Source organism: Sminthopsis crassicaudata, chromosome 6 (assembly GCF_048593235.1).
Source record: "Sminthopsis crassicaudata isolate SCR6 chromosome 6, ASM4859323v1, whole genome shotgun sequence".
NCBI lineage: Eukaryota > Metazoa > Chordata > Mammalia > Dasyuromorphia > Dasyuridae > Sminthopsis > Sminthopsis crassicaudata.
The window spans coordinates 246,656,229-246,717,176 of record NC_133622.1 but is presented as its reverse complement, the minus strand read 5'-3'; the positions used below and the strand labels follow the sequence as shown (position 1 = coordinate 246,717,176).

Here is a 60,948-nt window from a genome sequence, read left to right as displayed (position 1 = left end):
GGAGGCATCTCAAAATGGAAGCTGTGAAGGCTCCAGGAACTGAAGGCAGGAACAGAGCTTTTCAAACTTTATTTTTTTGGTTGAGTTATTGAAGTTTTTAAGATGAAAGATTCAGATGCAGAGTTTCTGGGCTAAATGGTCCCCAGAGACCCTCACTCTCAGACTCTGATCAACATATTTGTTTGATTTGCACCCAAGAGATGAAGATGGACCACTTTTCCTTACCCATCCACAGGGAACAAGGAGAATAATATCCAGGAGGCAAAAAAATCAGATAAATAGGCTCTGCTCATTCAAGCTTTTGCCTTTGCCCTAAACAGAGGCCCACTTTGTGTTTCACATTCTGCTCTCTCTAATGGGAAAGACTGTCCAAAGCTTGAAGGTCTATTAGGAAAGAAAAATCATAGATACAAGATCTATGTTCTCCAGTCATCTTATACTCCCTTACTCCCTGGCTCTTTAGAGATTTGGAATATGGTCTTGGGGAAACTGGGACTCTCATACTCTAGATTATTTTTATTTCTGATTTTGCAGATTTTCCTTTTTGATTACCAGATGATGAAGACTCCTTGCCACATAGAAAGAATTTACAATCCCACATATAGAAAAGAAGGAGACTTAATCATTGCCGGATTCTTCTCCCTGTTTGTGAAGGTACAGGATTATACGAGAATACATTTCTTCAAAGAGTCTCCCTTCTGGAATTTTGCAGAACCAAAGTGAGTAGTTATTTTTTTTTCTTTTATTTGATCCCTAGCTTTGAATAGTGAATTTCCTGAAAGGCAGTGTGAATATGAACACGCACTACATATATGTAGATTCATACATATAGATGCATGTATAGGCTTCATATAGAAACATACACATGTATACATACATACATACATACATACTTATGTCTATTGATGAATATATATATATATATATATATATGTATGTATGTATGTATGTAAGTATCCACTCATTTGCACACTCATAATTTCTACCAACCTAAACTTCTTATACATATTTTCCTTCCTCCCCCAACCCCCCAGCTCAATCACTTTTTACAAGAAGTGGTCATTTCTCCTGGGGAGCACTGAAATGGCCTTACTGGCTCTTCTGCCACCTATCTCTTTAGATTTTTACAAGTCTCCTTATATTTGCACAAGGATTTTTCCTAATGTGCATCATTGGTTTGACACTTCCTAATCTGTGAATCACTCTCTGATTCCTCTCTTGATCATCTGTTAACTTCAAAAGCTTTTAAGCTCTTTATACCTTGGTCACCATGTAAATATCTACATGTGGTATCTCTCATCATTTTTGTGATCTTTTAAATAAGGCCCCAAAGAGCTCCTTACCAATCTCTTATGTTCCACACGCATCTCTCATTTTCATACTTTTGACAATGCTGTCCCCCATTCTAGGAATGCAATCTCTCCTCAATTCCTTATCACAGAATTCTATTTTCATTTCAAATTCAACTCACTTGGTATGAAAACTTTTCTACTCCCTTTAATGATTTTCTCCAAGTCATATTTTATCAACTTTGTCCCTAATGTACTGCTTTATGTATGGCACATTTTCTGTTCTGACCAAAATGTATCCTGTTTGAGATTTTTTTTCCCTCATTTGTCTTTCTATCCCCATGACTTGCAAATGCCTGACCTGTAGTAAGGGACTCCAAAATGCATGGAAGCTTATCAATATCACTTCTTTAACATTTCAACTTCTGTTCCTTGGGAACTTCAATTTCTATCTTTTCATTGTGAATTGGAGACCATTTTTGTACCTTCTCCTCCTTATTCTAATTGCCTTCTCTGCTGACAGTGTTGTTCAGTCTCTCCTCCTTGGTATTCTTTTCTCTCTAAGTTTCAGGGACTGTTTTTCTCTTTTTCTGCTCCTCCTTTTCTTGTTTCATCTCTGCCTCCTTTCTGGATCCTCCGGAGATCATACTGTGTGACTATAGGTGTCCCTCAGGATCTGTATCTAACCCATTACTACTTCCCTTGGTTATCTTCTCAGCTCCCATGATTGACTTAGCATCTTTATGTTACTATTTTTCACATTTACCTATCCTGATCCAAACTTTCTGCTCACTTCACAAGTCATATCATCAATGGTCTCTCAGATATCTTGGACTAAATTCCCACAGGACATCTGCAGTTGAGAAATCATTATCTTTTACCTTACTTGCTTCCTACTTACCCTATTGCTGCAGAGGGCAACAATATCCTCTGATGCCCTTTAGTTCACAGCATCTGAGTACACGTAAATTCTTCCTTATTCCCCACCCCACATGTACCAGCTGTCCCCAAAATCTATCTTTTTCAGCTTGCCAATGTGCCTTAAATATATCACTCCCTGGTTGTCTATCTCTTTTTCTGACGCCCTCTGTCACTGTGTCTCTGTATCTCTTTCTGTTTGTCTCTGTGTATCTGTCTATCTTTCCATCTGTGATTACAAGCAGTCTTTCCCTTTGAAATGTAATCATTTTGAAGACAGAACTTTCTTTTGCTGTTTTTTTGTATTCTTATTGCTTAGCACAGTATCTAGATCAAAGTAGATGTAGTAAGTGTTGGTTTATTGATAACCTGATTCTCAACTATTCAGCTTCTAAGAGAGAAACGGTATTTCCTTAATCGAATAAAGCAGAAGTATGGACTACATGACCAAGGAATTCTAAATTTTGTGCATCTTCCTGCTTTAGCTCAGGTAGCTATTGCAATGAGTAAAAACAGAACTGCCCCCTGAATCTTTTAGTATTTCTCATTACCTTGCGATGACAATCTTTTGAAATACCTGTGTTCCAATTTCTTCCCAATGCATAATCTTAAAAATCATGACAATGCATTTAGAATGTATTTTATTTATAGAAGCTCCTTTTTTATGAACGTGGTCGAGGGAATCATTAAAAAGATCTTGTCTTTGCAAGTTGCCTATTAGAAAGCCACTTTTCTGTTTGTATGAGATAGAAAATCTGTCTGCATGGTATGCTCAGTTTTGTTTCAAAATTAGAAATGTTCTAATGCCTGAAGTATAACATCATTTGTGTGTGTGTGTGTGTGTGTGTGTGTGTGTGTGTGTGTGTGTGTGTGTGTTCTTGAAAGGAATTTACATAATCTCAATTTATAATTGGGGACACTAGAACTTGTGGTGGTGAAATGGTCTTCCCAGCACCAAATTTTGAGAGCAAGATTTAATATACCAGTTCCTGAAATGTCTGGCATTCTTTCAACAGAGAAAACTTGCTATTTCATATAGAGTTTTGTCTTTTTTCCCCCACATTTTCTCTCTCACTTCAGGTTAATGATGAAACAATATCACCATTTCCTTGCTCTCCAGTATGCTGTGGATGAGATCAATAAGAACCCTTATTTGCTACCCAACTTAACTTTGGGATACCAGTTACTCAATAACTTCCATCTGGAGAAGCTAGCTGTGGAGAGCTCCTTAATATGGCTGTCAGGGAGAGGTCCAGTTATCCCCAACTATAGCTGTGATTTGCAGTCCAATACTGTGGCTGTCATTGGAGGGATGACTACTATGCTGTCCATGGCTATGGCCACCATTCTCCAACTGTATAAAGTTCCACAGGTAAGGGAGACAAATACTATCACTCACCTTTATCCAATGTGTTCTTTGTATTTAAAGCAGCAGATTCTTTATAATGTGTTCTGATGTAACATCCATGAGTTAATAAACAATTATTAAGGAGTCTTCCATCATGTTCTGGCAACAGGTGATACAAAAAAGGGGGAAATAGTCCTTTCCATCAGTCTGTCCTCTAGGTGAGGTGATGTTCTACTGATTTACACCTCATGGTTTTGAACCAAGTAACAACCTAAAGTTTACTATATTTCATCTCTTTATATTTCTATAGAATTCTGAAGACTTTCATAAAATCCCCAGGAAAAAGAATCTTTTCCTTTACATTTTGAAATTGATTTTTGCATTTTCCCTAATAGCTCTAGTACTTGTCTTCATCAGACTGTGATAATAACGAGCATCCACTTCTATGTTTAGAGAGAATTTCCAATTTAGGATGAAAATTTGCCTCTTTCCTGAATTTGTGCCTGATTTGCCAAGTACACGATGTATCCCTTCAAAACATCAACAGTTTATATATTCATTTCAAGTTATTTCCAAAACATAAATGTTTATCAATTGCTAACTATTTGTTTTCTAATTGATACTTCCAGAACATTATGATGAGCATAATGTGATCCAAATTGGGAGGCCACAGTACATTGTAAGAGATAGAGAAGTTTGTTTAGGGCAAATTCAAGATGCCATTTTCTTGTTTGTGTACCAACTAATCCAAACCTTAGCAAAATTAATGATTACATTTATTAGGATTTCAGAAATTATACATTGCACAGAATATCTTATAGAATGCTCATTGATGCTTCTTTGGTTTTTCCCAAAGAGTTTATAAAGTATTGGAATTAACTCATTTTCAAATATTTGGTAGAATTCACTTGTGAAACTATCTTGTTTGGCAATTTTTTTCCTTAAGGAATTCATGCTTTAAATTAATGGTGACTTGTTTAAAAATTTTTCTGTGATATGTAATCAGACCAAAAAGGGAAAAAAAACACCAAATAAACATGGGAATGAAAAGAATAAACCAAGAAACAAAAAGGTGAAACAAACTAATAAAATGATCCACATTCAATCTTAGTAGTTCTCTATCAAAATGCAGATGCCATTTTTCATCTCAAGTCTTTTGGAACCAGCATTCTGCTGTTTAATGGCTTCTATTATGCATTTCTATTTTATGGGTTCATTGTATTAATATTCATATTTTTGATTACTGTATATTTCCATCCACAATATTTTTCACTGTTTGTACTTTTCCTTGTGTCCTTATCAAAAGTCTGTTTTGTTTCTGGCCACCATTTTTTTTTTTTAATATATTCTCCCTCTTTTATTCTGATTCACTTCTTATTCTACTTACTCATAGAGTAAGATAGATTTTTGTGCCCAACTGAATATGTATGATATTTACTGTTTGAATTGATTTATTGAATCATCTACAAAGGGATTAATCTTAAAATATTCCCTGTCTCTGCTCCTTATTTTCTCTCTACTGCAATAGGTCTTTTGTACCTCTTGCTATAAGATCATTTATTCTGTTCTATATCTCCCTTTCCTCTACTGGCAATATGATCCTCTTTTCCACCAATTAGCGTCATATTTTTGGATATTAGCTCATCATCATCAACTAAGTATCTGATCCTTCTCTCTATGTATACTTTTAGCTTCCTTAATTGAGATAAAGTTCTTGAGAGTACAAGCATATTCATATGTTCATGTTCATATGACCATACTTCATGTTTACACTTGGGATGGTATTAAGTATAACCTAGTTGTGGTTTTTCTTTCCTGTTTTCCTTTTCTGCTTTTTTATATATTTTATTTGAAAATCAAATTTTCAGTTCTGAGTTTAGCTCTGTTCTCTTTTTTTTTTTCAAGAATACTTGAAGGTTGCTTTAATTTCATTAAAGTTCCATTTTCCACCTGAAGTATTATACTCACTTTCACTGGGTGAATGCATCTAGTTTGCAATCATAACTGCTTTGCTTTTCACAATATCCTATTCCAAGCCTCTGATCTATTGAGACCAAACCTTCTTAAATCAATGTTATCACAACTGCAACTCTGTAATATTCAAATTGTTTCCTTCTCTTTTTTATGAGAAAAATTATTATTTCTCTCCTATATTAATTATCAATTAATATGGGGGAGGAGGATACAAGATCCAGGTGTGTTTTTTTTTTCTTTTTAACTCTTCATTCAAAGTCCAATCTTCCAAGAATATTTCTGTCTCTTCCCCAAATATTCACCCCACTGAATTAATCTCATATAGATGGAATTCTAACTCCATCGTTTTTCATTGATCATTGTTTGGGGAGAATCTTTTTCTACAACTTGCCCAAGGCAGGAGTTCTATAACTTTTCTTTTTTTTCTCTTTGCCCATGAGCATCTTGATCAATTTAATGTCTTCAGTTTCTTATTAGAATAAGTCCACCTCTCAGAATAATATTTATTTTCTCATTAATTCTTAGTTAATGAGTTGATTTTCACCTGATGAAAACATCCACTCTTTCAAGCATAGATGTGTTAAGTGACTTGCATGAATTATCTTTGGTTTACAAGAGAAAGCCATGTCACCATCATTTTATTAAATGTCCCGATGAATGTTAACCATTTGTTAATTATTAGCTAGACACAGTTAATAAAACTGATTATTGATTACCAAGAAATTATGCCTCCTGGAATTTTCACACATTAAAGTAGTCTTTTTCTTGACCTAAGGGTTTTAGACTCTTACTATACAATGCTTTGCTTTTTTTTTTTTTTTTCCTCTGGGATACTTTTTAGATAGTGATTTTTGGATTCTTTTTACTTGTATTTTGCCTTCTGTTTTTTATGATTCAGAGTAGTTCTCTTGATAATTTCTTGAAACAATATGTCCAGGCTCATTTTTTTTGTATTATGGATTTCAGATAATCCAATAATTTTAAAATGACCACTCTTGGAACTGTTAGATGTCAGTTATTTTTACAATGCCATGATTTTAATTTTCTTTTATTTTTAAATTTTTGTATTCATTTCATTTTTTCTTCATGTCTCATGAAGTCATTGACATTCATTTAATCAATTCTAATTAATAAGAAAGTATTTTCATCAGGGAATTTTTATCTCATTTTATATTTTTGCTCATTCTAGTTTTTAACAGCTGTTTTCTTTGGTGAATTTTTGTTTATTTTAGGGTGTTTTTTTTGCATTCTGTTTGCTAAGTTGTTTCCTCTTTATTCGTGGTTTTCTTTTTTTAAAACTCATTTCTTCCTCTCTCTGCTTTTCTTCATTCTCTCTTATTTGATTTTAAAGTAATTTTTGAGATCTACAAAAAAATTCTTTTTTTAATAAAGCTTTTGATTTTCAAAACATATGTATGGATACTTAGACAACATTGACCCTTGCATAGTCTCTTATTTCAGATTTTCTTCTCCTCCCCACCCTCTCCCCAGATTGCAAGCAAATCAATATACATTAAACATGTTAAGATATATGTTAAATCCAATGTACATGAACATATTTATACACTCCTCTTGCTGAACAAGGAAGAACAATTAAAAAAAAAGCAAATGAGTAAGAAAACAAAATTCAAGCAAACAACAAAAAGCGTGAGTATGTTATATTGTGATCCACACTCAGTTCCCCAGTCATCTCTGTAGTTGTAGATGACTGTCATCATCATAAAATCATTGGAACTGGCCTCAATCATCTCATTGTTAGAAAGAGTCACATTTATCAGAATTGATCATTATATAAATATTGATGTTGTCATGTACAATGATCTCTTGGTTCTGCTCATTTCACTTAGCATCAGTTCATGTAAATCTCTCCAGGTCTTTAAAATCATCTTCCTGATCATTTCTTATAGAACAAGAATATTTCATAACATTCATATATCATAACTTATTTGGTTATTCTCCAACTGATGGGCATCCACCCAGTTTCCAGTTTCTTGCTACTATGAAAAGGATTGCCATGAACATTTTTTTCACATGTGGCTCCCTTTCCTTCCTTTAAGATGTCTTTGAGATATAGGCCCAATAGAGACACTGTTGGGTCAAAGGGTATAAACAGTTTAATAACTTTTCAAACAGAATGGCTGGATCCAATCACAATTCCACCCACAATGTGTTGGTATCCCAGTTTTTCCACATCCCCTCCAACATTCATCCTTGTCTTTTTCTGTCATCTTAGCCAATCTGAGAGATGTGTACTGGTATCTCAGAGTTGTCTTAATTTGCATTTGTCTGATCAATAATGATTTAGAGCACCTTCTCATATTATTACAAATGGTTTTAATTTCTTCATTTGAAAATTGTCTGTTCATATCATTTGACCATTTATCAGTTGGAGAATGGCTTGGATTCTTATAAATTTGTGTCAATTCCCTAAATATTTTAGAAATGAGTCTTTTATCAGAACCTTAAAATCTAAAAATGATTTCCCAGTTTATTGCTTCCCTTCTGATCTTGTCTGCATTAGTCTTGTTTTTATAGAAACCTTTAAACTTAATATAATCAAAAGTATCTATGAGGTGCTTATTTATGAATTCCATGTCTTCTGTGGACACAAATTCCTTCCTCCTCCATAAATCGGAGAGGTAAACCATGCTATGTTCCTGTAATTTGTTTATAATATCACTCTTTATATTTAAATCATGAACCCATTTCAAACTTATCTTGATATATGGTTTTAGGGTGGGTTGAGCCCTAATTTCTTCCATACCAATTTTCAAATTTTCCAGTTCTTATCCCAAAACCTGGGGTCTTTGGGTTTTTCAAACACTAGATTGGTACAGTTATTCCCTATTCTGTCCTGTGATCCTAACCTATTCCACTGATCTATTTTCTAGCCAGTACCAAATGGTTTGGATGACCACTGCTTTATAATGTAGTTTTAGATCTGGCGCAGCTAGGCCATCTTCATTAGCAGTTTTCATTAATTTCTTTGAAAGTCTTGACCTTTTGTTCTTCCAGATGCACTTCATTACTACTTTTTCTAATATCTCAAATAATTTCTTGGGAGTTTGATTGGTATGACATCAAATAAGTAGATTAATTTAGGTAGTGGTAATATTTTTATTTGCTTTATCTACCCATGACCTACACTTGATATTCCAACTGATTAGGTCTGACGTTATTGGCATGGAAAGTGTTTTGTAGTTGTGTTTGTATAGTTCCTGAGAGTTTCCCTTACAGATAGATTCCCAAGTATTTTCTACTATTGACAGATGTAAAGGGCTAGAACTGAGCAATGCACTTGGATAATGAAGCACGTGAGATTATTTGCTAATTGGACAGTTCCCTATTAACTTGTTTGAAGGTTACCCTCCCCAGCTTTTCTGTGCTGACTTGATTGGTGGGACAAAGAGGGGGAAGTGACTTGTGTGGGAGGAGTAAGAGAAACTTGGGTGGTGAAACTCATGCTCTCTTGCACTCATGACCTGGCTTTGGAGGGGACGGTAAAGATCAAGAATAAAGAAGTTTAGTGATCCTGACTCCGGCTGATTTCTGGGAAGATAGAGTTCCAGCATTTGGCGTCCAAACGTGGGGCTGGCACCCTACTTCCACCGAAGTCCTCCGGTGGCCAGGATATTCGGTGAGTATTCTAATAGAAACAAGGAACTTACCTTGTTAAGGACTAAACCAGCAATCTCTAATAGCTGAGATGGGGCAGATGTTAGGTACAAACATTTCCTAGACCTCAGTGGACCCTGCTCCAACCCCAGCCCCTGCCTCATCTAGAAATGCTATAGAGGATATAATTAAGATAATTGATGAGAAAAGTTTACTTGTTACCAGTCCACAAATGGATAATCTCTTAGACTCATTGAATTGCATGTCCTCTTGGTTCTTAAAGGAAGAAAAACTAAGTATAGATAACTGGAAGCTAGTGGGACTTGAAATGAAAGAATTTTAAGTAAAAAAAAGGTGTTTGTTCAATTTCCCCAGAGGTATTTTATCTATACAATGTGATTCTATTAGAGTTAAGCTATGGAGCAGATTTTAGGAGAAGGAAAAGTTCTAAAAATGAACAGAGAAGGAATTGTGAGGAACAAAAGATAGAAGATAAACAAACTCAAGACATTGCCAGAGGGCAAGGGGATTTGAATGAGTGTTGACTCTGATTGTCTGGAAGAAATTTCAACCCCACCTAGAGAGCTTTTAGTGATCTTGACTCTGAATGATTTCTGGGAAGACAGAGTTCTAGCAGACAGTTATGGAATTTTTTGTATCTTCTGCTGGACTTTCTACAATGAAAACTTTTTTCTATGTGAAACAAATCCATATTTTCTTTGAGGTTTCAAATCTAGATATTTTGCCATTATTGTCCTCTTCTGAGTTTCTGTTCTAATTTTATATTCTATAGTAGAAATTTCTATAGTAGGCTTCAAATTTTTGTTTTGCTTTCACAGATGTGTATTAATTTTGCAGTCTATTTTATATTATCATATTTATGTTAATATTGGGTTTTGCTTTTGAGGTAGAGAAGAATTGTTTCAAGTTTCTTGAACTGGAACTCAAGACTTCACTGTTAATATATCCTAAAGTTTGAGGCCTTCTTGCTGCCGCCTGGAAACCATTGAAAGTTTTGTATGCTTCTCTTTTACCATGTTACAGATCTATTTCTTGATTATTTTTAAGTTTTATAATAACTGTTTATTTTAAAAAATACTTGTAAAGTGAGATATCAACATTCCTCCCCACATCCCTCTCCCATAGAGAGCTAGTATTCCAACAATATGGGTTAAACGTGTTCTTGATGTCTTTCTAAGTTGTCTTGAAATGGATTATTATTTGGCTCCATGGTTTTGTTGGTTTTGCCACTCCTGAATTAATCTTGATTCATTATTCTGTAGTTGTTTTTTAGGAGAATTTGTGAGACTTCAGGCAAATTCTTACCTTACTTTGCCGTCTTCATTCTTTTTTCCAGTTTTGAAGAAGAAAGTATGAAGCATTACCATGATACATTTTTCATTTTGAATCTAAGATAATTTTGCCTCTAATTTTATCATTTTTATTTATGTTATCATTTGATTTGAAAGAGATCTCAAGCTTACTTATTATTGAATAGAGTAGCAGATGCAACATTGAACCTACTAGAATAATGCTCAAATGATGTTTGACTTAATGCCATAGATCAGTTTTTTCTCTGGAGGTCGATAGAATTTTCCTTCATAAGCCCTTCATAAGTGATTTCAAAGTTTATATTACTCACAGTAGTTAAGTCATTGAGGAATAGCATTTGAATTATGTTTCAGAGTTTGTGCTTGATGTTGTCTTGGTTTTGCTCATTTCACTCTAAATAATTTAATCTGAGATTTTCCATGTGTTTCATGCTATAGCACCATAACACTACATCACAATTATATACTACAACTCCTTTAAGATTTTCCTGTGGATTGCCATTGATAATTCTTTTCCATCCCAAAGAGAGTTAACAAATTATTTTATAAAATGTATAATTATTTCCTTCTATCCTGATAACCGTGGGATATAGAGCTAATAGTGGTACTGCTGTACCAAGTTATTCAGTTCATTTTATATCTCTTTTAGTGCAATTTAAATTGCTTTTCAAAATAGTTGAATCAATTCATAGTACCCCAATAGTCTATTAGTATCCCAATTTTCTTCATTCCCTCCAACATTTGTACTTTGCCCCTTCTCTTCTGCCAGTCAGTTTATTAGGTATAAAATACTATTTAGATAATTTAATTTGAATTTCTTTAATCAATGAGAGGATACTTAGCATATGGCAAGTAGAACCATGCCTTAATTATTGAAAAATAGATTTGCTTTCTAACTGGAATTAATAGAGAGAACCATTTCATAATTACTATGCTGAAGGAAAAACTGTCATTATTGTGGGTCATATTTCATATATTTTTAAATCACATGTCCAAGTCTAAGAATAAACTGTTGTTATGTTACATCATTTCCCCATTTTATGGGATAAAAGATTTTGGAATTAGAACATACTCTCTGAAACACTTGGCCTTAGGAATTTCTTCTCACAAGACCATCAGGTTTTGAATCTTGATCAGGATATTCTTGTTGATTGGATTACTGGGGACCTGATTAAAATCAGATATCTGTACTAGTTACTTTATGTCCTCAGAAATTTGGGGCTTAATGATGTAACAAAGAAACTCTCCATATGAAATTTTCTTGTCTCCTGGACAAATCTGATGACTGAAGGTCTTATACAGATACCTTGTTTTTTGTTGTTAGAGATCAAAATTTGGGTGCTCCATAGCTATGGAGGAGTGAACCATTGCTTATCTCAGAGAGTCCTTACTGATATGTTTGGGGAAATATTTTAATGATAAAATCTTGGCAGCAGATTTCAGCATGGGAAATTCTTCAGCTCCCATTTCTCAGTGGGTTTGACATGGAGAACTTTTTCCCTGAGAGTATGATGTCAGGTATGCTTATTATCAAGGAAATAAAATTATGCTTGGAATCACAAGAGGAGGGGAATGGATGCCACAGAAAGTCTGGGTAAAGGACAGATTGATATTAGAGCTGAAAACGATTGATATGAATGAAAAAGAACATGCAACTATGCTACTTATTTAAGAAACAGGTTCTTGCCAGAAACACTAAAATGTTCCACTTGAATCAACAGGAAAGAAATCCGAGCAACAAATTGATATTTCAAAGAATTTGATTTTGTTACCCTTTGATTAAATTGGCTAAAAGAAGAATGGACTTTTCTCTTGGAAATGTTTTAAGCAGTGACTTAGGAAGTGCTTGATGGAGACATTGTAGAAAGGATTCGTCAGATACAGTTTTAGCATTTCCTTTCAATTGTTCCATTATTTAATAGTGTAATTTTGTAACCAAAAAGTATACATTAAAATTTGCAAGCATTTATTCATTATCTACTTTCTGAAAGTAATATACTTGCTTGACATACAAATATGAAGGACAAATTTTGACTCTGAATCAATTAAATCATTTCTGTCTTCTTCATATTTTATTTAGATTACCTATGGTCAATTCGATCCTCTCCTGAATGATAAAGTTCAGTATCCATATGTCTATCAGCTGGGCAGCAAGGAATCTACTCTTCACTTGGCATTCATCCAATTGATGCTGCATTTTGACTGGACTTGGGTGGGACTGCTCCTTTCAGATAACAGAAGAGGGGAAATATTCTTCAATGATCTGAAAGAAGAGATGGCCAGGAATGGGCTCTGTGTGGCTATTAAAGAAAGAGTACCTCAACATATAATGAAAGAAGATTTTCGCCTCCTTTCTAGGGTCATTGCATCATCATCAAATGTAATTTTCATCTATGGAGATGCTGATTCCCTTCAAGAAATTTCTCTTGTATTAATAGATTATATACCTTATGGAAAGTTATTGGTTACCACTTCTTCTTGGGATTTTTCTATTGATCCTATGTTTGAACTGTTTGCCATCTTTCATGGTACAATAGTATTTTCTCATATCCAGAAGGAAATTCCAGGTTTCACAGATTTTGTAAAAAACATGAATCCAGTTATGAATCCTGAAGATATTTACCTAAAAGCTTTCTGGGAATCAGTCTTCCATTGTAGATTCTCAGAAAAAAGGGGTACACAAATGTTCTATCCTTTGTGCCAAGGAGATTTTTCCTTTAGAAAAATTCCTATTATGGAATTTGACATGGTCCTTATGGAACTGATTCCTAATGTTTACAATGGAGTGTATTTAGTTGCCCATGCTCTCCATCAAGTGCTCCATTCCGAGGCAAAAGAGGCATCAGACCTGGCAAGAAACTCAAATCTTTTTTGGAAGGTAACATTTTTATTCTAAAATTGGGCTCAGCACAGGGTATTCACAATATATTATTCTAAAGATGAAGAAACGAAAGAATTACATGAAAGTTCAATAAAAGACGTATTCCTTAATATAATTTCCAGTTTTTTTTTTCCTTTGGGGATTACATTGAAATCTTTGCAAAAATAATGAAATTACTTGTGATAATAGGTATTTATTTTAATTTTGATAGAGCAATCTTACAACTTTGAAAATGTTGGAGTGCTTACTTTTATCCATTTCTCTGTGCCTGAATCTATGTGGCAGGAGACTTTCATGAAATCTATTCCAAATTAGGACCTTTACAGTGACTTGTATCATTGACATTGAAAATTTCTAATCAATTTCTAATTGATCATTTTCTTTTAACTTTTATAAAGATTGATAGCTGAGCCACATAGCTGATATTTTGAAATGGATATACTTGCTTCAATGATGCATTCCTTTTTTTTTTTTTTTAAATGAAGAGGAACCATTATTGGACACTCTATCCTAAGTATGATTCTTGGTGCTTGAAGGTACTGGTTGTTATGTTCGAAATGTTGGGAACCTGGGAAACTAGGGAGTGATTATGATCTAGTAGAATTCATGATACAAGTGAGGACATCTGGGTATAGAATAAAAGTTCTGTAAGCCACTGCAGCTGCTCTTGCAGTTGTCTTCAATACTCTTTATTTTTTATTTTTATTTTTATATTAGTCACTCTGATTTAGGCCCCAAGGAGCTGCCACAGACCTTTCCTTCTAACCTATAATTTGTTCTCAGCTGAAAAAATGTCTCATGACATTTTATTGACTGTGCTGCTCCAGAATTTGATTTGAGTCATGATTGAAAAAAAAAAAAATTGAGAAAATTCAGTAGAATTGATTCTTTTAATCAGCTATCCTGACAGTGACTGTAAACAATTTTTAATGATCCAGTTTCCATGATTTTCTTTTATTTAAGCAGGAAGCTTAAGGCTTACTAATGCACCTCTTTTTTCTCTTTTCTTTATTAGCTTATAATCTAACCCCTGTATAGATCAAACTTAATATTCCCAACCATATTTCCTTCTTTTCTCTTCGAGGTTCATTTTAAAAAAGTTATTGTTCCTGTCAGATGTTCAGATTACTTCTCTCATGTTATCTCTTTAGATTTCTCTAGTATCTTAAAGGGATCCTGTTAGTTATCCCTCCTCTCCCTTGCAAATGAGTTGATAAAAAGGATCAGGCAGAGAGTGAGATGGATAGATACTATCATGAAACCATGAACATTAATCTGCACAGATTTTAAGAGATAGTAAAACATAGCCGAAAAAGGAGTGCTATGGTTGGTGGAGTCAAGAAAAGTGGGACAGGACTCAATGACTGAACAAGGAATGTGTATTATTATTATTTCTGGCCAATTAGATTCTTTCTTTTCACCCTAGAATATTAATATCTTTTCAGGAAATTTCTCTTGGAGAACGATGCAGATTTATTTTATGTTTTCTGCTTTCTAATTCTACATTTTCTATTTCACTGGGAAATTTTTTTTGATAATATTCCTTGACCAATGAAAATCAAACCCTGAGTGATACAAATAAATCTCTAGCTTTTATTGAAAACTATGCTTCTCAAATCTTTCTCAGATTGTATTAGTTTTTCATTTTCTTACACATTGTCATTCTGAAATTTCTTTCATAATTTCTTCTTTTAGAATCCTTCTCCTTTTCATATCTTTTGAAGGACCGAATTTTCCAAAAGATGGATTGCATCACTCTGAATGTTAAATTTTCCTTTTTTCTTAAATTGACCTTATCAACTTCTTCAGAGATTTATATTGTATTTTTTATTCTAGTTTCTTTTTTCAAGGAATAAGATTTCCCACAAAATCTAGTCTATCATCACACATTTCTTAAGCACCCACTACATATTAGGATGTATGTTAAGTTTTCATGTTAAAAAATTTAAAAAATATGCCCCATTTGGGGGTTCTCAAAATCTAATAATGATGAAATGGTAAGCTTTTGCTTCTCAGATGTTTTTACAATATGTTGAATATTTATAACACATAATTGGTTATTGGCTTTGCTATTTTTCCATTGCATTTAGCTTGCAAGAAGAAAAAGAGTTCAGAGCTCTAAGAGGAGCTTAAGAAGGAAAATGACAACTTTTTGAGTCTGTTTTCCATTGATAGTCAATCTTGGGACATGGGCATAAATTCTTCTTTCTGCAAAGGTTAACGATCTCCTGTCCTTGCCTTCAGCTCCACCACTATCTGAAGTGTATCAATTCTGTCATTAATGCCAATGATGAGTCATGTTGGAATGGAACCAAGCCAGTTGCTGAGGCTTATGATATCCTAAATTATAAATCCTTGCCTGGTCAGATAGAGACGTTAGTCAAAGTGGGTGAAGTATATCCTCTTGCTCAGAGATTCACCATTAAGGAAGAAGACATAGATTGGCCAGAAGATTTCCATCAGGTAAGGGGCCAATGAATATGAAGTTTATCATTTTGACTCTTTAGCATCCAGGACAGTTTTTTCGTCATTGATATCTGGATTTTCCCCATAGATACTGGAAAGGTTTGTGATAGGATACTAACATCCAACTATTCTTCATTTTTTGCTATGTACAACGGAGTTATCTGATTTTCTTTCTTCAGTCCTACTTACACATTCTTTCCAGTTAAATTACATAAAGATTTGAATTGTTAAAACTAAGTGAATTTTGAAATATACCAAATCAAGTGGTCAAGTTTGAAAAATAATAATAGGATACAGCATAGATGAAAATTATTCCCCAAAGGGACCTATTTACAGAAGATTATCTGTTAGGATTCTTACAAGGTGCTAAATCACTGGAATTGATATAATTATCTAATTTAGCATGGTTCAGTATGAGTGATCTGCCCTACAAGGAGATATTATGGGCCAGAACTTGAAGGTATTGTACTTAGTTCACACCTTTAAAGGAGTTCATTCATTAGTTCACACATTAGAGTTCACACCTTTAAAAGAGCATATAAAAGGACAAGCCCAGTGGAAGCTCCAGGAGATTCAGATCCAGGATTCAGTGGGGAGATTTGCAAGTCCATGAGATTCACAAGTCTAAAGGACAAGTCCAGTCAGGGACTTTGGGAAATTACAACTAGGATTGACTTCCAGGAGATTCAGAGTGAAGTTTGTGCTGGCTGGAGATATTTGGACAAGAGCTCTCAGGAATCAAGGAGAAAGGAAGGTCTCCTGAAAATTAGCTGAGCCCTAAGTGAAGGAGATAAGGCTTTGGAAACCACAATAAAGGATTTGGACTTTAACTCCTGGCTGCATTTTAGGATTTATTGAAATGAACTGAAACTAAAGGTGGTTCCAGAAGCTCCCCAAGAAACTTGCTCTCAGAGAATGATTATAATATATAAAAAAAAAGAACATAACATTTTGGCTCCCACCGTGGGGCAGACATGATCCTGATTCAGTGCAAAACTGATACATCACTGTGGGTAAAACAATGGCCCTTAACAAGCAATAAAATTCAGGTCTTATTAGATATAGTACAAGAGCAACTTGACCAAGGGCACTTAAAACCTTCTCTAATTCCTTGGAATTCCCCAGTACTTGTTGTAGAAAAGAAATCTGGAAAATGGAAAATTATTCCCCAAAGAGACCTATTTACAGAAGACTATTTAATATCTGGATTCTTATATCTATATAAATACTTTAATCTGAGTTTGTATCCTCAAAAAAAATGGCATTTTAGAGATTTTTTCATTTAAATGCTGTGATTCTATATTCTCTGCAGATTATAAATATATGTATCTATACAGTTTCATCTTTGTATGCAATTGAATCAATTCCATCCCACCCTTCAGAATAGTCTCAAGCAGAGCCTCCAAGGATCAACCCCAAAATAAGTTCAGCCAGTTTACATATTTTCAATGAATCTGACCTGTGTAATTAATATATTATGATGAATAGTCTCTACAATCATGATTCTCTGAAATATTCTGAGTACTTTACAAACACACACACACACACACACACACACACGCACACAAACCCATTCCTTTGGTGGGGAGAGAATTAACAAAATGTTCCCACTTATGTGGTCAATGAATTGTTTCAATAGATGCAATTAAAAATGGAATGTAGTTAAGATTTCAAATGGTATTTTTGAGAAAAAAATAAGCCAGCAAGTTATTACAATTAAAAATTATCAAGGAGCTTGATTGAGTCTAGTGATCTATGCTTGTTTGCTGGGCATAAAATGATAAGAATTGTAAGATGAAAATATAAATTCTCCAGTGAGAATTAGATCAATCTTGTCCTGAAGAATTGAAATTATGTTTTTCTAACTGGCGAGAACTTTGAAATTATTATTTCCTCACTAAATGCACCTTTCAGTAGTCCTTCTTTCAATGACATTTTCTCCCTTTGTCTTGTGGAAATACAGACTCCAACTTCCATGTGCAGTGTGAAATGTGGCCCTGGATTTAAGAAAACATCTCTTGAAAACCAACCCATCTGCTGCTTTATTTGCACCCCATGTCCTGAAGGGAAGATTTCCAACCAGACTGGTATGTTCCTAAAGATAAACTGTCCTTCTCCCAAAGTAATAGACATTCTATTGTGTTACCTTAAACTGAAGTGAAATCGTTGGTTCAAGATGCCAAAAATCTATCTGAGCAGAATCCACCAGGATTTTACTACCATGGGAATCCCTAATACTTCCCTGATTTTGTGGCCTAATTGTAATCTTCCTCATTGCTATGGGAAAGCTTAATCCAAAACTTATTTCTAAATTTTCTCATTCCTAAAGGAAATAGGACAAAACTTAAAATCTAAAAAATATCTAAACATAGCTGCATTTGTTTTGAGAGTAGGAGTCTGGCCTAGGGAGTTAGTCTTCAAGAAATTTTTATAAGATTACCAGATTAACTGGAATCCTGGAGGGAGACTGTTTTTTGAAAGCTATTTTCAGAAGGTTTGAATCCTGACTCTAGGAAAGTTGGATTCCCAAAAAACGAATAAAAATTGGCTATACCCCATCTGGTCCTACTGCATGTGAGGTTGATTTTCAAAGCTGATGAGGCCTGGGCTTGATTTGCTTTGTAATTGTTGTTAATTCATAAAACGGTATCTTCAAAATTTAGCTGTCTCTCCCTTCCCCTCTCTCTGTCTCTATCAGTCTTTCTGCTTGTCTCTCTCTGTCTCTGTCTTTCTTCTCATTCTCATTGTAGTTGTTCTTCATGTCTGCCCTTTGGAATTCTTGGACATTTATTTTCATTTTGCTTTTGTCACAATAGTCAATCCAGAAAAATAGACTATTTCTCCCTTTAATTTATATGTAATTTATTTCTTTAAAAAATTCTTTGTAATTGAGTCAACATAAGTATTTTGAATAGTTCCAAAAATATTCTGATATTTTATACATTTTTAGTTTTTTTCAAATAGTATTTATGTTTCTTTAAAACTCTTCATTATGTAAAAATTACAGGTTTAATAGATTTATTGTGTTGTTTGCCTCATAAATTTATTAATATTCGGTTAGTTCCTTAACTGATTCCCTATTATTTTTAAAATAAAACATAATGTCATTAGAAAATAGACATAATTGGACATATTTTTTTCTTGTATTTATGTTCTAATTTCTCTTATTTCAATGTTCTTAATTCCATTTCCATTTTTGTAATAATTAAGGAGAAGATTAGTTATCTGAACTTTATTCCTATACTCACTGGGAAAGATACTTGTGTACATCTTTGCACAATTTGGTAGCCTTTAAAAGATGTATTATTATGCCATAAAAGGTCTTCTCTATATTTTTTGCAGTGTTTTCAGAAGAAGCATTTGTTTTCCTTTATTAAATTTTTTCTTTATGTTATAAGATTTTTGTCTTTTATTGATGTCATTCCCCCCCCCCCAAATTTGAACTCTTTTTATATCTCTAATTTAAATAGAAATTGCAGAGAATGAATTGTATGGTGGTGAATCACTAAAAACCACTTGTCAATAACTTATTTAAAATTTTGGATTCGATATTAATTATTTTACAAGATATCACCTGTGTTTTAAGCTTCTTTAATTTGAATAGTGTGCTTTATTTGCCTCATAAAATGTATCTGGTAATATCCTTTCTTAATTCTTGAGAATAATGATGGTGCTATTGTACCATTTTAAAAAAGATTTATATAATTCTCCAGTGGATCAAGTGTTTCTTCTTCCTTATCTAGTTCCTTGCAATTAATTCAGTGTTTTCTTTTTTTTAATAATAGCTTTTTTTTCAAGATACATGCAAAGTTAATTTTCAACATTCATCCTTGCAAAACCTTGTGTTCCTAATTTTTCTCCTTTCCTTCTTCCCATCCTTCTCCTAGACAACAAGTAATCTAATATATGTTAACCATGTGCAGTTCTATTATACATATTTCCATATTTATCATGCTACACAAGAAAAATCAGATCAAAAAGGAAAAAAAAGTAGAAAAAAGAAAAAGAAAGCAAGCAAATAACAACAAAAATGTAAAATTACAATTTTGTGATCTATATTCCATCCTCCATAGTTCTCTTTCTGGATGCAGATGACTCTCTCCATCACAAGTCTATTGGAATTGGCCTGAATCACCATGTGCATCAGAGATGATCATCACATAATTTTATTGTTGCTATGTACAATGTTCTCTTGATTCTACTCACTTCACTTAGCATCAGTTCATGTAGGTTTCTCCAGATCTTTTTGAAATCATCCTGCTGATTGTTTCTTAAAATAATATTTCATAACATTTATTTACTATAACTTTTTCAGCCATTCTGCAATTCCTAGGCATCCATTCAGTTTCCATTTCCTTGCCAATACAAAAAGAGTTTCTACAAACTTAATTATTATCAATTGATATTGGAATACTTAAAATCTTAGTCTCCTGATAGTTTGAGTATTAATGTTTTTTAAAAAGAATTCTTTACAATTCATAGGCTGTCTGAATTTCCTGATAGGAGGGTATTTTTTTACTTTTATTTTTGAGACAATCAGGTTTGTATGATTTGTCCAGGATCACACAAGTTAGTAAGGATCTGAAGTTTTTATTTCAAATCATGTCTTTCTGACATCCAAGGCTCCTACTGGATCAACATGCTATTTAGCTGTCTTTTTTAAAATAGCTTTTTAATTATAGGACATATGCATGGGTATTTTTTCATCAATGACAATTGCAAAACCTTTTGTTGCAATTTTTCCCCTCCTTCCGGCCACCCCTCCCCGAAACGGCAGGTAGACCAATACTGTGGTCTTTGGGTTTGTCAAACACTAGATTATTAAAGTTATTGATTATTTTGTCCTTTGAACCTATCATATTACACTTATCAACTAGTCTATTTCTTAGCCAAAACCAAATGCTTTTGGTAACCACTGCTTTATCATATAATTTTAGATCTGCTCCAGCTAGGCCACCTTCATTTGATTTTTTTCATTAGTTTCCTTGAAAGTCTTGACCTTTTGCTTTTCCAGATGAATTTTTTAGGTTATTAAAATTTTTTTGGGGGGGAATCTGATTGGTATAGCACTAAATAAATAGATTAGTTTAGGTAATATTGTCATCTTTATTATATTTGCTTGCCCTATCCAAGAGCATTTAATATTTTTCCACTAGGTTAGATCTGACTTTATTTGTGTGGAAAGTTGTAACGTGCTCTCCTGGCAGTTACAATTACTAGTCTGTCCTAGATCCACCAGAGTACCTTTGACCACTGTCCTCTGCAGTGTGAGCTCTACCCGGCTCGCCTCCTCTGAGGCCTTCTAAGGTCTCTGGCCACAATCTCTTGAATCTATAGCTTAATAACCGGTAGCGCACTCAAGAACAACCACGTGTAATCTTAAAAGCCTTTATTATACCTACTCACATAATGCCCTAACTGATACCCTGACTTGTTGGTTCCCGAGTGAACACCTGGTCAGAAGACCCATGTGTTCACTACCAAAACCCTTACCTCTTTTGGCTATCCATCTTGGCTTTGCCACCCAGGCTGGGGAGCCAGGGTGAACAGCACGAGGTTAAAGAGGGCGGTTGCTGCCTGCAGTGGGCTTACATAGGGCCTGTGAGGTCACACACACAGCCAATCAGCGAGAGAGTCACCCATTACGAAACTATCTCAATATGGCCAGGATCCCGCCCAAGGGCAGTCCTAATATCCACAGAAATTACTTCTGGGCCTCAATCTCCCGATGCACTGTGGCGCCCATTTAAAGGGCCCTTACAATTCCCTTTCTCTTGTTTTGCGGGAACCGCACATCTCACCAAGCTAAACTTTTAGCACCAGCTATAGTTCACTTGATCCATGAGATGACAGTGTTATGCCCAAGGAGGTCCAAAGCAGCAGATCAGTAAACAGAAGTATGACAATGAGAACCAGGCTCAACAGTGGCCCAAGTGTTCAACCCATTCATCAAAGTCATACTCGAGATAATAGGCCAATGAGGTAGGATGTCAACACTGAGGTGGGAAGTCAACAAGGTAAAACATCACAATTCTAGTTAACAAATATCAGTAGGTAGGTTGTCACAATTCTAGTTACATTTATCACAGTTCTAGACCAATTCTAGTTTCTTACAATTTTCTGTTGCACTTTTCACACTCCTAGAACAATTCTAGCTTATCACAATTCTCAATTGCACTTGTCACAATCCTAGAACAATTCTAGTTTATCACAATTCTCAATTGCACTTTTCACAATTCTAGAACAATTCTAGCTTATCACAATTCTCTATTGCACTTTTCACAATCCTAGAGCAATTCTAGTTTCACAGGTGCACATAAGCAAAGTCATGTCTGGTAACATTGTCTCAATAACAATGGCAGGTGGGTGTGTTGGTTTTTCACCCACTAATTTAAAAGCATAGTCCTTCAATAGAAAGCATAGGGCAAAGTCTCTCCCCAGGCCACCATACGGCAAGTAGCCACGGGAGGAGCAAGCAGGCCCATTGTCCATTTACAGTCTTTATATTGCGTATCACCCAAAACAGTCCATTTCAGCTGCAACACTGGAACTGTGTCTGGTGTCTCTGGTCACGGTCAGGAGGGGCATCGCTGCCATCAGCGTCTGAAGGGCTGCTGACATCTGGCTGGTCTCTCTGGACTGTTGTCTGGTCCTTCTCTTGGATCCCCAGGTTACAAATGTCTCTGGTGGGGATGAACTCTGCTGCTGGATCTGCACCTAGGAAGGAATGTCCCCGGGGCCCAACTTGGGCCTTTCCAAATGCCATCCAGGCCTTTCCACATCACAGTGGAAACAAAGTTGTTGTCAAAAAGATTATCAAGTCAGACAAAAGTCAGTCTGTCACTTAGCTGCACTTTCTGTGTATGCCCGAAGTGCATTGCTAAGGTAAAATGCAAAGAATTTAAAAATGTAAAACCAAAATAATTTAAAAGTGTAAAACCGAAATAGATTAAAAATGTAAAACCAAAATAACTTTAAAATGTAAAATCAAAATACTTTGAAGATGTAAAATCAAAAATGTTTAAAAATGTAAAATCAAAATTTAAAAATTGTAAGCAATCACATATCCCAAAATTCCCTTCTCTTGTTTAGAAGAGATCTTGGGGATAGTCTGTGCAGTAATGACTTTACTAGAACACTCGGCTATATCCCTGAATTCTTTTGCCTAAAAATCAAAGTTTGAGTTTCTGATACCGAATTGTACTCCAGGAGTGTGAATCAATAAATCTGATATTACTTTTCCTCCTGGGTCAAAGATCACACACTGTCTATTTATTCTAGTGATTAAAATAGCAATTTTCCAACCCATTCTAAACATAAACACTGTTTTATAAGTACCCGTAGGGGGTTGGGAAATCAAGCTCACCTGTGGAAGTGGAAAATCCACGAGGTAATAAAAGAGGAGTTCCAACTCTCCAAAGACGATCCTAGCAGTTTTACAAGTATAAAATTCTACTCTCTCTAACTGCAAGATCTTATCCCTGTAAGGTTTCTTAGAAATTAACTGAACTGTATTTTCAAAACTTTTCTGATTATACTCAATACCCCACAATTCCTTTTTGCCTTGGGGCATAAAGCCTACTCCTGTCCTTTGAAATGAAGACACTGGAGTTTTAAATGGATTAATGGGCAGTGCTGATGATATTATCGCCCTTCCTTTTCCTCCTCCCCCTTCTCCCTTGGCCCAAGAAGGTGAGGCACAGGGAAGAAGAATTGGAAAATCCCCCAAAGGCTGATTTAAAATCAAACCTGAGCTTTGCACATAAAAAGAACTAAACTTCTCAATGGAAGAGTAATCAATAAATTCCTTAAAACAACAATGCACGAGGTAAACCAACAAAACACTAAGAAGAATTTCTACAACTTTAGTCCATGTGGTTCCTTTATTTCCTTCCTTAGTTTCAGCCACTGGTTTGAACTCTTCCTGTTCTATCTGTAGTAACCTAGCTTTTTCTTCTTTCTCTAGCTCAATCTGTAGTTTAACCTGCAATCCCAGCAACTCTTGCTGTGGCATTTTATACTCTATACTGTCATACATACGCACTAGCTCTAGGTTGCTCCCTCTCCGAGCTATATTTAATGGGTGTGGGGATAGCCTTCTCGGAGCTTGATTACAAGCTTCCTGCTGTTCTTCAGTGGTGATCTTTGTTAAAAGATCTTCCATCTGGCTCTTTAACCTCTTTATATAATAAGCATTATGTTCAGCTGTGTCCTTGAGTCTGATCCCAGATTTACCTGGGTCCATATTGCTTCTCTGTCTTCCCTCCTAAGTGGCGTTTCTACCGGATCTTTCAGAATCTTAATTCTGAATATTAAATATTTTCAAAACATGATAATTTCTGATGCGTCCACCACGTTGGGCGCCATTTGTAACGTGCTCTCCTGGCAGTTACAATTACTAGTCTGTCCTAGATCCACCAGAGTACCTTTGACCACTGTCCTCTGCAGTGTGAGCTCTACCCGGCTCGCCTCCTCTGAGGCCTTCTAAGGTCTCTGGCCACAATCTCTTGAATCTATAGCTTAATAACCGGTAGCGCACTCAAGAACAACCACGTGTAATCTTAAAAGCCTTTATTATACCTACTCACATAATGCCCTAACTGATACCCTGACTTGTTGGTTCCCGAGTGAACACCTGGTCAGAAGACCCATGTGTTCACTACCAAAACCCTTACCTCTTTTGGCTATCCATCTTGGCTTTGCTACCCAGGCTGGGGAGCCAGGGTGAACAGCACGAGGTTAAAGAGGGCGGTTGCTGCCTGCAGTGGGCTTACATAGGGCCTGTGAGGTCACACACACAGCCAATCAGCGAGAGAGTCACCCATTACGAAACTATCTCAATATGGCCAGGATCCCGCCCAAGGGCAGTCCTAATATCCACAGAAATTACTTCTGGGCCTCAATCTCCCGATGCACTGTGGCACCCATTTAAAGGGCCCTTACAGAAAGTGTTTTATAGATTTGCTGATATTGTTCCTCACTTTCCCTTGGCAGGGACTTATGTGGATTTATTTTGTATCCTGCAACTTTACTAATGATGCGGATTATTTCTAATTGCTTTTTAGTAGAATCTCTAGATTATATCATCAGCAAAGAGTGATAATTTGGCTTCCTCATTACCTACTCTAACTCCTTTAATCTCTTTCTCCACTCTTATTTCCAAGGCTAGCATTTCTAGTAAAATATTGATAATGATGTTTCACTCCTGATCTTATGGGGAATGGTTCCAGTTTATCCTCATTACATATGATGGTTACTGATGATTTTAAATAGATGCTATTGGTTATTTTAAGGAATAGTCCATTTATTCTTGTACTCTCAAGTGTTTTTAATAGGAATGGATGTTGGATTTTATCAAATGCTTTTTCTGCATCTATTGAGATGATCATATGGTTTTTGTTAATTTGGGTATTGCTGTAGACAATTATGCTAATAGTTTTCCTAATATTGGACCAGCCCTGCATTCCTGGTATAAATCTTACTTGGTCATGGTGTATTATCCTGGGGATGATTTTCTGTAGTCTTTTTGCTAATGTTTTCTTTTAAGATTTTATCATCAATATTCATTAGGGAGATTGGTCTATAATTTTCTCTTTCTGTTTTCAACCTATCTGGATTAGATATCAGTACCATGGTTGTATCATAAAAGGAATTTGGTAGGAGTCCTTCATTCCCTATTTTTTCAAATAGTTTATATAGCATTTGAGTTAATTGTTCTTTAAATATTTGGTAGAATTCACATGTAAATCCATCTGGTCCAGAAGATTTTTTTCTTAGGGAGTTGATTAATAGCTTGATCTATTTCTTTTTCTAAACTGGGACTATTTAAGCAATTTATTTACTCCTCTTAATCTGGGAACTCTATATTTTTGAAGGTAATCATCTGTTTCACCCAGGTTATCAAATTTATTGGCATAAAGTTGGGCAAAGTAACTCTTTATTATGGTTCTAATTTTCTCTTCATTACTGGAAAGTTCTCCCTTTTCATTTTTAAGATTAGCAATTTGATTTTCATCTTTCCTTTTTCTAATCAGATTTACAAAAGGCTTATCTATTTAATTGGTTTTTTTTTTCATAAAACCAACTCTAAGATTTATTTATTAATTCAATAGTTTTTATACTTTCAATTTTTATCAATTTTCTACTTTGAATTTTAGAATTTTAAGTTTAGTATTTGATTGGGGGGTTTTAATTTGGTCTTTTCTAGCTTTTTAAGTTGCAAGCTCAATTCATTGATCTTCTCTTTCTCTATTTTATTCAAGTAAGCCTCGAAAGATTTAAAATTTCCCTTTATTACTGCTTTGGCTACATCCCAAAAACTTAGGATGTTGTCTCATTGTCATTCTCTTGGGTAAAATTATAGTTTGATAAATGAATGAAAGATGTCTATGGATTGGATGAAATGAAATGGATGAAATATGTGTATGATTTGCTGTTTCACCCAATCATTCTTTAGGATGAGATTATTTAATTTCCAGTTACTTTTTGGTCTATTTACCCTTAGGTTTTTGTTGAATGTAGTTTTTATTGCATGGTGATCTGAAAAAAATGCATTTACTATTTCTGCCTTTCTGTATTTAATTTTGGGGTCTTTTATATATATATATATATATGTGTGTATATATATATATGTGTGTATATATATATATATACGTATATATATATATATATATATATATATATACGTATATATATATATATATATATATATATATATATATATATATATATATATATATATATATATATATATGGTTAATTTTTTTATAGGTTCCAGAACTGCTGAGAAGAAAGTGTACTCCTTCCTGTCTTAATTCAGTTTTATCCAAAGATTTATCATATCTTATTTTTCTAGTATACTATTTACCTATTTTGACTTCTTTCTTACTTATTTGGTGATTTAATTTATCTAATTCTGAGAGTGCAAGGTCGAGAACTCCCACTATTATAGTTTTTCTGTGTATTTCTTCTTGCAACTCTCTTAACTTCTCCTTTAGGTAGTTAGATGCTATACCACTTGGTGCCTATATGTTTAGTATTGATATTGTTTCATTGTCAGTGACTAATTTTATATTTTTTGCCATCTTATTATCCCCAGATTGCAAATGTTCTGATTGTCTCTCAATCGGAATCTCTGGGAGGAGGTTCCTTTTCTGTATACTCTTTTCCTCTGTGAGCAGGTTTCTTGGGAGGCTTCTGGAGCCTTCCCCTCCAAAAGTATAGAATTGCTGGACTTGTGAATCCACAGGAAGTCTTCTTTTTGACTCAATCCAGACTGCCATCCAAACTCAATCTCCCAGTCTAGACTCAATGTCTCTGGAGGCATCCTTGGTGGCTCCTTATATCCTCCCAGAGAATGGGATTGTGGGTATTCCAAAGGTATGAACTCCTTTAAAGGTGCAAACTCCTTTCAGAAGTTTAAAGCTGTATAGTCCTTTTAAAGTTGTGAACTAAAGGTGTGAATTCTGAGGCAGAGAATTTTTAAATACAAACTTACCACCTAGAAAGAACCTAATACCAGATTATGCTTTTCTTTTTCTTATCCCCCTTTACTCTCCTCCCTAGTATCAAACTTATGGGCACCATGTGCACCACTTGCCTCACACAGCTTTCCCTCTTTAGAATACCTCCCACCCCCTTTGATACCCTTCCCCTTTCTTGTACCTTTCTCTTATTACTCTTATTACTGTTTTCCTTTCTCCTTTTCTTCTTCCACTTTTTAATGAGGTGAGAGAAGTTTCTCTGTAAATATGTCAATTATTTTCTCTTTGAGCCAAATCTGATGAGAGTGAGATTCACCAATGTTCCTCCCCTTCTCTACATTGCCTCAGATATGATAGGTTTCCTTTGCCTCTTACTGGGATGTTGTTTCCCTCTTTTTATCTCCCTTTTCCCCTTTTTCTGATACTATCCCCTTTCCATTTCTACTTCCATTTTTTATATTTTATCAGTAAAATCAAATTATACATGCACTCTTTATGTATGTCCATCACAGAAATAGAGTTCTTAAGATTCTCGAGAGATTTTTTAACCTTTTTCTGCTTCTCTTGAGTCCTACAGTTGGAGGTTATATTTTTTGTTTGTTTAGCTCTAGTTGTTTCATTAGAAACAAATGGAATTCAACTGTTTCATTAAATGTCAATCTTCTTTTCTGGAAAAAAATGTTCAGCTTAGATGGGTAGTTTATTCTTAGATGCATTCCAAGTTCTTTTGCCTTTCAGAATATTAGATTTCAGGCTCTTTGGTCCTTTTATGTGGAAGCAGCCAGATCTTAAGTGATCCTTATTGTGGCTCCTCGGTATTTGAATTTTTGCTTTTGTTTTTGTTTTTTTCTGGTTGCTTGTAATATTTTTTTCTTAATCTGATACTTCTGAAATGTAGCCACAATATTCCTTGGAGTTTTTGTTTTAGGATTTTTTTCAGAAGGTGTTCAATTAATTCTTTCAATGCCTAGTTTACCTTCTGATTCTACTAAAATCTGTGCATTTCTCTTTGATGATTTCCTATAAAATAGTATGTAGGCTCTTTTTTCCATCATAATTTTCAGGAAGTCCAATAATCTTCATGTTATCTCTCCTAGGTCTATTTTCCAGGTCTGTTGTTTTTCCAAGTAAATAATTAACAGTTTTTCTATTTTTTTCATTTTTTTGGTTTTGTTTGACTGATTCTTGCCGTCTCAATGAATCATTCATTTCTATTTGTTCAGTTATGATTTTTAATGAGTTATTTTCTTCATTAGCTTTTATTTTTTACTTCTTTTGTATATATCCAATTGAGTTTTTAAATGAGTTGTTTTGCTCTATGAAATTTTTTTCCATTTCACTATATATATTTTTTTTACCAAGTTATTTTCTTTTTCTAATTCACAAATCTTATTTTCCTGGGAGTTCTTTATCTTTTCCAATTCACAAATCCTACTTTACTGGTATTTCTTTACCTTTTCCAATTCACAAATTCTGTTTCCCTGCGAGTACTTTACCTTTTTCAATTCATATTTCAGGAAGTTGTTTTCTTTTTCCACTTTATCAAGTTTTTATTTAAGTGAGTTATATGCCTTTTCTTTACTCTTTTGCATAGCTTCCCTTTCCTGTTCCCATTTTTCTTCTAGGTATAATTTCTTCTAGGAGAGCTTTGTGTGACATAGACCAGGTTACATCCCCCTTTGGGGTTTTGTTTGGAGACTATCTGCTATTAATCTCCTTGTTATTGAAAACCTGTTCTCTTTCTGTATAGAAGCTATGGATGGTTAGTGTATGCTTGGCCTTTTAAATCATTTTTAAAAGAATTTAGAGTATGCCTTTATGGGAAGGGGGTTACCAGCTTCCTCTGCAGTGCAAGGATAGTAGCTATCTTGCAAATGGGCTGCTAAAAGCAGTGGAGCTGTGGAAGTGCCCTGGGAATATCTTTGCACCAGAAGTGTTTATGCCTTGGGAAGCATGGACATATGGTAGAAGTTATATTGCCCCGGGCAGAGCCCCCCTGCTGTTCAGATTTTTGGCTGCCCCACGCAAAAGCTATGAGTTGTGGGATGTGGCAGCACAGCTGTGCTTTGGTCTGTGCTGAGTCACTTCCTGTGCTGGGTGAATGTAGCCAGATCCTGTTAGATTCTGGAGTTTTTTGGAGTACACTCTATCTTTGGCCTTTTTGTAACTTCTCTGCTAATCTACTGCTTTACAACCAAAGAAGAACAGCCAACCTGTGGTAGAGTCCTCCCTGAAAAATCTCCACCCATAGGGAGACTGCCCCCACCCTGATATGCTCAGTGTACTAGCCTCTGTGTTGTGCCTTCCTGCCTGTGCTGGCCTGCTCCAGCTGATCAAGACAAACCTTTTCCAGAGATCTTCCAGATTATCTTCAGCTGGTAATTTGATGTACTCCCAGTATTTATGGATTTTACCAGTTAAGGACTATTTCTGAGGCTGAATTTGGTAATTAATAATGAGGGTAAAGGAGAAGCTTAGAATGAAGCTGGTGTCTCCTCTGCCATTTTGGCTCTGCCCCTAAACTGTCTTAACAAAGGTATTTTTCCTTTAATATTTTCACAGCAAATACTAAATTTAACACTTCCCTCTTATTGAAAAATGACTTATCTCCAAGCCAATTTACCATTTGATTAAATGCTTTTTATCAAATAACTCTGAGAATCAATGTTTTCCATAATTATTCACAGGTGTCTCTTTGACTTTCACTCTTTGGCCCCATATCATAAGTGTAAATAAATCTTAAAGTAAATGATAGTACTGTTCATTAACAATGAAGCAAACAAATGAAAGAAATATACACATGTACATTATAGACGAAATAGATCCTCTGAGAGTTATATTATTAGATGCTAGAGCAATAATGTTCATACAGCCAATAAGAGTATAACACTAACAAAGGGGAAACCTGAAGGAGCCAAGTTTGAAATCCTCATTTCCTATAGTCGGTAACCTAGGGAAACATTGTCATAAATACACAATATATTTTCTGCTTTATAAATTTCAAAATTGCTATGGAAAGTACTTTATTTGAAGAAATTTTTTTTTGCATGATCAGTATCATGTTCCATATGAACCCAGAGGATTTATACTTATGACCTTACTTTCAGAAAAACACATCAAAAATACTTTTTAGTCTAATTTTTAAAATTAATTCTTGACTTTCCCCCATGATGAAATTGACAGAATTATTGATTTGACAATGTCTTATTTCTGTTCTGAAAATATTGGATTAAATATAAAGTGACCTTTTAGGACTCATTGTAAGTGATTTCTTGTGGAAATGTATTTCAGAGAGTTTAATTTTTTGTTTAGTTAGGGAACAAATACATTCAGTACATTATTTAATCCATCTGTGGGGAAATGACACTACTGACGTGTCTTTATCTTATTCAGCCTTTAAAATTCTTGTCCTTCTGACTTACATGAAGTCCAAAATGAGACTGAACTTGATGTGAAAATAATAAAACTGTGCTTTGTGGGTGACAAAAAACTAATCTAGCTGGGATATAGCATGATTTTATTGTTTACAGATGCAGAGGAGTGCCTGCAGTGCCCTGAAGATCAATATCCCAATAAGAAGAGAGATCACTGCCTTCCCAGGATTGTGACCTTCCTGGCCTATGAGGAACCTCTGGGAATGACTCTGGCCAGTACAGCCATCTGCTTCTCCCTCTTCACTCTGCTGGTCCTGGGGATATTTGTGAAGCACAGGGACACCCCCATAGTCAAAGCTAATAACCGCAGTCTCAGCTACACTCTGCTGGTCTCCCTCAGTCTCTGCTTCCTCTGCTCCTTGCTCTTCATTGGCCATCCTACCACATCCACCTGCCTGCTGCGCCAAACCACATTTGCAGTTGTCTTCACAGTGGCCGTATCCTCCATTTTGGCTAAAACCATCACTGTGGTTCTGGCCTTCAGGGCCACCAAACCAGGGAGCAGGCTCCGCAGGTGGCTGGGATCCAAAGCATCTTACTCTCTCATTTTCACCTGCACCCTCATTCAAATGTGTCTCTGTGGCATCTGGCTTGGGACATATCCCCCCTTTCTAGAGATGGACATCCACTCTGAGCCTGGCTCCATTATCATCCAATGCAATGAGGGCTCCCTCCTCATCTTCTACTGTGTCCTGGGTTACATGGCCTTGCTGGCTTTGGCCAGCTTCACTGTGGCTTTCCTGGCCAGGAACCTGCCAGACACTTTCAACGAAGCCAAGTTCCTGACCTTCAGCATGCTTGTGTTCTGCAGTGTTTGGATCTCCTTCCTGCCCTCCTACCAGAGCTCCAAGGGCAAGGCCATTGTGGCCTTGGAAATCTTTGCCATCTTGACCTCCAGTGCTGGGATTCTTACTTGCATTTTTGCTCCCAAGTGCTTTGTGATCCTTCTAAGATCAGAGCAAAATACTCTGGGGATACTTAAAAAGAAAGCTACTCCCTGAGAAGCCAGATGTTCTCAAGCTCACCAGTCATAGTCAAGGAACTCCTTTCATCTGATAGTCATAATGAAATATGATAAATGTATCTGATTCATTTGCCTCTGTTTTCTCTAATATTCATCTTTATTTTATATGAATGTTGTAGCATTTTGAAAACGTCTTATTGCCTGATTTAAGAATAGAGGCTGAATAGGATCAGTTGCTGTTTTGAATTATTTTCCATATAGCAGACAATATGTGAATTACATTTTAAAAATATTGGTGGAAAATAATTGGTGAATTTAAATAAATGACAGTCTGGTTTCCAATTCTAATCTTTAATAATTCCATGCAGCATTATGAATTATTGTTTTATTACTTGGAAAATTAGAATTTTAATTTTCCCCTTGTTTGTGTGAGTTGTCTTGTTAACAATTCTTTTTTGAGTGAATTGAACATACCTCTGAGAGAAGATTTATGGGAGAATGCTAATTTTCTGAGTAGAATGGTTTCTAACCAGTGAATATGTACTTGAAGATATTTAGCCTCTCACTTTTCCATCAATTATGTAATTGTAGAGTGATCATTGGATCAAGAAATCTGTTCCAAAGGCTTATTATTTCCATCAAATATATCTTGTTACAATACCTTGGGCATATAAGTAGTTGGTTGTCATGGAACAATAAAAATGAGACAAAAATAATGCAGGAGTAATAATATTCTTTTCTTTGTTCAAGGACCTACTTCATTTAGAATATTTTGGTGATCATATTATTTATTCATTGAATCATCCATGATTTCAAACTATCTTTTGTTTTCTGAGATTTTTTAATGTATCTTTGGGCTTAGATACTTAAAAGGAAAATTGATTGATGAAATTCTGTGATCTCCTCTTGAAAAAAAACACCAAACCTCAAACCATATTATCAACTGTAGCCATTGAAATCATTTGACATTTGTTAAAAATAAAAATGCAAAACAATGTTATAGGGAAAGGGAGACGCAAATTCAGTTGAACTTGGTAAATCTCAGCTTTTGAGAGGTTAAAGTAAAGAATTCTTGAGTCTTTCAGAATTCATACTTTGGAATTAAGGGTCAGCAAAAGACTTTTTCTAGTCCCTGGGATTGTAAATGGCAAATATTTCAATTGTTCTAGAAATCAATTGAGGTTATTCACTAGAAGATCAAACATTGAAGCAGAATCTTTAAAAATCAGTGTACACAATGGAAAGATGGAACTCACTGGAAAAGATGCTGATATTGTAGGCAAAAAGAAAATTAGATAGGAGAGAATAAGATGGATGGACAGAATCATGGAGATAAGTTAGAATTTGAGCAATCTTTGAGAGATAATGGTTGAGAGAAGGAGTTGGTGAACTGTGGTCTGATTCACAGAATGAGACACAACTGTATAACATAAGTACCACATGAGCAACAATATCATGGACAAAGTCATTGAATAAACTTTTAACAAGTTTCATAACACAAGATCCACTCAACTAGTTACATTTACAAGTAGATCTTGGGTTGTGGGGATTTTTTGGTTGATATTTTGTTGGTGGTTTGTTTCTTTTCTCTCTCTCTGTGACTTTGTTTTTATTTTTTATTTTTGAGAGGCAATTGTGGCTAAATGATTTGTCTAGGGTCATACAACTAGAAAATGTCTGAGGCCATGTGTAATGTAAGGAAGAATATTTGGAATATATGGAAGTGCCTTTGCATGAGTAATGAATACAGTACAAAGGGGGGGAGAAGCAAGAAAATTGAAAATAATAGAAAACTTCTTCTCCTAGGCACAATCTCAGGCTTACTTATTATCAAGAAAACAAAATTATGCTTGGAATCACAAGTGGATGGTAATGAAGGGTATAGAAAGTCTGTGCAAAAGAATGACTGATATTTGAGCTAAAAAAGAGTAATATGAATGAGAGAGACCATGCAACTATGCTACTTTTAAAGTAACAGATTCTTGCCAGAGAAACTAAAATGTTCCACTTGAAACAATAGGAAAGTAATGGGAGTAACAAGTCAATATTCTACAGAGTTTGATTTAGTTACAAAATAAGAAAAATTTGTTCTCCCCTTTGGTCAAGTTGTCTAAAAGAGGAATGAACTTTTAGGGGCAACTGAGTTTTTCCTCAAAATGTTTCAAGCAGAGATTTAGGAATTTCTTGATGGAGACATTGGGGAAAGGACTCTTGTTATTTCCATTTTATTTTCGTTTGACTCTCTAGAGTTTTCTAGATATGAAATCAAATCATGCCAAAAGTGATAGATGTATCTTTTCTTGTCATTGATGCTCAAGATAACCTTCATTCATTGGTCCTACTCAATGAAACAGGGTTGGGCAATTGTATGGGCTGAAAGATGAAAGAAAGGCTCTTCCATTTGTAGCAGAATTGGAGACCTTGTGAATTATCTGACCTGCACTATGACAATTTAGTTTGAGAGAAACATGGAGATTAATCATTCATGTAGCATGGCATGGTCTCCACAACTCCTGGAAGAAAGGAGATCCCCTCACCTCCCCCACAGCCCTTGCCAAATAAATTGCAAAGAACTCAGCTCTACACTTGCCAAATCTAGAGACGACAAAAGGAGCGTAGCCTTTCGGCATGCTTGTGAGTATATTGTTGGAACAGGGAAAGCCAGTATGTGTGAGAATGTTTAGAGTGTTGGATTCGTGAGATTAGCCTCAGATACATTTTCTCTAATGACTTTATCTCTTTCCTGCATTTGAATTTTTAACTTTTCATATATTTTATTTGTCCTGGAAAAAACTGCCCTTGGAAATACCACTCCTGTAAGCAACGATCATCCTTCCAAATTCCACAAGGGACTTTGAACTTTGCAAAGTCTTGAATTAGGCCAATGGAAAGGAGCTAAATTGGAATGGGGTTGTTGTAACTCTTTTCTGATGTAGACTTTTAGAGAACTGCAACTCTGGAGAAGTATATTTGAAATAAGGAGTTAAGTCAGTGGAACTGAGGAAATAATGGTTTTCTATTTCACACATATTCAGTATATTGTAATGATGTAATTATAATAGGGTATTTACACTGGGGACAAAGTCAGAATGGGAGGGAGACTGGTTGAGACTGGCAGACTGGCAGAATGCTGAAGAGACTGGGTCAGACTATAACAGACAGACTGTGTAAGAGATAATAAAGCCTTTGAATTTTATTCTTGCCCATTTTGTGCTTATCCTGCTGAGACCAAGGCCCTTTGGAGGCCCTCCAGAAAAGTAGCCCAGATATTACCTAGACTCATAATCAGAAGGAGGTGAAAGAGGAAGAAAATCATGTTCATTAAGTTGCTCTGGCAGAAATAACAGCCTATTATGTGAGGTAATTTCATTGTTTTCTTCCAGAATTCAATCATAAAATGACAAAAGGGGACAACTAAAGCAATAGACACAGTATTTAAGTCATGCTATTTCTACATCATCCATAGAACAGATAACTAACTGGTGAATATTGTAAGTACATTGTACTAAGGCCAAGAGTAGAAGAGAAATGTTACCTTCCAAGAAAGATCTGTATTTCTTTTAAGGCATTATGTCTCTTTTGCTCAGATTGATGTATGTGAGGGAGAGCATGGGCCACGAAGTATTTTGCATTGTCAACATTAGAACTCAGTTGGTTATGATTATGATTTACATTGGTTAAGGAAAGATGCATTGGTTAAGGAAAGTTCTCCTGAACACATAAAATATACCATTTTGGCAAGTCCTTTTTTTGAACATCTGCAAGCATAGACTGACTCTAGAAAATCTTTAGGAAAATATCTTTAGGATTTATTTCGGGATTGAAGCTTTTTATCAAATCTGTAAAACCTTCAATCTCCATTTGCGTATGAGAAAATAGTGTTGTACCACCGAAATGGCCAAAAATTTCAATAGGAAATGTGGAAAATGCCAGGAAGAGATGAATAATACCATAAATTTCAAAATCAGTCAGTGCAGTAGAAAAGTAATGGAGTCTGTGTCTCCACAGATGAAAATCATATTTGATGATGGCACCGTGATAACAGAAGAGAAATCAAAAGCTTCATTCATTCTAAAGTTTGGGGGCACTAGATTTTTAAATGAAATTTAATTTTTATTGCACATTTCTTTATGAATCATATTGGGAGAGAAAAAGCAGAACAAAAGGGAAAAATACCAGGGAAGAAAAAAACACAGAAATAATGATTGAACACAGCAAATGTGATTTACATTTAACCTCCATAGTTCTTTTTCCTAGATGCAGATGACATTTTCTGTTCAAAGTCTTTTGGGATTGGTTTAGATCACTGAACCACTGAGGAGAATCAAGTCTTTCATAGTTGATCATCACATTGTCTTGCTGTTACTGTCTCAAAAGTATTCCATGTTTTGTTATAATTAATTCCTTGAAAGTCACATGTTGAATATTCTTGAGCAGATCCTCTTTCAGATCACTGAAGAAAATTTTCCTTCTTTTTTCATCTTAAAGAAACACTCTATTCAATTCCAGTCAAAAGGTAGAATCAAATGGATGGATGTCAGGTGAAGAGTGGATCCCTTGCTAGCTATCTGAAAGGCATATGTATACTGGACCTTATCATTCAGGAAAGATCTACAGGACATACCTGATTTAAATGAAAAAAAAAAATGCTAAAAGGTAATTTGAGTTCCTTTAGATTAGGAATTTGTCCTAGTACACATTTGTATATCAAATAATACTCAGGGACTTTCACAGAACAAGTAATGAATAAATACTTGCTAATTGCAATTTAGAGTTTTAGGTCATAAAATTAGGTTATCATGGAATGGAACAATGAGAAAAAATTCTGAAGTTGTTGCTAACCAAGAATCTTTTGTCCAATGTTTCCATCAACAATTATTTAGTTTTTTCTTGAAATTGTCCAATGAGAGAGAACTCTTTCATCAAAAAAGACGATTTCTTTTTTTAACACAGTGCTATGGATTAGAACCTTTTATTTTAACTATTTAATTAAGTCACTGCCTATAGAACATTAACATATTACTCTCATTTTTTTCATGTTGATTCCAGTAAATTATGCTTACTATGCCCTGCATGATTCTATTGGTTCAATATTTGAACATAATTACATGTCTTCTCTAACTCATCTCATCTGTAACTCAGCTGAAATAACAATTCATTTGCCCATCTTTTCTGACAAGAATTCCACTCTTCTCATAATTTCAGGAAGAATGATGTTTTCCTGACACTAAGAAATGTGGTTTAGAGTTTGGTCTAAGAGAGGAAGCACTCTATCTCAGATTCAGCAAGAGATGAGAGATAGAGACCTCCTCATACTGAAATCTTCTGCCAAATTGGGAATTAAGTATTACCCCTACCAAGTTAAGTGCTCTATGAGATAAATAATGATTCATTTTCTATATCTTTGGTTCAACCTCCAGGGGCCACAAGGAAAAGTTCTTTGGCCTTAGGAACTTTGTGCTTCCCTGACTTGGGTGAGTTGGGGTCAGGGATTCCCCACCAAAATGATGTACTATTCTACACCCTTGTGTTTCATCTATTCCATCTCTCTCCAGGGCTGGCTTCAGCAGGAAGTTAGGACAAGACACTAAATGTTGGACTTTGTGTATTGGGAGAAATTTCAGAAAAAGTGCAGGAGGAGGTGCTTCCCACTTGCTTGGAAGACAAAGACAAGAGTCTTCTGGGATAGGGATTTGATACTTGTGATCACAATATATTGAAGAAAAGCCACTATGGGGAGACCATGGAGTTATTGGGGTTTTGCCAGTCTTTTCTTTGTTCCCTAGTATGAGCCTAAGACCACTGCTTCTTCTAGAAGAAATATCTGTCAAATAATCTATCCAGAAAGAAAATCTTATGGTGGAAAACAGTGTAGTAAGCACCAGAGTTATCAGTTGGTATATATTCCATCTTAATTGCCAAAACTTACTATTTCCTGTGGGCCTGGAAATCTCTCTTTTTTCTAGGATACAACCTTGGTTTTTTATCATTTACTCTACTGAATGTTCTAAGTGGTATGCTCAGTGGACTGGTGCAGTCCAATTCTAGTAGGCATAGACCTTTCTGTTTATTTTGAGCATAAATCCACTTTTCCGGTTTCTTTCTGCCCACCTGGGCTGGAAAAGTGCCTATGATTTATTGCTAACTTTTGGAATTGGACAAGATTTGTTGCATTGTTTAACCCTTCATGCAAAGGAATGTTGTGGGACAATAAACCTCAATTTTTCTTGGTACTTTCCCTCTCTTTTAACTGTGTCCCTTACTCAAAGGCATTCCCACACATTACAAATATTCTTCCTCACGTTACACATGACACTTAAATAATATTATTATTTATCAGTATGTTAAATTTATATCTGAAGCAAACTCATTTACTTGACTTTTTAAAAGCAGATGATCAGTGTAGAGTACAGGCTAGCTTCCTAGAGGTCCTTGGGGTCAGCCAGAGTCAGGATAAATTAAAGTCCTTGGTCTTTAAGGGGAGAAGTAAAGGAGGCAGACAAGCAGAATCTTTGATTCTGGAGTCCAGAGTCACCAACTTCTCTCTTCCTCTTCCTGTGGCCAAGTTCCTCTGGCCCTTCTCCCTGTGCCCTGCAATTCTTGCCTATAATTATCTTTTTTTTTTTTAATTTAATTTTTATTTTATTTTCTAATTATAATTTTTTTTGACAGTACATATGCATGGGTAATTTTTTACAACATTATCCCTGGCACTTACTTCTGTTCAGATTTTTTCCCTTCCTCCCCCAACCCCCTCCCCCAGATGGCAGGCAGTCTTATATATGTTAAATATATTACAATATATTCTAGATACAATATATGTGTGTAGAACCGAATTTCTTGTTGCACAGGAAGAATTGGATTCAGGAGGTAAAAGTAACAGTTTACACTTATTTTCCAGTGTTCCTTTTCTGGATGTAGCTGATTCTGTCCATCATTAATCAATTGGAATTGGATTAGCTCTTCTCTATGTTGAAGATATCCACTTCCGTCAGAATACATCCTTGTACAGTATCATTGTTGAAGTGTATAATGATCTTCTGGTTCTGCTCGTTTCACTTAGCATCAGTTGATGTAAATCTCTCCAAGCCTCTCTGTATTTCTCCTGCTGGTCATTTCTTACAGAGCAATAATATTCCATAACCTTCATATACCATAATTTACCCAACCATTCTCTAATTGATGGACCTCCATTCATCTTCCAGCTTCTAGCCACTATGAAAAGGGCTGCCACAAACATTTTGGCACATACAGGTCTCTTTCCCTTATTTAGTATTTCCTTGGGATATAAGCCCAGTAGTAGTATGGCTGGGTCAAAGGGTATGTACATTTTGATAACTTTTTGGGCATAATTCCAGATTGCTCTCCAGAATGGTTGGATTCTTTCACAACTCCACCAACAATGCATCAGTGTCCCAGTTTTCCCATAGCCCCTCCAACATTCATCATTATTTGTTCCTGTCATCTTAGCCAATCTGACAGGTGTGTAATGATACCTCAGAGTTGTCTTAATTTGCATTTCTCTGATCAATAGTGATTTGGAACACTCTTTCATATGAGTGGAAATAGTTTTAATTTCATCATCTGAAAATTGTCTGTTCATATCCTTTGACCATTTATCAATTGGAAAATGGCTTGATTTCTTATAAATTAAAGTCAATTCTCTGTATATTTTGGAGATGAGGCCTTTATCAGAACCTTTAACTGTAAAAATGTTTTCCCAATTTGTTACTTCCCTTCTAATCTTATTTGCATTAGTTTTGTTTGTGCAGAAACTTTTTAATTTGGTGTAATCAAAATTTTCTATTTTGTGATCAATAATGGTCTCTAGTTCTCTCTTGGACACAAACTCCTTCCTCCTCCACAAGTCTGAGAGGTAAACCATCCCATGTTCCTCCAATTTATTTATGATTTCGTTCTTTATGCCTAAATCTTGGACCCATTTTGATCTAATCTTAGTATGTGGTATTAAATGTGGGTCCATGCCTGGTTTCTGCCATACTAATTTCCAGTTTTCCCAGCAGTTTTTGTCAAATAAATAATGAATTCTTATCCCAAAATTTGGGATCTTTGGGTTTGTCAAAGATTAGATTGCTATTTTTATTCACTATCTTGCCCTGTCAACCTAACCTATGCCACTGATCAATTAGTCTATTTCTTAACCAATACCAAATGGTTTTGGTGACTGTTGCTTTATAATACAGTTCTAGATCAGGTATAGCTAGACCACCTTCACTTATTTTTTTTTTTTTTTTCATTACTTCCCTTGAAATTCTCGACCTTTTGTTCCATATGAATTCTGTTGTTATTAAAATGGTTTCTTGGAAGTCTGATTGGTATAGCACTAAATAAATAGATTAGTTTAGGGAGTATTGTCATCTTAATTATATTTGCTCGGCCTATCCAAGAGCACTGAATGTCTTTCCAATTATTTAAATCTGACTTTATTTTTGTGGCAAGTGTTTTGTAATTTTGCTCATATAATTCCTGACTCTCCTTTGGTAGATATATTCCCAAATATTTTATACTATTGACCGTTATTTTGAATGGAATTTCTCTTTGCATCTCTTGCTGTTGGATTGTGTTGGTAATGTGTAAAAATGCTGAGGATTTATGTGGATTTATTTTGTATCCTGCAACTGTGCTAAAATTCTGAATTATTTCTAATAGCTTTTTAGCAGAGTCTTTGGGGTTCTCTATGTATACCATCATGTCATCTGCGAAAAGTGATAATTTGATTTCTTCATTTCCTACTCTAATTCCTTGAATCTCTTTCTTGGCTCATTGCCAAGGCTAGAGTTTCTAGTACTATATTGAAAAGTAATGGTGATAGCGGGCAACCTTGTTTCACTCCTGATCTTATAGGGAAAGGGTCTAGTTTATCGCCATTACATATGATGTTTACTGAAGGTTTTAAATATATGCTCCTTATTATTTTAAGGAATAGTCCATTTATTCCTATACTCTCAAGCGTTTTTAGTAGGAATGGATGTTGGATTTTATCAAATGCTTTTTCTGCATCTATTGAGATGATCATATGGTTTTTATTAATTTGATTATTAATATGGTCAATTATACTAATAGTTTTCCTAATATTAAACCAGCCCTGCATTCCTGGTATAAATCCCACTTGGTCATAGTGTATTATCCTGGGGATGATTTTCTGAAGTCTATTTGCTAATATCTTATTTAAGATTTTAGCATCAATATTCATTAAGGAAATTGGTCTATAGTTTTTCTCAGTTTTCGATCTACCTGGTTTAGGTATCAGTACCATATCTGTGTCACAGAAGGAATTTGGTAGGACTCCTTCAATCCCTATTTTTTCAAGTAGTTTACATAGCATTGGAGTTAGTTGTTCTTTAAATGTTTGGTAGAATTCCCATGTAAATCCATCTGGTCCTGGGGACTTTTTCTTAGAAAGTTGGTTAATAGCTTGGTCTATTTCTTTTTCTGAGATGGGACTATTTAGACTACTTACTTCTTCCTCTGTTAATCTGGGCAAGCTATATTTTTGAAGGTATTCTTCCATTTCATTTAAGTTATCAAATTTATCGGCATAAAGTTGAGCAAAGTAGCTCCTAACTATTGTTCTAATTTCATCTTCATTAGTGGTGAGTTCACCCTTTTCATTTTCAAGACTAACAATTTGCTTTTTCTCTTTCCTTTTTTTAATCAGGTTTACTAAGGGTTTGTTTATTTTGTTGGTTTTTTTCATAGAACCAACTCTTAGTTTTATTAATTAATTCAATAGTTTTTTTACTTTCAGTTTTATTAATCTCACCTTTTATTTTTTGAATTTCAAGTTTTGTGTTTCTCTGGGGGTTTTTTAATTTGTTCCTTTTCTAGCAATTTTAGTTGTAAGCCCAATTCGTTGGCCCTCTCTTTCTCTATTTTATGCAAGTAGGCCTGTAGAGATATAAAACTTCCCCTTATTACTGCTTTGGCTGTATCCCACACATTTTGGTATGATGTCTCATTATTGTCATTTTCTTGGGTGAAGTTATTAATTATGTCTATGATTTGCTGTTTTACCCAATCATTCTTTAGTATAAGATTATTTAGTTTCCAATTATTTTTGGTCTATTTCCCCTGGCTTTTTATTAAATGTAATTTTGATTGCATTATGGTCTGAAAAGGATGCATTTAATATTTCTGCCTTACTGCATTTGATTTTGAGGTTTTTATGCCCTAGTATATGATCAATTTTTGTATAGGTTCCATGAACTGCTGAGAAGAAAGTATACTCCTTTCTGGCTCCATTTAGCTTTCGCCAGAGATCTATCATATCAAACTTTTCTAGTATTCTATTTACCTCTTTGACTTCTTTCTTATTTATTTTGTGGTTTGATTTATCTAATTCTGAGAGTGCAAGGTTGAGATCTCCCACTATTATGGTTTTGCTATCTATTTCCTCTTGCAGCTGTCTTAATTTCTCTTTTAAGAATTTAGATGCTGCACCACTTGGTGCATATATGTTTAATATTGATACTGCTTCATTATTGATGCTACCCTTTAGCAGGATATAATGCCCTTCTTTATCTCTTTTAATTAGATCAATTTTTGTTTTTGCTTGATCTGAGATGAGGATGGCTACTCCTGCTTTTTTTGGTTTTGCCTGAAGCATAATAGATTCTGCTCCACCCTTTTACTTTTAGTTTGAATGTATCACCCTGTTTCAGGTGTGTTTCCTGTAAACAACATATAGTAGGATTCTGACTTTTAATCCAGTCTGCTAACTGCTTCCTCTTTATGAGGCAGTTTGCCCCATTCACATTTATGGTTAGAATGACTAATTCTATATTGCTTGCCATCCTATTAACCCTTGCTTATGCTTTTCCCCTTTCCTTCCATCTTACCCCCCTGCCCAGTATTAAACTTGTGAACACCACTTGCTTTTCATAGCCCTCCCTTTTTAGGATCCCTTCCCCACCTTAAAGATCCTCCCCTTATTTTACCCCTTTTCCTCGAAATTTCTGTATTCCCTTCCCCTTAGCTTACTCCTTCCCTTTCACTTTTCAATGAAGTGGAAGAAGTTTCACCATAAATCGAATATGTCTATTGATACACACTATGTTCATCTCCCTCCTTTCTTTCTCTCAGATATAATAGGTTATTTTTGCCTCTTCATGAGATGTAGTACCACCACTTTACACTTTTTTATGATATAATTTCCTTTCCACCTCTAGTTTCTAAGACAAATTGTTCATATGTTCTTTACATATTTTTTTTTTTTGCAGAAGTATAGTTCTCAAGATTTCTTTTTACCTTTTTAGAAGTCTCTTGAGTTCTGTATTTGAAGATCAAACTTTTTATGTATGTCTGGTTTTTTCATCAAAAATAGATGGAATTCATTTATGTTGTTAAATATCCATCTTCTTCCCTGGAAAACGATGCTTATTCTTGCTGGGTAAGTTATTCTTGGCTGCATACCAAGTTCCTTAGCCTTTTTGGAATATCATGTTCACGGCCATTAGTTCTTTTAATGTGGATGCTGCTAGATCCTGGGTTATCCTTATTGTGGCTCCTCCATATCTGAATTGATTTTTTCTAGCATCTTCCAATATTTTTTCCTTTGTCTGATGGTTCTTGAACTTGGCCACTATATAATTTGTGTGGGTTAATGTATCTCCTGCTACATTTCTGAAATGATTCATTTTTTTCAATTTGTTTTTAAACTGATTATTTAGAAGAGAAACAAGATTAACCATGTGATATGGCATGGTCAATGCTAAACATGGAAGTAAGGATACCCCTCCCCTCAACATCTCCTTCCAAAAAGATTGCAAAGAAGTGACTGCTACAGTTTTTAAATTTGTAGAAGCCAAAGGATTGTAGACTTTGGAATCCTTGTGAATGCAAGAATAAAGCAGAAGGAAGACAAAAGCTTTGAGAATGTGTGAATTGCTGGATTAGTCAGATTAGTTTTACATACACTTAGTGTGATGGGCCAATTCTTGTTTTTTCATCTTTCTTGTATTTTGAATTTTTTACTTTTCTGACTTTGATTTTTCTGAAAGTAAGCTGTCTTTGGAAAATCACTCTTATTATATCCTATCACCTTGGTCTTTCACTTCTTGTTTCAGGTCTGAATGTCCTCCAAAAAAGGACAGAGATATGGACTGTTGTTTTTGTCCTTATTTTTAGTAGATATATTAGTGAATATTTTTAAAAAAGTACTAATCCAGTTTATTTTTTTAAAAAATGCTCAGAATTTCATTAATGTATATCCTCAAATTATTTTGAGCCCAGAAAATATTTATAATTGTGACACAAACCAAACAGATGTAGAATGTTGCCTAAGAAGGATCAATGGGTGATTGAATAAATAAATAATATAATCTCAAAAATATTATAAAGGAAAGAGGTTCCTGAGAGGCAAAATAGAGAACAGCTTCTGAAATGTGACTACATTCTCATTTTTATTATGTCTTATAAAAATCAATTCCTGATGTTTACATAGCATCACTCCCAAAAATATTAGCAGGGAACAATAAGATTTTATCACTACTACAACTGACCATGACTTCACATTTACATAACTGATATAAAGGAAGGAAAGGCATAGTAACTTCTTATACATATTCATCGGTGACAAATCATCTTACTCAGCAAAATCACTGGGTCTTATACATACTCCAGGAAATCTTTCATAGGTATGTTCATATATACTATAACATTTGATAAATGGACATAAAAGATTCATAAATTGAGGAAATGTTAAGGTTCCAATTTGGTGAATAAGAAATCAATAACTCAGAGATTTTGATGGATTGTTCAAAGGTTACAACTAGCGATTTGTTTTAAACCAGTACAATTTTACATCATTAATCATCTACTAAGTATCTGCTATATGAAAAATATTTCAAAACAGCAACTGATTAATTCTACTTCTCAGAAATCATGCAACATGACTGCTTTCAAAATGCCATTAGATTCAATTGACAATGAAAGACGTGTTAACAATAAATAAAAGGCAGAGAAGTGAGATACAGTTAAAATATTTTATTCAGACTGCAGCGGCTAAAGAACTACATCACTGTGAGTGGTGAGGAAGAACTGGGACATCCTGGGCTTCTCAAGAAGTACTTTTCCTTTTCAGGATCTCCAGAGTATTTCTCTCTGACCTCAGAAGAATCACATAGCACTTGGGAGCAAAGATGCAAGTGAGAATCCCGGCACTGGAGGTCAAGATGGCAAAGATTTCCAAAGCCACAATGGCCTTGCCCTTGGAGCTCTGGTAGGAGGGCAGGAAGGAGATCCAGACGCTGCAGAACACAAGCATGCTGAAGGTCAGGAACTTGGCTTCATTGAAAGTGTCTGGCAGGTTCCTGGCCAGGAAAGCCACAGTGAAGCTTGCCAAGGCCAGCAAGGCCATGTAGCCCAGGACACAGTAGAAGATGAGGAGGGAGCCCTCATTGCACTGGATGATAATGAAGCCAGGCTCAGAGTGGATGTCCATCTCCAGGAAGGGGGGGTATGTCCCAAGCCAGATGCCACAGAGACCCATTTGGATGATGGTGCAGGTAAAAATGAGAGAGTAAGAAGCTGTGGATCCCAGCCACCTGTGGAGCCTGCTCCCTGGTTGGGTGGCCCTGAAGGCCAGAACCACAGTGATTGTTTTAGCCAAAATGCAGGAAACGGCCACTGTGAAGACAACTGCAAATGTGGTTTGGCGCAGCAGGCAGGTGGCTGTGGTAGGATGGCCAATGAAGAGCAAGGAGCAGAGGAAGCAGAGGCTGAGGGAGACCAGCAGAGTGTAGCTGAGACTGCGGTTATTTGCTTTGACTATGGGGGTGTCCCTGTGCTTCAGAAAGACCCCCAGGACCAGCACAGTGAGGAGAGAGAAGCAGATGGCTGCACAGGCCAGAGTCATTCCCAGAGGTTCCTCATAAGCCAGGAAGGTCACAGTCCTAGGAAGGCAGCGATCTCTCTTCTTATTGGGATATTGATCTTCAGGGCACTGCAGGCACTCCTCTGCATCTGTAAACAATAATGAAAAGCATTTAACTCTCTCCCATATAGATAAGAGTTTTCTATTTCTAATAAAATATTAGTCATTTCCCATCAAACTTGGTCTCATTTTGTGGTACTGAATTTATTTCAGAAAGACAAGAATTCTAGAAGCTGAATAAGGTAAACACATGTTTCAGTCTCTTTCTATGGAGCCCTATATATGCATATAGTAATTTGATGCAAGTATTGATTCTCTATCATATGATTATTAAATATAAAATGATTATACCACATACAATGAAATCTAAAGGGTCACTTTTTAGATTAAACTATATTTTCTGAATAAAAATGAGCCATTGAATCCATTTCTTCTGTCAGTTTTTTTTTTTTCATAGAGGAAGTCCAAGAACTAATAATAAATTAGATGGCAAAGACTTTTTAAAGTCCTTTTAATGCAAGGTTATAAATGAGTCTTCTCTTATGGTACTCTTTTCTGTTTATAGTAATCAAACATTTTTCATACAACAAATTTTATTTAAAGATATTGATCTTTTTAACCAGAAAATATATTGTGCACATATGACAATGGTTTCCCAGTTTCCACGGTTTGGTAAGTTAGGATTTCAAAACTGTTTTCTTCAAATTTCTACTCATCAGTGTTATAATCTTCTGTATGTATCTGCATTATGCCAGGACCAATTACTCTTATAGAGGCTATATCTTATTTATTATGCAATAATTCATCTCATGTCATGCTCAACAATCCTTTCAAACAATAAAATGAATGATTAAGCTGAAAATGCTATGTAAAGACCAACTTTTTATATCATAATAATTCACCTTAATGTATCAAAAATTGAACGCAAACAGACAAATATCTTTACCACAAAGCTTAATAAAACAGTGAACATGACAAATCCACTTTTTCTTTATTGGAACATTGCCAAAAATTATAAAGAACATTAAGATAAGAAAAATTAAAACATAAAGATAGCAAAATTTGAGATATCCTTAATTTTGAATGACATGAAAATCCTATGAAATCAGCAGAGACAATAACTAGTAAAATTATTAGAATCATCAAGGAGGCTACACAATAAACTCTTAAAAGCTCTACATTTTTATGTAATGAAATATCACGGAGCTTAAAATGGAAAAGCAAATTCCATCCCAAATAATTATAAAGTGTATAAAATATCAGAATATTTATGCATTCAAAATCCCTACAATGATTCAATTACAAAGCAGTTAAAGAAATAAATAACAATTTAAATGACTCAAGAAATTGGTTATTCTCCTAAGTTGACCATAATTATATAATAAAAATGAAAATAAAATAGAAAGATGTCAGCAGGCCAAAGTAAGTAGTGATTGCAAAACAGGAAAGGGGGATAGGTAATAAAGGAAACAGGACATTGTGTTCAATGAACTGATGCAGTGATTGAGAAAACCAAGGCAAAAGCTTTGGGACATACCAATTTATTATGCCAGTTACCTAACAAATCAGGAGTAAGCTAACTCAGTATTGGTAGTGGTGCCCAAATACTGTGAAGGAGAGAAGAGATAATTTTATACAGTATTTTGTGAAACAAATTTGATTCAGCCAGGACTACAATCCCAAGTTAAAAATCCTTTCAAAAACTCTTGCCAGAGTCCTCTGATTACTCTTTCTTGAAAGGATGTTTTCATGAAGATTACTTCCAGAAACCAGACCCTTTTCTCAAAGTCAAAGCCTGGCATGGGAAGATTTGGGAAGAGTAAAATGAAATTTTAGATTAAACATTACCATGGGAATGGGGAAGTTTACATTTGGGCAATATGTGCAGGGAAGCATTAGGGACTCCAGTAGTATTAAAGTACTGCTGAATTTTCCATGGGTACATTTTTCATATCTTGAACCAGAGTATTCTCCTGATAGTTGCAGGAATGACAAAAATACATACTAAATAAAAAGAATTTAATAAGAGCACTATATATAATTTAACTCAGAAAATATATTTTTAAGGAAAAGTTACTTCAGTTTAAGATTTTCTTTCTCCCATCCCAAAAACAAAATATCCTTTAATTTGGGAGGACATTATCTTTAGGAACCCACCTGTGTGGTTGGAAATCTTCCCTTGTGGACATGTGGTGCAATTAAAACAACATGTAGGCTGGCCTTCAAGGGCTGTCTTCTTGAATCCAGGGCCACACTTCAGACTGCAAGTAGAAATTGGAGTCTGTATTTCCACAACAAAAAGGGAGAAAATTTCATTGTCATTCTTACAAGTGAATACACTAAAAGTGGATACACTGAGGCCATGATGGTTTCATTTTTCCCCTAGGGAAAATATTCAGAGCAAAGTATTTGCAATATTTCAGGACAGAAATGATCTAATTCTCAATGTTGAATTCTTTCTATATCTTCCATCTTCCACTTCAGAGCAACCTTTCCCCAATCCCACAGATTCTCCACTAGGCACACTTATGTTCCTTGATTTTTTTAAACTGCAATATCTTGTGACATATTTCTCCCCAAAGTGCTAATACATCTTTAAACTGCATTCTATTTTTGAATAGGTAATGCTGAAATAATTCATTGACTACATAGGGGAAATATTTCTTTAATTTTTCCTCCTGAGTCCTGCTTTTCCTATTTTCATGAAATATCTTGAATGTTTGAGTGAATCATAATTTTAGAGGTTTTTCACTGTAATGTACTAAGTAGAGAGTTCTGATTGCTTGAGACTAAATGAGAAGCAGATGATTTGATTGGCTAATCTTATTATTGGGCTGACATTTGTACCATCCTCTGAAGGGTATGGTAGGAATTATCAAATCACATAGATAATGAGACTTCAGAGATACAGATGTTTGAATTAGCAAGATATATAACCACAACATTTAAATTAAGAATCTACATTTTGTGGTGATTATCTTCAAAAAAAAATCTCCCAGGAAAAAAATAGAATCTGTTTGCACTCAGTATTTCATTTAAAAATTATTAATTTTTATTATTTTTATTCCCCTTAAGTAGTTTATCTTAAGTAGTTTTTTAGTTTTATATTCTCTTTAAGTAGTTTCTCTTAAGTAGCTTTTAGTTTCTCTTTATCTACCTTGGTTCATTTTATAGCTGGAGAAAAATTTTATGAGACAGAAAAAGTAAGGGATCTATTCTAGATTACTTAACCATTGGGTCAATTCAATTCAATTTAGTTCATTTCAACAAATACTAATTCATCCCTTACTAAATGAAGATCACCATTCTCATCAGAGTCAGAAGTGAAATTAGGTCTCTTGAGTCTGAGTTCAGGGTACTCTCTATTACACTAAGCTTGCCTTCTCAGCCTTCCTTTTCTCTGAAAGCTCATCTTTTCCAAATGTCAAAATATTAAGAAGAGTTATTGTTATTTTGATTATTTCTTTCTTTACTATTTCTTTACTCCAAATCCACTTAATCCACAATGGTCTGTCTACTTACTTTTTAAATCTGATGGAGTACTATTGTTTGCTCAGAAATGCACAAATCAACTAATTATATTCATTTTATTTTAATTGTTAAGATCTCAGTCCTTCATTGGAAAAAAGTATCAAGGACTCTAAACAGACATGGTGATAAAGCTTATAATTCATTACCTGAGAGAACTCTGCTGGCCAATCGATGTCTTCTTCATTAATGCTGAATTCCTGATTAAGAGGGATCGCTTGACCCACTTTCACCAGTATCTCAATAGCATCAGGGAAGGATTTGAAATTCAGAATATCATATGTCTCAGCAGCCATCCTGGCTCCATTCCCACAAGACTTATCATTAGCACTAATGACAGGATTGGTGCATTTCAGGAAGTGGTGGAGCTAAAAGTAAGGAAAGGTAGTTGTTACTCATTGGGAAAAGAAGGATTCATATCTGTATCCCAGGATTGATAGTTATCATAAATAAGCTTTGAATTTGGAGCTTCCAAAAGTTATCGTTTTTTTTTTTTTGTTTTGTTTTTTTTTGTTTTGTTTTTTTGTTTTGCTTCGAACTCTAATTATTGAGATTTCCTTAGAAGTCTTTTTCTGCTTTTCCATATCAAACCATAGACAATGGAAGAATAATAAAGCAAGTAAATAACTGTGTAATATACATTGAAAGCCATTTCATCTTTTTTTTTTTTTTTTTTTTTTTTTTTTTTTTTTTTTTTTTTTTTTTTTTACCAATCAGGGATTTCTTCCAAAAATCTCTGATGTCTTGCATTCAAAGTACTTTCTAAAATGTGTGATCATAGGGAATTAAATGCATTCTATAAGAAGAAACTTTTCATTTCTTTCACATTAGCTTGTGACAGCCTCAAAAATAGGGACTTTCTTTTCATCACCAGAGCTCAGTATGTTTTTTAAAATAGAGTAGGTTCTTAAAAATATGTGATGATGGACTGATTTTAAGGGAATTTCTTACTCTTTACTCAAAAGTTTCTTTTATAAAAAATATGCAATATACATGTCTAATATTTTTGATAACATAAACAGGTGTAAAGCCCAATTTGGCGTTCCTGATGAAAGCATAGAAGAAAAAGTAAATACTAATGATTTAGAGACTTAAGCTATTTGAAAAATTCAGTGATACAAAATAAATAGGAAAGAGAATAATTTCAATGGAAGAAAATATAAATGAAGTTGCATAATGATAAATTGTAAGAAAATGAATCATTAAAGCCATCTAAGAAATATTTGAGAAGCTGAAGTCTCAATGTAATCTAGCAAAGTGTTTTGGATATACAAGATTCAATTGATAATGTTCAAGAAAATTCCCTAGTTATGGAATATATAGAACGAGAAGGATGAAAACAGAAATGCACTTTCCATTATCCTTATTAAGAATTACTATGGCAAGATTTCATAATTTCTGGAGGAAAGAAACTAATTAAAATAATATTCCATATTTGTTTTTTCAGTTATTGAATCCTTCTCTCCAACTTTCCATAATATCATGGATCTACATTATCTCTCAAATTCTATCCACGTTAATCATCATGTTTTCCATGACACTGTCTATCCATCTTATTCTCTGCTGTTCCCTCTTCCTTTTCCCTTCAATCTTTTCCAACCTCAGAGATTTTTCCAATGAATACAATCTTTTAATTATGTCACCAAAGAATTTTAGCTTCATTGTCTGGATTTTACTTTCCAGTGAAAAGTCTGGATTAATTTCTTTAAGTCTTGAATGATTTGATCATCTTGTTCTCCAAGAGATTCTCAAAAGCCTTCTCCAGCTCTACTATTCAAGAATATGGATTCTGAAGCACTCAGATTTCCTTAAAGTTCAAATCTCACAACTATATGTTATTATTGGAAAACTGTAGTTTTGCTTAACAAAGTTTTGTCAGCAAATCTAATTCTTGTAATCATCACATCTACCACAGTGGGCAAGAATCTCTTAGAAGAAATGGAGTAGCCTTTGTAACATATAAAAGGTTGGAAAATGTAATATAAGGGTTTCGCCTCAAAAATGATACAATAGCATCTGTTATAATCTAAGGCATAGTTCTCAACAGCATAATGATACAAGTCTATACTTCAACTACTGATATCAAAGAGGTCAAAGTTTCTTGGTTCTAGGAAATCCTGTATCATCTTCTATAATTACCAGCAACACCACCAAAAAAAACCCCCCAAAAAACAAAAAAAAAAACTTGACACATTTCCTTGGGAAATTAAGAAGCCAATAGAAAAAATGTTACATATCCTACACATTTCTTAATACAGAACAATAAATAACAAACACAAATTTAAAATTACTTTGTAAATGACATCTCTGGTAAGATAATTATCTTTTTAGTGGAATAAGCATTTATATAATTTTTAATATCAGTTAGACTCTGGGCCATGTAATTTATACATATTATTTTTATTAATCTCATACCAAACCTCTCAAAGGTGGGTACAGTTATTATCACCATATCATATCAGAGAAAACAAATGGAAATTAAGTGACTTATGCAAAGGCACACAATTATTAAATGTATGAAGCTAGATTTTAATTGACACCTCTCAGACTCTAGACCCAGCACTAAGTCAATTAGCTGAGTTGTCAGGTTCTCAAAGAGAAAAAAAATAAAATCATGAAAACAATAAAAAAAAAAAAGTTTCATCCCAAAATGTGGGAACTTCTCCCTCTGACTTATGAATACAGATACAAAGCCTTAGATGTCTCCAGAAACTATATTCAGTCAATCCAAACTCTTGAGCCTTGGGCTACGTTAATCTTTACCCTGCTCTAACTATCTCTTACCAATCTATTTACTATGCTCACTTGGCTAATTGAGAGATTGGTTATAGGAATTTCATTCTATGATTAATGCCCAGACCAAATAACTCATTTTATTTTTTTGTCTTTGGTTGTAAATTCATTTTGATGGAAGATGATAATAGTATACTGAGCAAACAGTGTACTCTTAGCAATTATAATTTTCCATTCATTCAATGCTGTCATGTCATATTTTCTTCTATCATTCTCTTTCAAATGATCTAAAATTTGCAAAAGGAAAAGGAAAAATGATATTTCTATTAATCTCATTTTCTCACCAAAGTCATACAATTCTGCTGTTTGGTTTGCTTGAAATTTTGCTTGCAAAACTACTTCAGATTTTCGCTTGGAAATCTGGTTACATTGACCTTCTTCCTTCCACCATATATAGAATGTATACATCTGTATTGGAGGTTGGGCCTTTGGTGTCTCCTCATATATCTAGGCAAGCAAGACCTCTCTTTCTTCCTCTTTGGTATCATTTCTCTTTTTGACTATTGAGCTACTACCTTGGAACTTCCTATTTATGCTGGGATGGCAGATCCCAAAGAACTTCACACCAAATAAATTTTTCATTGATATGACTGAAGTGTGTTCTCTCTAAATCTAGAATGTTGATCATTCTGTACCCAGGTATTCTTGTATTATAAACGGTTCTATGCTATAATCACTGTCAAGGTTCCCAGGTTTTTGGTATTTCCATCACAGGAAACAAGTCTTTCAAACACATAGAATCACATAGAGGATCCTATTTCCAGTGATGGTTTCCTCTACCTCATAAAAAAAGAATGAAATATTGAAGAAAATGAACCCATGTAGAAAAATTGCCACTTATTTATACATGTGGATAGAAATGAAAAGATATTTGATCAGTTAGAAATCCCACAATGAACCTTGACATTGAAAATATCACAACCTAGGCCATGGAAAATGTTGCAAATTGGAACATTTAATGAAACTCTCCTGCCACATAGACTTATAATCAGAAATGGGTGAAAGAGGAAGAACAACTTCAATAGTTGTTCTGGCAGTTTTGAAGTAAAAGCCTCTTATCTGAGGTAATAATTGTTTTCTCCCAGAAGTCAATGAAGTCATAAATTATAAAAGGAAAACTATGAAGAAATAAGTCACCATATTTACATCTCAGGTTATTGCTGCATCACCTAAAGAACAGATAACCATCAATTGAATGTTGTGAATATCTCATGCTAAGGCCACAAAAGAGGAGAATTGTTACCTTCCAAGAAAGATCTGGGTTTTGTCCAAGGTGTGATGTCTCTCTTGCCTCAGACTGGAGCATGTGATGGAGAGCATGGGCCACTAAATATACTGCATGGTAAACATTAGAACTAAGTTCTGTTATGATCCTGCCAAAATTTACCGAGAGTAATTTGGTTAAGTCATTTTTTTCTGGGCATAAACGTCTTAATATGTCCACATGACTTTTTTCTGAAAATCTGCAAGTAAAGCCTGACTCCCAGATAGTCTTCAGGAAAATGTCCTCATGATTCACACTGGGATTCAGTCTTTTTAAAAAATCAGTGAAACCTGGAAGCTCCCTTTGGCTATCAGAAAATATTATTGTACCATGGAAATGGCTCGAAACTTCAATGTTAGAAAATGGAGAAAAATCCCAAGAAGAGGTGGTGACTAATATCTTCCCATAAATAACAAAATCAATCAATATAATAGAAAATTGATAAAGAGAGTCTGGATCTCCATAGATGAAAATCACATTTGATGATGATGCCATGATCTTAGGAAAAAGTTTGAAATATTCATCAATTCCAATGTTTTGGGGCACTCTTTCCTTAAAAGCCACACACAGACCATTCCTGACCATCTCCTCTTTGAGATTGCTGAAAAAAATTTCCCCTCTTGTGTCATCTGAAAGAACCACTCCAACCCAATTCCAGTCAAAATGTAGCATCAGTTGGATGAATGCAAGGTGGAGAGTAGATTGTTTGCTGCCCATCTGATAGACATAAGGGTACTGGACCTTATCAGCCAGGAGAAGATCAAACAGGCCATAGCTGATCTAAATGGGGAAAAAAGAACACTGGAATAAAGACTTAAGTTCCTTCAGAATAGGAATTTGTCTTTTTTCAACTTTTGTATATTAAGTTATAATCAATAACTTTCACAAAGCAAGTAATGAATAATTACTCATTTTAAGTTAGAGTTTCACATCCCAAAATTTCATTATTATGAAATGGAATTACATCATGACACAACTAGAAGGAAATTCTGAAAATGCACCTCACCTAGAACTCTTTCTCCATGGCTTCATCAATCAATTACTAAATCTCGATACTGTCCAATGATGGAAAACACAGTTTCCTCTAAAAAGAACATTTCTCTTTTATGTAACTTTACCAATTAGATCTTTTTTCTTAACTATTTAAGTAAATCAGTGTCAAAGGAACATTATCTTATTACCCTTATTTTTTTCATCTTGATTCCAGGATAACATGCTTACTCTGCATAATATGTTAGTTAAATATTCGAGCATAGTGACACATCATCCCTAACTCATCTCTCAACTCACATATCAGCATTTCATCTACTGAGCCTTTCTACTACAAGAATTACACTCACTCATCTAAGGATTTCAGGGAGAATGGTATCGTGCCGATTCCAAGAAATATGGTCCAGAGCTTGGTCTAGGAGGAAAAGTTGTCTACCCCAGACCCAACAAGAGATGAGAGATAGAGATCTCCTCATACTGAAATCTCCTGTCAAGGAAGGCATTACACATTACTCCTGCTCAATTAGTAAGAAGTCTATGAGAAAAGCAATGATTCACTTCTCCATAATAAGGGAGGATTCACACCCCTGATCTCTAACGAGAAACATCTTCCAGTGTCAGATCTTCAGTCATGAGATTCCTGAGTTGATCTGAAAACTTATGCTGCAAAAAAGGAACACTGTACTATAAAAAACAGGAGTATCATCAGATATTTATGAGAGATCATCTTAAATGGAGGAAATGAATGTTAAAGAAAAACTAGAAATCCTTGCAATAAAAATAGCATAAAGCTAACATAAACTTGATTGATTGTATCAATGACTACCAGCCAAAATAATCCATAGCATATACTAGATATTTCTCAATGACACATGACAATTGGTTTAAGAAAAAAATAGAATAAGGATAGAAATAATTGCAATGGAAGACCAAGCAAACAACATAATAGTGCATATAGCAAAATAAACAAGGGACTCAAGCAAAAGGTGCAGCAAAATAAACAAAGTCATGAAAACCAAATACTTAGTATGAAGATAAACTATGATCATAACATATTTATGTTTTATGAATTTATTCCATTATACTCAATGTACACATTATTAGATATAATAATTTTGACTAGACACTGGGCAGATGGTTCTCACCATCCTGTCATCTGTAATTTTTCTTTCCCTAAACTTCAGCCAGTCAATAATATAGAAGGATCATAATTCTCATCCAAATGATAATATTTAAAACCTAAATCTATTGTGATAAGAACCTTAGTTGGTAGTTATCACTTTGTTTTCTTTGTCAAGTATTTACTGTCAAATAATTCCTGCATCCATAATATTATACTCAAGTGATGCTTCAACTGTACTAAGTCATCTTGTCTTTTTTTGGAGGGGATGGAATGAGAGGTATGCATCAATTTTAATTTTATTTTTCTAAATTTATATGAAGAAAATTTGTTTATAATTGTTTTGCACAATTTTTAGTTTCAAATTCTCCCAGTCCCTACTCCCCTGCTTGAAGCAGTTTGATATAGATTATCCAAATGAAATCATGTAAAATATTTTCATTTTAGCTATTTCAAAAATTTATGCAGACCAAAAAAACAATAAAAGTCAAGTATGTTGAAATAGGGAAAAAAAGGATGTTTCAATTTTCATTTAGTATCTATCTTTTCTTTCTCTGAAAATTGATAATATTCATCATAATTTTTTTGGAATTATCTTCAATCATTTTATTTCTGAGAATAAGTCATTCACAGTTGCCCTTTAAGTGGTCAGATTCTTACTTCATTCAAACCCATCAAACTTAAACCAATAAAGCTATACCTCCCCTTTGGATAGTGAGTTCTTTGGTAGAAGGATTTCCCCTCTCTTTTTAGTACCTCCTTTTTATCAGAATAATGCCTAGAATTTCTGAAAATTATTTAGCAACTTTCTGACACTTCACCAGAAGAGAATATGAGATATTTACTGTTTTAGATACAAAGAACCTAGAGAATGAAATTGAGTGACATTATTGGACTCCCTTACCTGTGGAACTTTGTAAAGTTTGAGAATGGTGGCTATGGCCATGGACAGTGTGGTTGACATTCCTCCAATGACAGCCACTGAATTGGACTGCTTGTCACATCTATAATTAGGGATAGTTGGACCACTCCCTGACAGCCACATCAAGGAGTTCTCCACAGCTAATGCATAGTTATGAAAGTTATTGAGTAATTGGTATCCCAAGGTCAAGTTGGGCAGCAAGTGGGGATTCTTGTTTATCTCATCCACAGCAAATTGGAAAGTGAGAAAATGTTGGTAACGTTTGATAAATAACCTAAAGTGAAAGGAAATATATGCATATATACATAACAGGGAAAACAGTAAGCACAAAAATGGAAAAATATCAAAGTGAATGTAATTTTGGACATGGAGTCACAAACTGCTGTCTTCATTTTTGCCCCTACCATTTATTAACAGAATGATCTTGAACAAATCATTTTAACACCATGAGTATCCATGTCTATATATATCAAATGAGAAATTTGGATTATACATCTTCTAAAACCTTTCAGATACACATAAAAACATAAAGAATAATTGATTTATAGTAGACATTAGAATGAATACTTGTGAGGTTTATGTTTGATTAGAGAACGTGATGCAAATTAAACAAATATGAATATGACCAGCAAAAGTCAGAAGATGTAGGCAGGATGGCCATTAGGGGGCCATTTCATTGCTCCATAGAAAAGGCGATCAATTCTTGTTGAGGAGTCAATGGGCATTTGATAAAAGAGGGACAAATGTAAACATTTGAATGATTGTTAACATGATGACAATAAAATATTGGATTGGATCTTGATTAGGCTCTAGATGAAATGAAGAAAGATAGGTAATTATGTGAATAATATAATTAATATAGTGAAAAAAAGTAGCACTTGAAATTACTGGCTGCTGTTCTGACAATTAGGCTCTGATGAGAATGTGGAGAATGAAACAATATTGGAAGTTTACAAATTCAAGTGAAGACTTTGAAGAGCTGCTTTAGAAAGAATAAGAAGAAAGTAATTTAGGAGGCAGTATATGGATTGCCTTGAGTGAAATCCAAACTGAGGGACAGATATTTGCAATGAATTTTGTTACCCACAGGAGGAATTATTTGCACAAATGATCATCTCAAACACAGGCAACATTGAAATGATAGTAAATGAAATAATTCCTGATGCCATGATCATTTCTGTGTTGTTCATCACTAGCTTGTAACTCATCCCTTATCTAGTTATATTCTAGTGAATTTCCTCTACAGTTTATATTATGTATGCATAAAAGGATTTAAAACTTTGTGCAATTAATGAACATTATCAGTGATGTGATATTCATGGCACTTGTGATCTATGTAAACTTTATGTTCTTTGGTGTTTGAGAAATATTTTAATGTCATACTTATAATGATCGTACTATAATATGGAATTACTTAGATCAAATATTCCTAAAGTTCATCAAAGTTTATAAGCAAAACAGGCATTTTTGTCCTTTCCCACCCCCCAAAGGCAGATTAAGCTTAAAGTGGGGTGGATCTGGATAGTCTCTATTTCTCTGTTTGCTTAATGTACCTTAATAAAACCTTTAATTTATGAACTTCCTGAATATCATGTTTGTTAAAAATGTCAAACCCAAGTGTTTGCTTTAATCAAAGTGTGAGGCCAAATAAAATACAATTCTACCAACAAACAAGTCAGTTAGAAATATGGATGAACATTTCATCAATCAGAAAGAAATTTACTCACTTACTCTCTTGCACCATTCCAAAGAGGAGGAAATTTGAAGTATTCTTTTTGATATTTGTCCTCTGCCTTCATAAACAAAGAGAAGAAGCCTCCTATGATGAAGTCGCCTTCTTTTTTATATGTGGGACTGTAAAGTCTTTCTATATGACAAGAACTCTTCACCATTTGGTACCTAGAAAGAGAAAACTGCAAGAGCAAGATTACAAGTAATCTACGGGATGAGAGTCTGAGTTTTCCCAAGCCCATGGCCAGTCTCCCAAATCACTAAAGATCCAAGGTCACTGGAGGTCATAGTTCTTGCATATCCAGGCACATTTTCTGTTGCTAAGGATTTCTCTTTCCTAATAGAAGCTCAGGTTTTGAATACTCCCTCTCATTTGGGAAAACCAAATGTGAGTCATGAAAGCGGCCTGTGTTTAGGACAAAGGCAAAAGCTAGAAAGTGCAGGGCATATTTATGGCGCATTTATGTCCCCTGGATATTATTTTTCTTGTTCTCTGTGGATAAATAGAGAAAGGTGGTCCACTGGCTTGTCTCTGGAGTACAAGTTAGACAAAATGTTGACCTGAGTGGAAGAGTGAGAGTCTCTGGTGACCTTCCAGTTCAATAACTTTGCACCTGTGACCTTCAACTAAAAAGCTTCATAAACACAAGTTTAAAAAAATATGTTTGAGAACTTCTTTGTCTGCCCTCAGTCCCTGGAGCCTTCATAGTCCTGAATTCGGAGATGTCCACAAGGGTCTCTGATCTTCCTCAAGCTTGGTCTCATGGGCCTTTCAGAGGACTGCTTCCATTTCCCCCAGCCCAAATCCATGCAATGATTCAATATTACCCGATGTTTCATCAGTCAGAGGACAACGTGATATGACAAGAGTAGAAAGTATGAATCATAGTAAAAAGTCTAGATCTCCAGGCTGAGATTAAATTTATATTGTTCTCAATTTGATAGAATTAACCACAAGTGATTTGGCCAGTGAAAGTATACACTAGACTGATGATGAATGAACTAACAATAATAATCAAAATTAAATTTTCAAGAAAGCTTTTAGGTTGATACATCATATTCTTCACAAATCTGCTTGTCATCTCACTAGTGGAAACCGTGGGCTCGGTAGCATAACTATGACTGACACATGAAAAAGATTGTTGACCATGAAAGTGTGTCATACTTGAGATAAAGGAAAAAGCCAGTGAGATTGAATTTCTGTGTAATTAAAGATAAATTCATTAGACCAGCAGGAAATTAATAGATTGATGATCAGGGGTCTTTCGCAGTAACTAACAACAAATCAATAGGGTTTACTGAGGATTTAAATCCTTTTGGAATATCCTGATAGGTGAAAATCCTTCCTGATTTTGGTTAACCATGAATGAGAGAGTGGACTTTCTCAAATATGTAGGTGGGGCCAAAAGTCCTCAGCCACTCCTGCTAAAAATGTGGTTTACTCATGGGGTTCAGCTCCCTTCAGCACCCTGGAACTGAGTTGCCTTAAATTCCAGTGGGGGCATTCCAAGGACATAAAACTAGTGCTTTGGGGATGGAATCCCCCTACATTGAATGCTGTTTTCATTCTAAATAGAAAGGAGTTCTTCTAATAGGCTGGGGAGGATTGGGGCCTATGGTACCTATAAGTAGAGAGTGAATTACAGTCACTTATGGAAGGGGACTACGTCAATAATAAAGAAGAAGAAAACAAATTGGATCACAGACTAACCACTGTTGATTAATATAATACCAAAATACTTGTTTTTCTCATGTTTGAATTGGATTCCGCTCAGTCTCCTTACCCATCCTCACTAAACCAACATTAAATGATTTATCTATAATAACAATTCACCAGGTCAATACCAGGCATCAATATTTCTTGCCAAGTGTTGTGCTGGCACTAAAGATCATTGAGAACATACCAGTAAATCAATGGTCCTCTTACTGTTTCCTCTCCCTCCATAGATAGGGATCACGCCCCTCAGAGGCCACGTTCTCAGAAAGCCAGACACATTGTGGTGATTGAATAATGAGCTTCCCCATTACCAGGAATGGTGCTTTATTAGAATGGATATTTCTTAACTGAGGATGGGATGATGATTTTGTTTTCCTGAAAGTCTTTGATAAAATAGCCACCTCAGTTTTGGTCATGAGCCCTTTCTCATTTTCCTTTCCGGGCAGAACAATCTACTAATTACCTCGGGGCTGTCACTAGGCAGAATTAGCAGAATCTTCATTGGATCACTCTTCTCCTCAGCTTCCCCCAAGCTTCATCCACTGTGACAGCCTGCTGAGTGTCAAGGTCACAGAAGAGTAAGGGAGGAAGATGATGGATTTGGAACAGAAAGGAATCATTAAATCCCATCTAGTCCACGTACCATTCTTTTTCAGATAAGAAAACTGAGGCTGAAAGAAGAAATCTGACAAGGTCAAGATCACAGGAATAGGAAGCAGCCTAGCTGGGTTTGAAGCTTTGATTCCAAAAAATTATTCTTTGCATTTTGGCCCAATCTCTCCCATGATGATGAAGGGAAGAAAAGAAGGCCACAAGAAAAAGTTCTTTGGCCTTGGGAACTTTATGCTTCCCTGACTTGGACTCCCCACCAAAATGCTGTGCTATGCATTCTGCACCCTTGTCTCGTCTATCCCATCTCTCTCTTGAGCTGACTCCAGGCAGGAAGATAGGACAAGACACCAACCGTTGGACTTCTTTCTCTGGGTACTTATGGAGACTCTCAGAAAGACTGTGTAGCCTCATTGTTGATTTAAATGCACTCAGAATTGCCTCACTAGTCAGGTTATTCAAATTACTACCTAGTTGACTTCTCCTGCAATCACCTTCAGGTCAAGATCACAAAAATCATCCCCATTTCCCTTTTTCTCAGAGAAATCTGGAGCCAATGGATCCAGGTCCCAGATTTTTCTCTCAGTCCAGGGATTACTCTACTGCTGTTCCAGGAACTTGATTCCAAGATCATCTAGATCTCTTGCCTCATAGAACTTATATAATCTCAATTGTCT

At 34.9% G+C, this 60,948-nt stretch overlaps 2 protein-coding genes and 1 long non-coding RNA gene across 3 annotated transcripts; 2 read left to right on the top strand and 1 right to left on the bottom strand.

Annotated features, from left to right (window-relative positions):
- The first annotated feature begins 633 nt into the window (after positions 1–633).
- On the top strand, positions 634–12,625 carry LOC141546354 (uncharacterized). The gene is made up of 3 exons (XR_012483279.1): positions 634–719; positions 3,288–3,579; positions 12,556–12,625. It is a non-coding gene; the product is annotated as an uncharacterized LOC141546354 (long non-coding RNA).
- A 596-nt stretch (positions 12,626–13,221) lies between these two features.
- On the top strand, positions 13,222–31,740 carry LOC141547595 (vomeronasal type-2 receptor 26-like). The gene is made up of 4 exons (XM_074275981.1): positions 13,222–13,353; positions 15,601–15,819; positions 17,786–17,909; positions 30,836–31,740. Exons 1-4 carry the CDS (start codon positions 13,222–13,224, stop codon positions 31,738–31,740), a joined length of 1,380 nt encoding a protein of 459 aa, XP_074132082.1.
- A 13,041-nt stretch (positions 31,741–44,781) lies between these two features.
- LOC141547594 (vomeronasal type-2 receptor 26-like) lies at positions 44,782–56,337 on the bottom strand. Its single transcript, XM_074275979.1, has 5 exons — positions 56,197–56,337; positions 53,831–53,962; positions 49,275–49,493; positions 47,755–47,878; positions 44,782–45,686 (listed from the first exon to the last, which is right to left on the bottom strand). The coding sequence occupies exons 1-5, from the start codon at positions 56,335–56,337 to the stop codon at positions 44,782–44,784; spliced, it is 1,521 nt and encodes a 506-aa protein (XP_074132080.1).
- Between the last annotated feature and the right edge of the window lie 4,611 nt (positions 56,338–60,948).

Excerpts from the sequence above, each read along its gene's own strand:
- LOC141547595 (XM_074275981.1), top strand. The coding sequence starts at position 13,222 with ATGGTCCTTATGGAACTGATTCCTAATGTTTACAATGGAGTGTATTTA. Across the intron at positions 13,354-15,600 it reads ACTCAAATCTTTTTTGGAAG|CTCCACCACTATCTGAAGTG; the intron begins GTAACATTTTTA and ends CCTTGCCTTCAG. Across the intron at positions 15,820-17,785 it reads GGCCAGAAGATTTCCATCAG|ACTCCAACTTCCATGTGCAG; the intron begins GTAAGGGGCCAA and ends GTGGAAATACAG.
- LOC141547594 (XM_074275979.1), bottom strand. The coding sequence starts at position 56,337 with ATGTGGCTGTCAGGGAGTGGTCCAACTATCCCTAATTATAGATGTGAC. Across the intron at positions 53,963-56,196 it reads AACTTTACAAAGTTCCACAG|ATCAGCTATGGCCTGTTTGA; the intron begins GTAAGGGAGTCC and ends TTCCCCATTTAG. Across the intron at positions 45,687-47,754 it reads GAAGATTTCCAACCACACAG|ATGCAGAGGAGTGCCTGCAG; the intron begins GTGGGTTCCTAA and ends TATTGTTTACAG.